This window comes from Sesamum indicum, linkage group LG12 (genome assembly GCF_026168435.1).
Source record: "Sesamum indicum cultivar Baizhima isolate 11 linkage group LG12, ASM2616843v1, whole genome shotgun sequence".
Lineage (NCBI taxonomy): Eukaryota > Viridiplantae > Streptophyta > Magnoliopsida > Lamiales > Pedaliaceae > Sesamum > Sesamum indicum.
In genome coordinates, this window is record NC_142668.1 from 2,530,071 (window position 1) to 2,602,159 (window position 72,089).

General features: G+C 35.1%; 3 protein-coding genes and 1 long non-coding RNA gene across 5 annotated transcripts; 2 read left to right on the forward strand and 2 right to left on the reverse strand.

Annotated features, from left to right (window-relative positions):
* Positions 1–12,706: 12,706 nt before the first annotated feature.
* LOC105178778 (Sterile alpha motif (SAM) domain-containing protein) lies at positions 12,707–16,774 on the reverse strand. 2 transcript variants are annotated; one of them, XM_011102328.3, is made up of 4 exons: positions 16,638–16,774; positions 16,383–16,497; positions 14,180–14,372; positions 12,707–13,043 (listed from the first exon to the last, which is right to left on the reverse strand). In XM_011102328.3, the coding sequence occupies exons 2-4, from the start codon at positions 16,440–16,442 to the stop codon at positions 12,913–12,915; spliced, it is 384 nt and encodes a 127-aa protein (XP_011100630.1). In that variant the 5' UTR covers positions 16,443–16,497; positions 16,638–16,774; the 3' UTR covers positions 12,707–12,912. The 2 variants fall into 2 exon arrangements, with proteins under 2 accessions (XP_011100630.1, XP_011100629.1); XM_011102327.3 differs by lacking the exon at positions 16,638–16,774 and having other exon boundaries at positions 16,383–16,543.
* Positions 16,775–22,198: 5,424 nt separating this feature from the next.
* On the reverse strand, positions 22,199–28,025 carry VPS11 (vacuolar protein sorting 11). The gene is made up of 5 exons (XM_011102326.3): positions 27,622–28,025; positions 27,018–27,191; positions 26,539–26,865; positions 24,652–26,424; positions 22,199–22,927 (listed from the first exon to the last, which is right to left on the reverse strand). The coding sequence occupies exons 1-5, from the start codon at positions 27,832–27,834 to the stop codon at positions 22,538–22,540; spliced, it is 2,877 nt and encodes a 958-aa protein (XP_011100628.1). The 5' UTR covers positions 27,835–28,025; the 3' UTR covers positions 22,199–22,537.
* Positions 28,026–35,978: 7,953 nt separating this feature from the next.
* LOC105178776 (CCCH-type zinc fingerfamily protein with RNA-binding domain-containing protein) lies at positions 35,979–40,593 on the forward strand. The gene is made up of 8 exons (XM_011102325.3): positions 35,979–36,058; positions 36,913–37,884; positions 37,977–38,144; positions 38,230–38,409; positions 39,198–39,274; positions 39,416–39,577; positions 39,722–39,827; positions 40,155–40,593. The coding sequence occupies exons 2-8, from the start codon at positions 36,926–36,928 to the stop codon at positions 40,195–40,197; spliced, it is 1,695 nt and encodes a 564-aa protein (XP_011100627.1). The 5' UTR covers positions 35,979–36,058; positions 36,913–36,925; the 3' UTR covers positions 40,198–40,593.
* A 9,558-nt stretch (positions 40,594–50,151) lies between these two features.
* LOC148784627 (uncharacterized) lies at positions 50,152–51,119 on the forward strand. Its single transcript, XR_016063365.1, has 3 exons — positions 50,152–50,191; positions 50,279–50,553; positions 50,668–51,119. It is a non-coding gene; the product is annotated as an uncharacterized LOC148784627 (long non-coding RNA).
* Positions 51,120–72,089: the final 20,970 nt, after the last annotated feature.

The window sequence follows — 72,089 nt, forward strand, 5'->3', positions numbered from 1 at the left end:
CCCTCAAGAGGTTTATCTGGAAAGTTTCTTCACCTTTTATCTTAATTGCATGCATTGTCCATTCACAGTCAGGATTTCCACAGTTTGCATATACCCTCACTTTGTCATTTTTGATAAATTGTAGTGTTCTCTTGGTCTTAATTGCATAAGACTGCAGTGCCTTCTTAAATTCAGCTTTATTGCTGAACATCATCCCCAATTCAAAAGTTGGGTCATAGGTTTCTTCAGGGTTAAATATATGGTAAGAAGGTCCAGTTCCCTCCCCATCTGAGTCCCTATGTTCATATAGGTACCCATCCTTATCAACACATCTGTTTCTTCATTTTCAGATTCAAAAGATTCACTGCTTTCCCCTCCAACTAGTGTCTGCAGCCTACAAACTTCATCCTCTTCATTCACTTCTTCCATCTCAAAATCACTATTAACTAAGTCCTCATCCCCCTCACCCTCACCAACACCATCACCCTCACCAACATCAACTTCCTCACCAACACCAATCCCCTCACCAACACCAACCCCCTCACCAACATCAGCTCCCTCACCATCACCAACCTCACCACCCTCAACCCCTTCACCCCCTTCAACACACTGAACCCCCTTACCCAAAAACTGATAACCCTCACCTAATTCAGCACCATCACCACCCTCCCCATCACCAACTTCAGCACCCTCAGTCCCCTCACCCACACCCATATCCACATCCACATATATTGACATCTCTCTAGCTTTTTTAAACCTCTTATATTGCCTTTGGAAATCATTGTTATCAATCAACAATTTAAACCCTTTTGCTAAGAAGTATATAGAACCTTCTACCCCTTATTATCCCAACACTATCACATATAATATTCAATGTCTCCATACAACACTGTTTAGGCAAAACATAGTCAAATTTACTGACACTACCCCCTATGTACTTTCCTTCGGGAACATGTGTGGCTACACCATCATAGTGCACAGAAAGTGTAATAGAATCACTTTTAGGGTCTGTACAATATTTAAAAAAAAAAAACATAGTCATTCAACAGTAACAGTAATAGTACGTATAAAGCATTATCTTAAACATATAAATTATAAAAAATATGGGACCACAAGCAATAAACAATATCTGGAAAGAGACAACACATGCCAACTATACACTAAACAAAAAATATTATGGGACCACACACAATAAACAACACAAGCAATAAACAACAAAAAGGCGGAGGGAAAACAACAAATAACTCACAAAACAACAAAAAAAAAATTTAAAACATAGAAAACTTACGGTACATAGGCGGCGGCAAGCCCAAGTGACGCTCAGGCCGTTTCATCACTATCGTGGACCAGATTTTCGTCTGATTTTTGAAACTTGCGTGAAGGCAATTTGGGGGAGATGGGTTTTGCTGAGTTCTTCGATTTGGGGGAGACGGGTTTTAGGGATTTGGGGATTTCTCTCTATTCAACCGTGTGTTTGCTGAGTGTTTGGTGTGTTCAGTGTGTTTGCTGAGTGTTTGGCTTCAGTGACGTGGAAAACAGTAACGTGGAAAAAGAAGCCATGTATTTTTTTTTTAATTCGAAAATTTGCCAAGTCATAAAAATATAATCAATGAGGTTTCAGCCCTAATTTAAATGGTCCACATAGGCAATTTCCGGCGGGCTGGGTATTTTTCCGACCAAAATAGTACTAAAATTGAGCAATTAAATTACATAGAGGACCAAATCCAAATCCTAAAAAGATAAAGGGCTAAAATAGGATTGGGCTATAGTTACAGGACGAAAATTGCATTTAAACCCAAATTACCCTACATATTTGCTTCCATGTTGCATCTGTCGCGTCACAAACCACAAGTTCCTGTTCCAGACAATATTTAGGTGGCATATAAGCTAGCTTAACACTTCAAACCTCTCATGCAGCAACTTTATATAGCCTTATGCCCATTCATACATCGCCCTACCACCATGGCGCTTGTTTACATCCTGCAGCGAGCAAACAACCGCATGGCAGTTTTTCCTATCGGGGTGGAACTGGCCATGCTTGCCATGTTCAATAAGGCCGTTGATGAAGGTTTTCTCCATCTCTTTTGTCCAATGGAAGTAGTAGAACATTTGACGTTGGTAGTAGTAGCCGTCGGGCCACATCTTAAGCGAACGCAGAGGGAACAAGTATTTCTATGGTTTTCGATGCTTGTATGCAGAAAATATTGCTCTTGGTAGATTGACATTAGAGGTGGTGGCCTTTTATGGCCACCATCTAGAGATGTGTTAATGCAATTGTCAGTCAGCCACAACCCCTTAAACAGTCCTCACTGTCATTTTCTTGCAGTAATCATGCACTTTGTGATATGTTAATGCATGCAGTACTCTGCAAATATCCTATAGGTGTGAAGTCAGTCTACCATTTCTCTGAAGGATGGAATTAATGAAGCTGATTTCGTATTCAATTTAGATGTAAGCTATTGTATCAGTTCATAATTGGATTTTGGAAAAGAAAATGGTGTAGTTGGGAAAGTAATAAGGGCCAAGGTTAGATAGGAACAAGGCCATGCTTCTGATGACACCAAACCCATTCTGTCATTTGAGTATAGTGTATTACTAGTTCTTATGATTGTTTAGGACCTCATTAACAAATGTTTTAAGAAAGGGAAGACTCAGTTTTGCCCTTTCTGTAGAGTGACATCAACCACAACTTTGTCAATGACAAGATTTTATTAATAATTAATTAGGTGTGTATTTGTGAAAGTAAAAAATTACCCAAATTCTTGCATCTATATTGGACCTCTACAATAAAGTATTTAGACCAATATGTCAGTGAGACTTCATGCTTTAATTAATTCCCAATTCTATTTTTGAGATGTCAGTCTAATAATTACAAGGAAAGAAGACAAAAATGGGAACATCTAATGTTAGTTAGCTCATAGTAGCTATCCAAAATCTACCTTTAAATTTGGTTGAAATAAGGAATAAATAGATGGCACAGTTGGGGCATGTAGTATTTCCAGATTATGGCATGTTGGAGCTACAACCGACCTTAAAAAACACATGAATTAAATTCTTCTTAGTGATCGAGTTATGCATAAATTAGGTAGTTATAGAGTGGTCATCAACCAACACTTATAATGGTATATCTACATGTTTGATGTTATTGGACGTTCAAGGTTTAATACATACAAGGCAACACGTATTATTTCAGCAGCAATTGTAAACACATTAAACAATATTCATAGATTGGACCAAATCCTCACTACGATTCAAACGTTATAATATAGGACCACAATTCGATTCAATTGTGAGACATTCGAAGTACGATCACCAACTGAGGTAAACACCGTTTGCTGTTAATAATAGTAAAATGGACATAACACATGGAGGCAACCACAGACACCACACATAGGCCATTATCCCAAAAGTCACTGTACAAGGAATTGCAAAGGAATCAATAAGACAACAGTGTCAAATTTACAACATTTTACAATGCGGGAAAAGTAGGCCAACACTTACCCAAAATGTCTGATGCCCTTAGTTCGATGAAGGTAGCCTAAGCTAATTAATGAAAAACATAAGTCAATTACTTCGGACTGTTATGTTTTCCTCAATAAAAATAGCTTCAAATGTCATAACTATATTAGTCCAACCCCATAATGAAGGTGGTTATATGTACACACAAAACAATGATCCAACACTACCCCGCCTTAAAATGGGAGACGTTGATTGGTAGGGGAAGATAGATGGCCAATGCAATGAAGAGTGCACAAGTGGACCTTCTACGGCGGGTCTGCTCCTACTCAATTCTTTCCTTGGCATGTTTCATTATAGTTTCGTACTACGAGAGCCTGTTAAGCAATGCATGATTAACCTCTTTCAAAAGGAAACACATTGGATGGTCTACCCACTGGAAGGATGAATAGTAAGAGCCCTGAAAAGAACAAAGATAAAAAAATGAACGAAAGATAGTAACCGATTGGACTAATAAAAACAATAGAGTGAGGTGCAAACAAGGAGGCATGTAAAGATAACATCTTATTTGCATAAGAATAAAATAAAGAAATACTATACGCACCTCATTATTGGGGCAACCACAGAAGCGTCTACCCGGGTTCCTGCTAGTCCAGGATGTACGAACAACCACCTTTTTTCCATATGTGCATACACGCAGAAGGTCTTCCGCTGATGAAGAGCCATTTGGCCTTGGGCCTGATCTATTTCCATTAATTGAACCACTTTAACGAACTGTGAACCCACTCACCATTTTCATTTGACTTTTTACCGCTACGAATATTAAACACAACAGATTCAGATTAATTCTTAAATTATCTAATTTCCTACACACATTTACCTTACAAAACCCCTTGTATAGGTTCTCAACAAATTAGGAATGTCGTGGTTGTAAAAGCAAGTAGGTACCTAAACATAATTGGAACATGAGATAGAGCATAGAGAGACACAATTGCATAGAACGAACCAGAGGGAGGATCAGAGGCTCACAGAGAGTAATAGAAAAAGCATAAGCATATACTTTTATGGTTCTTTTAAATACTGTTAGCAGATGAAACTATGTAAAGGCTAACCAACCTAAGAGCATGAAAATACAGTGCATTTTTAAAACAATATGCTTTACTAAAAATGATATAATTGGGATCGCTTACACTATGTTGTATGCGACAATAGGAAGATGGAATAACCTCAACTTTTCGATGTTCAAAATCCTGAAGATGAGAAATTGGGGAACAAACTTATGGGTAGAAGTGATGGGGGTAAAACTTATATACAAAAAAAAAAAAAAATAGCCAATACTACTACTTAGATCAATCTCAAGCGAGGATCCGTTATAACACCAGTGTTGCATATGCCATTCCTTCAACCGGCTTAAAAGAAAGAGGGCATTAAGGCATAGCCCAACAGTGGTGTATTAAATAGAATGAAAGAGGCTTCAGCCCTTGGTTGGCTTAGATGAGAAGATGATAGTATTTCACGTACTTAAATTCAAACTGCATGAAGAGGTGTGATGAGACGTTTTGTCGTATCTTAGGACAAATTAGTCATTACACTAACAGTCATTGATATAGTCAACAAAAGTAAACAAGTGATACCTATTATTCTGGTTCTATTCTGAATGGTTGTAAACAGCTGACTACTTTAAAACATCCCAATTTATGCAATTGCTAATCCAAACTTTATCCAAGCCGCCCTAATCCTTTGCGCAAATGTAAACATGGCCTTAATAGTAATTGTGGGATAAAAAATACTTAAGACTAATTGTATGTGGTTTACTTTACAAAAATGTAAAGATTTTGTTTAATACCATTCCATGTTTACTTACTATATGTTTTTATACCAATTGATTAAGAAATGACATTCATCCCATTATCAATTTTTTTAAAGAATGTAATGAATGTGACTATCTTCAACTGATAAAAATTTGGGGTACATGTATTTACTATTTTCTACTGAAACTTTTACTAACAAAAAGTTGAATAGATGTTTACTATTTTCTACTCGTAAAAGATTAGGGGAACAAAGAAATCATAGCACTAAAATGAAAAAGTCCAGATGACGATAAAAAAAAAGGGTTAAATTCATTTTGCCCCCCTGTGTTATGCCAAAAGATCAAAAACCCCCTTATGAAAAAGCAAATACCAATTTCACCCCCTTTTTTATAAATAAAAAATCACACTGCCCCCCGATCAATGACATTCTAATTTTACAGGAGTAAAAACTAAAATACCCCTTCATATATATGAAAAGGTTGTTGACCATTTTAAACCAGAGATCCCCACTTCGTCGACTGATTGAGAGAAAACCCTAATCCTTCCCTTCTTTCGATTTCTTTGCAAAAAATCTCTAAAACTGACCGTTAGATCGTGAAGATAATTCTAGATAATCAACAAAAAGAGGTTAAAGAAGGTGGGTTGTCTACTTTTCGCTATTTTTTTTTTCATTTTTTGTCGTATTTATGTTGCATTAGGGTTTTATAGTTTACAATTTTTGTAGTTATGTTATGATTTGGGAATTTTCTTATGATATAGGGTTTTTACAGTTTTTTATTAAATTTCTAAAATATAAAAGTTTGACTTTTTCTATTTAGGTGTTCTTTTTTTGGTTTAGGCTGAAGAGAAATCGACGAGATTTCAACAAGTTTTCAGATCTACTACTTTAAGGTATTTTTTCTGATTTTTAAAAATAAATTCTCGCTACAAGAACTGATCTAGGGTTTTTTGCTATGGAGGATTTTTTCTTTTGTGGTTTCTGGTTGAGAGAAATAAAAGAGGCTCAACCAGTATATGAGGTCGGTTTTCCAGATTACTTTGATGTATTTTTTATTTTTTTAAAAAATCTTGATTAAAGAATTAATTCTTAGTTATGTTATTTTATTGTAGATTTATATAAAGACAAAAGAAAAGGAGATTAGGACTTGGTGAACTTTGCAAGACAATGACAGTATGTTTGTTTTATGTGAATTATTATATATATATGGTCCCTAGTTGACACTGTCTGATATTTACTTCTGATAGTTACTTGAGGTTTCAAATGTTGCGAAAATTGATACACGTCCATGGTCAAAGCATATAGAGGAGTTAGGAAAGTGAAAATGCTGAAAATAAGATCTTTTCCTGTCTAAACTTCAGAACATAACATTTTATGCACAGAAAATCCACATTTATCTAATTGTATAGACAGAAACATAAAACTATGGTTTATCAATCAGCACCTATAACATTAATCATGAAACATATTTCTTATACAACATAAATTTGACAAAATAGCATTCGAAGCATGACGGAGCTATTCAGTAGTAGAACATCAGTCCCCAACCAAAGAGGATTTTAATTTCAAATTAAGACATTTAGTTTGAAAAAATTAAATAGTAAGACATTATATTATTATGCCATCATGAATAACTTTTCATTTATTTAATAGATGAAACTAGGAAAGATACAACAGATATTGCATGATAAATTCCTGGACTCACCAAATTTTCTGTTTGTTGAGTTCTTTTTGTTAGTTAATTTATTATATTGTATGTGGTCCCTATTTGAGAGTTATTATATTGCAGCTATTACCATGTTCATATCTATTTTAAACTTTTTATGATAGTACGTGGTCCCTATTTGAGAGTTATTATATTGCAACTATTACCATGTTCATGATCTATTTTAGACCTTTTATGATAGTATGTGGTCCTCATTTGAGAATTATTATATTGCAGTTATTACCATGTTCATGATCTATTTTAGACCTTTTATGATAGTATGCGGTCCCTATTTGAGAATTATTATATTGTATTATTATATTCTGTTATATTTGAAAAATGTGGGCTAGTTTGAAAATTGATAGTTATTTATTGACTCCCCAGTGATGATCTAAATATTCAGAAAACTCCCTATGATAAACGTGTGTATCTACTTTTATAATGTACTCCTTGTTTGAGAATTTCCTCATTTTAAAAAGTTGTATTTTTTTTTTTTAGCCCTCCATGTGTAGAGTAATGACTTGCAGGTTTGGTGGTAAATTTGTAGATGGTAACAGATCTAAATATGTAGGGGGTATAGAAAAGGTCTTTGAAGGGATAGATATTGATTTTATAGGAAGTATGAATTAGGAGAAATGTATGACAGATGTGGTGGGAAGAAAGACACAATGACCTTTTACTATAAAGTTCTAGGGTTACCATTAGAACTTGGTGTAAGACGTATTAACAATGAATGCCCTGACATTTGCATATGTGATTTGGAGAATCAATATAGAGGGATAGACTTGCCTATAGAAATATATGTAGAAGACAGTGATTGTGAGCCCATTCAGGCACTAGATAAAGATGGCAATGTTGTTTCCAATGAACATGAGGAAGAAATTAGGTACTTGCTAGAAGGGATTGATTTTGAAGATGATTTAGATGATAGTTTTCTTGGGGGGGGATGATCAAGGGTCGGGTTCTGTGTGTGAGGGTGTTGGGGAAAGGCTAAATCGTGAGGGGCAAGGATGGGATAGGATCTATGTGTGAGGATGTTGAGGAAAGGGTGAATAGTGAGGGGTAGGGGGAACAAGGGCATGGTGGTAATAGTGAGGGTGGTGAAGAAGAGTTTGAGACTGATAATTTGATAGATAAAAAAGGCAAAAGAAAAATAAACTATGCTGAAAATCAGTCCTCATCAGAATTTGATGATTCTTCTGATGAGGACTATAATCAGCCTGATCAAGATTCAAACGATAGTGAAACCCTAAGTCTTGTTTTAGAAGACCTTGAAGTGTCAAGTGATGATAACATATTCTTGAATAAGAACCTAACTAAAAAGAATTAATGCACAAACTGAGAAAGGTTATGAAGAAGAAAATGAAAAAACCAGAATTTCAGACTGAAAATGCTGAAGAAAATGAAAACTAGTTTAGTGATGATGTTGAAAGTGATGAACTTGAAAGCTTGCCTAATTCTGATAATGAAGATTCACAACCAAAACATGATTTTTTTAAAAAAACCACAAATATAAAGATATGTAAATTGGTTGTTGGGATGAAATTTCATAATGCAAAAGATTTTAGGGAGGTTTTGAGAGACTGATGCGTCAGAAAAGGCTTTGATGTTGAATACATAAAAAATAAAAAATCAAGGGTGACTGCAAATGCAAATTTGAGAGTTGTAATTGGAGAATTCATGTCTCCCCAGTAATGAAAGATGAGTTTCAAATCAAAAGCATACATTGGAGTCGGGCTTTTTTTCCTTTGCATAGTAAATGTGATATATTGGTGAACAATCTTTGTGAAAACTTTAATAATTACATACTTGATGCTAGAGATAAGCCAATAATCACAATGTTTGAATGGATTAGATGCAAATTGATGTCATGATTGTAACGAAAGAAGGAAGGGATGGATAAGTTTGAGGGAGACATTTGCCCAAATGTTCTTAAAACAATAAAAAAGCAACAGTTAATGGCTAGGAATATTTTACATTATGGTGTGGGATGGATGAGTATGAAGTAGATCATTTCCTAGATTAGTATGTGGTGGATCTTGCGAAAAGAACATGTACTTGTGGCATATTTCAGTTGAATGCCCACCCCTGCTGCCATGCATGTGCAACAATATCTACCAAACAGGTTCCAATTGATGAGTATGTTGATGTTTGTTACAAAAAATCAACATACTTAAAGGTTTATGGGCAGATGATCCATGTTGTTCCTGGGGCAAAAGACTACATTCAAACTACTTATAAACCCCTAAAACCACCAAAAATTTAAATGAAAAGGGGTAGACCAAAGAAACTTAGGAGGAGGGGTCCAGATGAGGTGCAATCCACTTCTACAAGAAAAGGTCTAACACATACGTGCAGCAACTACTTGGAGAGAGAGCACAACAAGGAAACTTGCAATAATCCAACACACCCAAAGTCAAAGTTTTACAAGGTTTGTTAAATGAAATTGTTCACTTAATATTCTTTCTCTTTTTTTTTTTTTGCTTTTTGACAATTCTGTTGAGTAAAAACATTTATTTGCAGGGCATAAGTCATGAGGAAATACCTATCGAAGGCTCCCAAATTCCCCCAACAAGCTAGGAGCATGAGTTGCAGCCTGAGGCTACAAGAGCAACCAAGGTAAGTTACTTAATATATTTTTTCCAATGTAAATATTAGCTACTACTCATATATGAACAAATTATTTTGAATTTCAAAAGAAAAAAATAAGAACAAGTGCAAAGACACTACAAACAAGCATTCCTCCATGTACTGTAAGCACCGTAAGTTCTGATAGCAATTAAAATATAGTTCTTCTTGCTACAATTGTTTTCTGTAGTATTCTTGACATATTACATGTTCTTTTTTCAAATGCAGGTTGAACAAACAACTGATGAAGCATCTGCAGCCACACACTCGACAAACACTCCTCCATCTATTGTAAGCACCGTAAGTTTCTTTTTTTTTTTTATAACAGCAAGAAATTGACTATCAATGCTTGTGCCTGTGTACTAAGTGAGCAATTAAAATATAATCCTTTTGAAATGTAGAATTAACAAACAACTGTTGGGTCATCTGCAACAACATCCCCCCCCCCCCACAAGCACTCATCCATCTACTGTAAGTTTTGTTATTATAAATTTCCTGATTTTTATATTTTTATGCAATTGTTTTTAAACTCTTTTTATATTATCAGCAACAAATTGGTTATCAAGGACGTAGAAATGTTGTTTTGATGGGAGACACTATTTGAACAAGCTCAAGAGGACCTATAAATATAAATAGAAACAAAAAAGCATCAATTTCCGAAGTTATGGAAAGAATCAAGAGAGGTCCAAGAAAAAGCCATGAGGCCATGAAAATAGAATTGTAATTTTGTCTTAACTATTTTAATGGGGTTGGATTTTTTTGGCTACTTTAAATGGAGCTACTTGTTTACTTTATTCGATATTTTTTGGAGAGAAATTACTGGCAGCACCTTTGGAGGTAGTAATGTCTTTAAATGGGGTTGGATATACTTATGGCTTAGGCTTACATCTTGAGAAATTTGGCAGTGTAATTGAAAGTTGTAAATTGCTTAATTGACAGATACAGTATCAATTGGCTTACATTGTGCTTAATGAAATCATGCATTTTATTGTTTTGCACATTTTAAGTGTCTTATGTAGTATTTTTTACAGCATTGGACAACATTTTAATATGATCTTATAATCTAGAAATAAAAATAAACTGCACATTTTTTTAATTACAATGCAATTAGAACCCTTCATAAATAAAAATAAACTGCATATTTGAGGAATTAGAATACAGTTACAACAACCCTTGATTTCTACTTGATTAACAGAATGAAAACCATCAAACATAAAATTGCACTAACTCCAATCCAAAAATTAATATTGCTAACCACTTTTTCATTGTGTTCGACAATTACATTTGATTTTTTGGAATTCGACGCTTTCGATACCACATCATCTATATCACAACCATCTAGTTCATCTTCATCTGTTGCAAATGCACTATCCCCCAATCCGATGTATGCTCCACAATCAAAGTTTACCGAAAATCCAATTGGTGCCCATGTAGCTCTTTCGGGTTATACCCATCGAAAAAAATCACAAACTTGAAATCTACAACAATAATACAACTTACCTCTAGAAGGTTTTCTTAAAGATTCCACTACTCTAATTTCTGCCTTTGAATTGCATCAACAAAATGGTGAAGCTGAAAACATCAAATCGAGCACTTCCTTGCATCCTTGATTTATTTTAGTCGACTTGATTGTGTGGACATGTCTTCAAAATCTGCAAAAAAGAAAAAAAAAATGAGAAAGGTGCAAGCAAGAAAGGGTTAGAAAGTGTGATAGAAAGACAGGAATGAAGTAGCCTTTAAATTGGGGGAGAGAAGGGCAAAATTGTCCAAAAAATATACTTTTCATACCCAAGTTCGCAATCAACGGGAGTGAGGTGCAAATTATGCACGGAGGGAGTTTTTTTAACTTTATTTTATATCACAAGGAGGGTAATTGATACTTTAATTTTCATAGGAGGGGTTTTGATCATTTCTATTATCACAGGGGGGGTCTGTGGATTTTGCCCTAAAAAAAAATTCAAAGACAGAGGGGGAAGAGGGGCAACGGGGTGAAGGGAAGGAAGGGCGGAAGGGAACGGTGGCAACAACAAAAAGGAGCGAAGGGGCAACGGCAACGGAAAATAAAGAAGAAGGGGGCGATATGGCTAACACAAGAAGACAATGATGGAGGGGGGAAAGAAGAAGGGGGCACGATGAGGAGGAAAGAAAGTTGGGAGCCACGCGGGGAAGGAAAGAGGGCAGAGGCAATGTCAGAGGGGATAGGATGGGGACAGGGGAAGGGAAGAAAACACGGTTATTAGGAAAAAAAGAGATAAATAGTCATTTTAGCCCCTTCTCAAATTGGGCTCAATAGGATAACCCACCTCGAAGGGTGGGTTGGCTTATGCAAGATGCACAGCGAATTGGATCGGACCTTGACAATAAGCTCGGGCCCCTATAACTTAATGTAAACAAGCCATTATCCTATATTATTTATCTAATACAACCTAATTACATTAAGTAAACATCACAGAATTTAAATTTATGATAATAAATAAATATATTGACCTTTTTGAGTAATTTTCAATTATAATAAAATTATTATATCTCATTTTAAATTACTTTTTTGGTTGTTGCAGTAAATCAGATCTATAATATAGTCATTTAGTATTATTTCTGTTAATATTCCTTTAAATTCAATTTTTTTAATTTATTCATTTAATGTTTTTTTCTCAAATTCTTATTTTAAAAATTCAAATCTTTTCATACAAATAGAGTATATATTAATTTTATAAATAACTAAATGCTTTCGATTTCTTATTTACCGGTTTTCATAGAGATAGTGCAATATTCACTTTCCCATGAAAGAAAAAAAATATATAAATTCATTTTAGTTCAATATGAAACTTTTAAAATAAAAATAAAGAAATAAATATTTGCATCTGCAATATAAAATGGTGTTTAGTTTGGCATATTTATTAGAAAATGATTTCAATTTTATTTTCAAAAGACTAAACCCCACATTTTTAAAAATAAAATATCAAATGGTCAAAAAATATGAACTAACTCATCCAAACATTTCCAGATTTTCAAGAAATATTTCTTCACACATTTGGTAAAATCTTGAGCTGACATTATACAACAAATCCGAACTCAAATATACAGAACCCAAACATCTTTGTCTATATATAGATATGTTGTTCCTCAACAAATCCCAAACAAAAGAAAGTGAACTATTATAGTTTTGTGCAGACAAAGGAGAAAGGCTCCTCCCAAGAAGAAGATGAACCCAACATTGCTTAGCAAAATTTAAGAACAAAAGGAAATATATTATGTATTCCTTTTCCTACTTTTCTAGGCTTCCCACACATGGGACAACTGAAAATCAAAAGTAGTTACATACAAGCAAATCTACATCAAGGTTCCAGCTTCAAAGACACGACTCGAGACTGCCTGTTGCGTTTCGCTGCCTTGACAAATACAACCGAAAGACAAGACGGAGCCCACCAAGGTCGTCGTACCTTTTGCTCCCCTTTCAAGCAAGCCACTGATGCATGATTCGGAATCAGTTAAGATTTGCGATTTCGTATCAGAGAGGAAAATGCAAGAGCATGAAGAATCAAGAAGATGAAAAATGGTATTTTACAAGAGAAAGGAAAATGCAAGAGCACATAAAGAGAAGTAAGATAGCAGCAGAGCTCTGGAGAACACGAAACTGTACTTTTCACAGTCTGTGTTCTGCATTTGCACTGATGAACAGTTTCATTCTTGAAAAACATAATCAACTGTCTCCATCTCTAGGCTGAGTGGCACAAAGAGCATCACATTCAACTCCCTGACCAAGTGCCTGGCTATTATATCAACCATCAAGACAGTATCATGAAAGACTAAAACTCCACTTTCTGAATGCCGTCTTTGATTGTTTTCTCACTCATATGCCCTCACCCCACCGCCTGTTTTCCTATGGATATTTCTAAAATTATATGATACTAGGGATTGTACTATCCAATTTTATTTATTTCATTTATTTTTAAGTTATTGGTCCTGTTGCTAGTGGGCGAATATATATTTAACTTTTTCCCTTTTATGGATTTAATCTCCATAGATGCTGGGCTGGGTAAGAGGACATCATATGCTTTACGCTTCTATTTTCCCGTCTTTGAGATTTAAGAATAAATGAAAGAAGCTCATTGATTCAACCAAAACAGTAGAATAACCAAGTTGAAGCCTTCTAAACAAGCAAAACTACAATTCATGATGTCGATCAATGATCATCCCCTGTAAACAATGTAAACAAAAACCTTCATAAACTCACCTAGTTTCTCTCCAATTGTCCATCTAAGTAGAATGTCAGTGAAAAGGAACAATATACTCCAAATTGGTAAATGAATAAGTAAACTACATGAAAACAAATTCTTAATATGCATATTGGCATGATTATCCGTCATTGAGTAAAGTGTTATAACTTCATGAGCTGAGAGTTCAGCAGCAGCTGTACAGCATCATGTGCATAGTAACGTTGGCATAAGAAATCATGATCTTAACTCAAATAACCAGGAAACTTCAAGAGAACATTAATTTGAAACCAGCAACTGACTCCAGCTTAAAATGTATTAACATTAGATTTTATATCACAAGGGAGACCGACTGAATGGAAAAGGGGGAAGAGAGGGAGAAAGGAACCTTTTATTCGCCTCAGCTCCTTGCACAAGGTTATAAAGTCACCCCATTTCATATGGCACTTCCTTATGAACCGAAGGATCTGTTCGGTTGTGAACATTGACATCCCTTCCAAATACTCACCATTGACCCCATTTTCTTTGAAAACTTGGCGATAGCTACCAAGATTTATTTCTTCCAACCACAAGCCAACATCCTATGAAGAAAAGAGAAATCCAAGGGAGTTGATTAAAATTCTTTCCACAACAATTATTTCCTTTCTCTATCTTTTCTACTCCTTTTTGTCCTCCGAAATAACAAAGAGATGAAACCCATGCTTCCAACTTTATTTTCTTAGCAAAACAATTTGTTAAGCAATCTCATGTTCCAGGAGTCTTTCGCCCTTTTGGAGCTAACGACATTAGCTTTTTAAGTTTTGAATAGGTAAAAACATAGAGAAATTGAGAGCACAAACAACCAAGAACCTGGACTGGTTCACCCTTCTTGAGGCTGACGAAATTAGGCATGCTTACATTTTGGTGTTTAGGATCAGAAGTTGAGGCAAGAAGGATTATATTTGATCATATAGGTTATAAAGCATCAAAAGAAGTTACATGTAGGAACCAGCATGGAGGTAATTTGAAGATATTAGAAAAGAAAGAGTAGAAGACAGGACGAAGAGACACTACAGATCAAACTACAGAATACATAGGAACTATCATCCCACAGCAACTATTTTAGATGCCTAATATGATATAATGATCAGAAAGTACTGCGAAACAACATTATGACTTTGAACAGATAGCTGCAAGGTACTTCTATGACCAATAATGTTTCTCAACAATACAGCAGCTGCCACACTGCTAGCACAAAAAACCAACCATGTTATTTTCAAAGTCGTAAAGCATTAAAACAATGTATACACCCAACTACACCTATTACATCGATAAGCAAAGAAACTTCCCTTACACGGAAAGTCACTTCAAGAGTTCACTCGTGAAGCTTATATTTGTGAGAAATTATAGAGTATAATTGAACATAAATGAACTGAGCTACTTGTTCTATTAGTGGATAAAGTAGGTCAAACCACAACTCAAACATAAATGAATTCAGCTACTTGCTCTATTACCGGATAAAGTATATCAAACCACAATCTCATAATAAAATCAAGGAATGAGCTCCTCAGTCATTAGTCTATACTCTTTGTACCAATTCTTGCCTTGTTCAGTGCCAGTTTCTGATTGTAGATAAGACAATCCCCACCCGACCTAAAACATGTCATAGTTGGCCAAGTTTCTCACTGACCAGCATACAAGGACTTCATACACCAAGTAGCAAAAGAAGCCCACATAGTTAGTAAAAATTTCCTAACACTGATAAATACAAAGAGTTTGTTCGGGAAAGAAAAAGAAAATGCTTGAGGAAATAATTCTGGTTGTTGGGTTGTCACGGAAAATACCAGTAAACATAAAACATAAAAGAAAATATATAATAATTGGGAAGAACTCATTTTCCTCAAAAAAACGTGAGGACAAAGACAGAAAAGCTTCGTTGACCCTCTTTCCTTCTCTAATACATTCATCATCCCCTTCTTCTGGATTCCTTTCCTCCATGTTTTTCTTTGCAACCCAACAGAACTGTATTTCTTTGGTATAATGCAACTTTTCTTAGCAAAATCCTTGGACCAAACAAACTGCAAATCGCTTAACTTAAAAATATTACATCCTGTGAAAGAGGGGAACCGGGAAGACCACACTAGTTCCTGGCGAATATGATTGACCGACGGCTTTGCATTTAAAAGAAGGCATAAAGACACCAAGCAGCTCTATAATTGACATGAATCAAATGCTCAATTAGCTGAAGCATTCCACAATTCACTATCCAGAAAGGCCCAGTTCTCCACATTCAGCAAGAAACAGGAGCCAAAGGTACAAGTTCCAAAATATGTAAAATTTTATGCAGTACCAAATACACCTCACATGGACTAAACCCAACAACTCCACAAAGAAAACGAATTGGGGATTGTTTCAGACACGCCACTCCCCATCTAACTAACCAAACATCAAGAATTTGATCAATGGAAACAAGAAAAACCCAAATTAGAATTAAATCCAAAAGAATTACAGTAGTGAAGTACAAGATCCAAAAAAATAAGCATGAGATCAAAATAAGTTTAAAAAAAAACACAATTCAAAAAAAAAAAAACAAAGAAAAGAAAAGAGATTACCTCAACAGTCCATATAAAGAAATCAAGAGGCTCCGGTGGCCTCTCTTTGTCTTTGCTCATGTCGCAGAACCCAAATACTGAAGGCCCCTTTTGGAAGAAAAAAAATAAAAAGAACCTGAAATTCAACAACGGCGTGCAAATTCAGATCAAAAATAATAATACTAGTCTAGTAATAACTTTATCACATTGTTATTGCGCGCATAGTACAAAAATAACAGTTGATGCCAATAATTGCAAGAAAAGCAAAATCCAAACCTTTAAAATTATCGGGAATTAAGGGCTGCGATTCTCTACATTTGGTAATGAGTGGGTGTAGGCCTCTTACTCTGTGTGTGTGTGGGGAGGGTGGGGGAGAGAGAGAAAGAAGACATACAGAGAGAGAGAGTGTGTTCCCTTTATTATTATTGGTGGGGGGAGTGGGGTGGGGTTGGGGGGTGAGGGGGGTGGGGGGGTTAAGGTACTTTAACTTTTGGGAGTCTGGTTTGGCCTACTAAACTAAACTAAACTAAACTAAGTAGCTTTTGTTATTGTTGTTGTCAACTCAAATGAAATGCCACTTCCTTATCCCATTTGCTTTCTCCAAATTACCCTTCCCTTCTTCCCCAATTTCTTACCTTTTCTCTCTTTCCATTTTTACCCCGCTCCAAAGACAGTTAATAATAATATTGTAACGCTGCCTTTAGATGTAAGAATTTGAATTTTAGGGGGGAATTTTACATGACTTTATATGAAATGTATTTTAAGTTCGTCAATATACTATAAAATATAGTTAAAAATAAAAATTTAAAAATTTTATAGAGATAATTACACTGGTCTTTTTTGAGATTTTGTGGAATTATATTTATACCCCCTTTAATTTGAAAATTACATATAACACCCTTGAAATTTGTTTCTACCTAACAAATAAGTCTTTCAATTAGTTAAAATTCACTGAATTTACTGCTATTAACAAAAAAAATGAATGAGAATTGATATTTACACCCGATTGACTTATTGTTAAATTAAGTAAATTTTGACTAACGGAGGGACTTATTTGTTAGACGAAAGTAAATTTTAAGGGTATTAGATGTAATTTTTTAAACTGCACGAGTCTATATGTAGTTACACTAAATCTCAAGAGAGGGGGTGTAATCATCGCAATTTTATATATTTCGTGGTATGAATATATCCAAACAAATTCTATGAATTTGCTATTATTTTTAAAGTATTTATTTTTTGCTTTTGATAGAATAAAACAAATGGTGCAATATGTGCATGTGTTTTTTTAGGGGTTAAATGCAATTTAACCCCCTGTGATATGTGAAATGAGCAAATACTCCCCTATGAAAAAAAAATTTAGCAAATTGTCTCCCAGTGTTTCAAAAAATGAAGCAAATTACCCCCTATCTATGGTTTAGATAGGGGGTAATTTGCTTCTTTTTCCAAAACAGAGGGGGTAATTTGCTATTTTATTTTTTACAGGAATTTTTTTTACTAATTTCTCAAATCACAAGGTGCAATTGCATTTTTCCCTTTTCGTTTTTAGTGTTTTTGATACGTTGGGTTTTTGTATTTTGTATTAATATAAGATAAATTAAAACAAATTGAATTGAACTCTGTATTTTATAAAAATATTAGCAAACATTCAAAATGTTAATCTATCTTTTGGAAAATGAAATAAAAAAAAGAAACAAAGTCGATATGTTTTAATTTATTTTTATTTATCTTAAACTAATACAAAACACAAACTAAACACATTAAAAACACATATCCTTAATTATTTTTCTCTCTATGTATACTAAAAAACAAATAAAAACACCTTAAAAATAAAAATCAAGCAAAACCTTTTCTTCAAGGAAGACTCACTCAAATATTTTTGGGGAATTGGAGTCATTCATGCTATTCACCGTTTTATGTAAGTCTAGTTATAAAAATATGACTCGAAAAATAGCATAAAAAATTACCATAAAAGGCTAAACTAAAATGATTAAATTTCAAGGGGTCAAATTTCAAAGGGTCCAGTCAAAAGGTCCATTGCTATTTAATACCTATTGATGTGTATAAAAATAAGTTGGCTCAAAAAATTTAAAAAGAAGAAAGAATGAGAGGCCCGTAATATTCTAGGAGCCCAAAAAGGACCTGGCAAGCGCCTTCCAGAGAACAGATTGGCAAAGGGAGGATGCGCAGGATATCCCCATACTTGGACTATGATCAAATCCGAACAAAATATTCGGCCTAAAAGACCCACACACGTAGCAACCCACTCTCTCACATGGCACTTCATCAGGTTTAGTAAGAAGGGCATCACTGACGACTGGGACTCCTTGTAGATGAGGGAGGTCCCTCTAAAGCTCTGAACTCCTTGGCGGCTAGGATCCCTAGCGATTAGGAGTCCTCGCTGATGAAGGGTTCATCCAACTCGAATATAAGCATTCAACAGCAAGATTAACAAAAGATAAGAATAGATTATGGCTTATTCAAACGGCCCTTATCCATTTATCTCTGAAAATGAAGGAAACGTGTAGAGCCCTGTCGCAGGGGGACACTCCCCCTATAAATACAAGTTTACTTCTCCATATGGGGACACTCTCTAACATCTCTCACACCTTCCTAACATCTTTCTCACTCTCTGGACGACACCCTTTACGTTCCTCACACATCTATCACTCTATAAATATTTTCTAAGTACTCTACAAGCATGTTATTACGTGCTTCTATATTTTTCACCTACTTTATTCACTATATTTCAATTTCAATTATATTTATTTACTTTTGAATTTATTCAATCTCAAATTCAATACTAACTGCGTCAGAGTGTTAACGCCTTTTTTGTAGGTCCCCCATTCAGGATTTGCATTCGTTTCGCTCATGTTTTGAGTATAGTCCATATCAATTAGACCCGTGAGTTTTTTAAACGCATCATTAACGCCTTCTATGGGAACACAAATCTAAGACGTGAGAACAATGGTTAGAGCCCACACCTCCTCAAATGACTCCCTTGGAAAGATAGCCCCCCTCACGTTGGAGGACCTCCAACGGATGATTACTACCTCTGTTCAAGGTCTAACTTTAGCGGCTCCATCATTATCATTACTTAATTCTGATATTCCTACTAATTCAATTTTTAATGTGTAGGACGTCCCCCTAGAAAAGCAGGAGGGCATTCTTCTCAGAAAATAAGCCCTATCCCCAAGCAGGAATTCTCCTCAGAAAATCCCACCCCCAGATGGCCATCCTCCTCAAAAAATAAGCGTTGCCCCCAGGAAGGTATCCTCCTCAGAAAATCTTGCCCCTAGACAGGCATCCTCATTAGAAAATAAGTCCTGCCCCCACGCAGGCATTCTTCACAGAATAAGCCTTGCCCCTATGGATTTCAACGAGGAAGACATCCCTCTCATAAAAAGTCATGTCTTCCACACAAGCGCAAAGGCCCTCCTTCGTGGACCCCAACCCTCCTTCGGGCAGGCATTTAGGTCCTTTTTTAGGGGACTTGTAAGCCCTCCTCTATAGATCATCTAAGCCCTGCTTTCGACGGACACCTTATTCTTCCTCTAGCGAGGCTCCTAAGTCTTACTCCAAGGAGACCCCCCTCAAATAAGCCCTCCTCCAAGGAGGCACAATAATTTTGCTCCGTGCAAGACCTATTCGTAGTATATGTATGTCTTTGTTATTTAACATTCTCTTGCAGAAAAATAAAGCCCTACACCGCCGTAGAAGGCCCAAAAGGACCTGGCAAGCGATCCTGGAGGGCATTCCCTAAAGAACAGATTGGCAAAAGGGAGGAGGCCTAGGACATCCTACACATGGCAGTCCACTCTCCATACATGGTATCTCATCAGCCTAAAGGTCAGCAACTACCCTGAAACCACATCAGCCTTAACAAGGAGGACGTCCCAAACGGCTGGGACTCCTTGCAAATGGAGAGGTCTGTCTAAAGCCCTGGACTTCTTGGCGGCTAAGACTCCTTAGCAGTTAGGAGTCCTTGCTGATGCAGGATCCCCCCAACTCAGAGATAAGCATTCAACAACAAGATTAACAAAAGATAAGAATATATTATGACTTATCCAAACGGCCCTTATACATTTCTCCCCGCGAATAAAGGAAACGTGTAGAGCACCATCGCAGGTGGATACCCCCTTATAAATACAAGTTTACTCCTCCATGCGGGGACACTCTCTAACGTCTCTCACACCTTCCTGACACTTTTCTCACTCTCTTGACAACACCCTTCACGTCCCTCACAAATCTCTCACGCTCTAAACATTTTCTAAGTACTCTACAAGTACGTTATTACGTGTTCTTATACTTTTCACCAACTATATACATCATATTTTGATTTTAATTACATTTATTTGCTTTTTGACTTTATTCAATTTTAAATTCAATACTAACTTGGGCGTCAGAGTGCTAACGCTTTTTTTGCATGTTTCGCTTCAGAATTTGCATTCGCTTCAACCCAAGCTTTGAAGATAGTCCATATCAATTGCATCCCGTGCTCTTTTTTAATGTATCACCTATCTTTAAATTTTCAACTTTTGACTGTCATATGATAATTTACTTCTATTTTAGCCTTTTTTTTTTTTTTGAGTGAAGTTCTTATTTAGTTCTAGACACATATAAATCGACACTTTGAATTTTTTTCCTAGAAAAAAGAAAAAAGAAAAGAAAAGAAAAGGAAAAAGTGATTGGTCAAAAATATGAATCTTGGTTGGATAATGGCTCCATGGAAGCACACAACAATATGCAAACAAAAAGCATCAAACTATCACTGGCACAATTTATTGAGCCAATAAGTCAGAAGCAAAATGCAGAATAAAGTAATATATGCGTGGGAGCTACCTTTAGAATCTCCATTGATCATTAGTTATGCCACGCCGAGATAAGGACGCCCTGTTCTCAGTGTGGGGTGATTGTGATACTTCATTCCACATAAATTATATACTGATCAAATAAACACTCATAAATTTTGATAAAAAAATTCAAGTGAATTCATTGATATTATTCTTCAACGAGTTGTTCATAATTGAATTTGATGCAATTTTCATGTCTCGCGGGCTGTAGGGTGTCATGAAAGCATGCACTGATACTGGTATAATTGATTGAGGTAATAAGTTAGGAGCCAAAATTTCTGAAAACTTAATACATATGGCTTTTCCAGCAGCCAAGAATTCAAACAACGAATCCTCAACTCATTCTGGTCCTAAATTCAGTTTCAGCTTACGGTTAGCAGACAGCTCATTTAAGACTTTAGTGGTTGAAAGCTACATCAGTCATAACAAAAATCCTCAGCCATGTTATTGTTGTCTGAGTGTCCCTGTCCAACACTTCCACTCCTACCACTTTGCTTGTGGCTTGTGGACATAAAAGTATCAACACTTTTTTTTTTCTTTTGATAAGATTTGGAAGCCAGATCAAGCTCAACTGGATTTATTACAAACACTTTATAACATCTTATAACGTCTCGTCTAAACACCTTCTTAAACTCATTCAAGCTTAACCCGGTTCAAAATAAAACCAAGCTACAGACAAATATCCAAACAAACTTAAATAAGAACACGTTCCCTCGACTCAACTCGTTTACCTTTAGATACAACATGAGAGAATCATCCCCCAAACCCTGCATTTCCACTCTTCGCTTCTCCTGTGGAAAACTCTCAGTCCTTTCACAGAACAAGAGACTTGTGACATAAGACCATTTAGCTGACATTACCTTTCTCCTCATAGTTTGAAAAGGGCATCAATCATGCCCAGTTGTAAACAGAATCCTTCCACATATCACCCCCCAGATAAATGCATAAACATTACATCATAAATCCGATGATACAGAAATTAATTGATTCTATGGAAAAACAAAAGACCTCAATCAATCAAAAACACTAAAACACAACATAGTGGATCTTACAGCCAAATAATAGCACGACCTATGGGAGAGAAATCGTTAAACCTTTGAACCAAATCATACACAAACTGCTTTCTTTAAGATAACTGAATTTGCAATAATGACTTGCATATGTAAAGCTTCAAGGAAGCCTAGCTAGTGTTCTCGCAAAATCCCAGCTAAGTTCAATCATGAACAAATTGCGGCTATTGGTGGCCGTGCTTCCTGGAGAGGCCATTGCATGAAATAGAGATATCGCAAGCATATCTTACTTTATGGGGAAAGGTGAAGAAGTTTCTCAGAAATTGCCGTTGGAATAATCATTGGTCGGTTCAAGAGCTTCAGCAGGTCCTTTGCTAGTTTTGCTGATGATTCCCTTACCAAAATACTCAGCAATCACAGAAAAGCCATCTTTTGAAGTTTTGACTTGTTGGAAGAAGAGATCTTGGTCTTTAGAATTCTGCTCTAAGTTTCTCTTCATTTCTAGAACAGCTCTGTACTCGGGAGCACACTCGGGACATTCTTTCTCATTGTCACCGAGACAGCGTTGATGGAATGAATGCATGCACATAAAATGGACAGCAGGAAGGTCAAGAGTGAAAGTGCAAGCTGTGCACTTGCTGAGCTGGAAAATCCTGGCATTTGTTCTAAGATCCTGGATTTCTTTTCTCATTGCTGCTGTTTCCTCCTGCATAAAGAAAAATGAACCATAAGCACACGTCTTTCCACCCAGTACAGATGAAAGAAGCAGCACCGAATTCAAGGACCTTCCAAGAAAACTAAAGAAAATGATGAGCATAAGTGCACACGCATGCACATATACACAAAGAAAACGGGACAGATGGTATAAGAGTGTTCTAGTATCTGCTGACTGACCACTTGGTACCATACAGATCTTCCCATCATAGGTGTCAAGGACCAAATGAATGAACATATACTCCCTCCAGTAGTAAGAATCCATTGTCTTTCCTTTTCTCGATGTACATACATGTTGCATATTGTTTTCTAAATTTCCTTTTCATTTGTTTCTTCAAAGGGGTGCAACATTAGTAAAAAATATCTTGATATTGATGGTCAAAAGACTCAAAGAGATACCCGATCCAAGTCAAACTTGGATATTCCAAAGAAAGGAGGAACAAGAGCCTATCAATTAGCTATAACACACAAGCTGTTCATAATACTTTAGTAATCTACAACAGATGAACAGGCTGGCAGATAGAGGTGTCACAAACAGAAGGTGAAGGGGAGAAGAATTGGGAAACCATAGTCCCCGGGGAAAGACTTATGGCAGGCAAACCTATACAGTGGTGAAAAAGTTAAAAAAATGATGTCACTGGGATTTTGACCATCTTTTAAGGTGTAAACACCCATAAATCATACACATCATTTGTAATCCAGCTTAGATTTACTTGTCAGTTGAATGACATAAACACTAAGTGCAATCTAGATCACGATTCACACAGAGTTTGTAACTCATTACTGAGAATCTAAACTTCAAGGAACATAATGTATTCTATTGGCAGACATGTCCTGAAGATCTTGGTTCCGGAAAATCTGCAGTTTGGAGCAAGAAGAAAGAGAAGAAAAAGAGAATACTGATAACAAGTACTGAAACAGAACAGTCATAATTTTATTAAACTGCCGGTAACGCTTGAAGACTTTTAAGAAAAAATGAAGTATCTAATCTAGAACCTAAGACCCAAAAATAATAAAGAGGATTAAAAGAAAATTTTTAGCTGAAAACCCAGGTGAACTCAGAGGTAGCAATAATCCTCTGCAATAAGGTCGGTGTATGTTTAGACAGAGGATTAATTTTAAAATAAGTTACTGCACTATCAACAAAGTCCAGTTCTTTGCTTATTGCCGAGTTCTTGTCATCTTGGACCAAACTCTAGCTCACAAGGACTTGTCCAAAACTTGATGATGTCTAGAGATCATAGAATCTAAGGGGAGTTCTCATCTATCTTGGTTAAATTAGGGGAAAGATGATGTCCGTCAAAACCACATTTAGTAAGATCAGTTATTAAGGAAACAAAGAAACCTTAATTTTAAATGCTAAAAATATTAAATATTAAATGATTCTTCACTCTGATTGCTTCTTAAGATTCTAGATAACGTGGTCATTCAACATTGATACAACATTGTATCAAAGTCGGGTCAAACAAGGGGTCCGAAACTCAAATCTCAATGCAGCCAATTCACAATGAAGAGTTTCATGTGCTAGGCTTCACAAAGATTTACTGTCATCACATGAGATGATGTGTTAAAGATATAAAATTTCAAATAGGTCTTCTTTATTTAAAATTTTAGATGAGGTAGTCATTAACCATTTATTTTTTCTGAAACCAAGTTTACTCCGGAAGGAGATGATTAAAGTGACAATTAAGATATATTAAGACTACGTGCAATAACCTGATACTTTTCGATGGCTATTCGATCCTCCTCAATCAGCTTTGACTCCTGTTCCAGCTTCTGAGCTATGTAATCTTTAATAACAGAAAGCGTAAGGCATGGATTTCTTGACAAGGTTTGAACAACTATAATTGGAGGCAAGATATCATCTCTCTCTACATAAGTCAAAACTTCTTTAACCTCTTTGGAGCAATCTTCTCCCAGTTCACCAAAATACTTTAATACATCAGCCCAAAGAGAAGGGTCACCACCCTTACCCGAATCCCCTAGTCTCTTGCAGCATGCAATTAAACCTTCATGATCATGTGCCTGCATATAACAGGCAATCACCTCCTTATATAGTTTCAACTTCTCATACAGAAACAAGAGACCTGCTTTAAAAGAGTTCATTTCACACAAAATAATGGCAAGATCAACATCATACAGTGGCTGCTCCTGATCAGACGGCCATGCCCTTTTGAGCAAGAGCAGCCCCTTTTGATGTCTCTCCTGGCGATCTTTCTCCTCATTCACGCCATCAGAATTCATTCTTCCATTAGATTTTGCTCTTGACATTGCACCAGAACGTGATCCTCTATCTGCTCTAAGGCTACCATTTTTGTTGTTGCCAGTTTGGGAAAGGGATGGAAAGTCCAAGTCATGGGACAAGTATAACTCCAATAGGGTGTTATGAATTTCAACTTGAGCAGGTGAGTCCTTCACTTTGTTGGTATATTTCTCGAGAAACTCCATAAGTGACTGTGGATGATGCACGAAAATATTGAGAAAATCAACTGGAGATGGCAACATGGATAAAAAGGTTCCACTTGAGGATCCCCTTTTGGCCGGTTCTCCTTCTTCAGTACAAAGCCTCATCAGTATTTGAATTGTTTCCTTTGGCTTGTGCTCCAAGAGAATTTTCCCATACTCTTTAACAGTCACCCCGGCTTGACTTGGCTCAAGACTATTTATGTACTGCAATGCTTCATCATATCTATCCAAGTCCTCAAGCAAAATCTTCAAGTACCATTCATGTCTCCCGGACTTCTTGGCTACATACATCGCATGCTCATGGTAATTGGCAGCTCGACATACCCTTATAGCAGTTTCCACATCAAATTTGTGTTCCCCCATCCCATCCTCACTTTTAATGAATAAATTCAGCTTCTCAACATCTTTCAGTTTGGTATAACAGTTAAGTAAAAGAGTGGTGTGATCTTTGGATGCAAGCCCCTTCTCGTGTAACTTCTCCAAGTAATTTGTTAGGTTGTAAATTCTCTGTGCATCCAAAAACTTTTGTATGACATACGAAGGTTCTAGATGGCCAATAGTATGGATGTACTGAGCCATTGCTTCATCATAGTTTTGTTTGCTATACAAATGATCACCGTATTTCCTTAGCACTTCAGCTGTTGCTACGGCATCAGCTTGCTGACTCTGGACAAGATTAATAGCTACTGTGTATAGGTTTTTCTTAAAAAGCATATCTAACTTGCTCTCCATATCCTTTTCCACAATAAAAAGAGCAGATTTGTCTGTCATTATTAGTACTATGTTACCCCATTCACAGAGCATGTGAGAAACTTCTTGAACTGCTATGCTATGCGCTATTAGACGGTTCTTTAGATCATAAATGTTGAAAGTATTCTTGCCAGTTCTTTGATCGGCAATAACACACAAAAGATAACCGCGAAACCAGCCAAGAAACTTTTTCTCTCCCTCAAAGGCCCAACAAGGTCCTCGACCATCAACTTCATAAAAATAGACAGCTTCATGCCGACCAATTATCAGCTCCTGATTCCAAGACAAAGACCAAGCATTTTTTCAATGGTAACTTTGAAACAAGCGTGAAGTAAGGTCATGTAAAATACAAAAAGAATAACACAAAAAATAAAGAAAGCAGCCTACCGAGCGGTCGCTCATGGCCACACTAGCAGTTTCCGAACCAATCTCATCAAGTATCTTCCCTGTAGGTGTTTGAGTCTGCAAATTAAACAAACTAACTGAACTTGGAGTTACGGCAAAGAGTTGAAACGCTTGACCATCAACTTGGAACCCAAGACCCGTAACAGCTGAATGAGTTTTGCCAGATTTAGCACTGTCAACCTCAAGCTTGAACCTCTTAATTCGCTCACGGGCAATGTCACCTTGAATGCAATAAATACATCCGTTGTCCAGCCCAAGGGCAATAAATATAATTGGTGGAGCTTCCTCAAAAACTGAAAAAGATGTAATCTGTAGAACAGCCATTTCAGGTATCTTATTTTGCAAAAGTAGCCCGAAATTGATGCAACCAATTGAAACAAGAACTGCCATCACTTCATGTCAACTTGGAACATGTGCACATGCAATTACAAGTTTAATGATAAAGCTACAGTAAACTCTACCTTTGCTTCAGGAAATTGGTTTGTAAATATCCGCAAAATCTGAACACACTCTGGTCTTGATGCACTCGAACCCTCTTCTTGCCTTTTATCGAGGTCATAAACCTTAAGAAATACAGCCGCTTGCTGCGGTGGCATTTGCTCATCCTCTCCTACAGTCACTAAGCAGTTCCGTTGCTGGTTCATAAGTGCAGAACAAAATTTTGCATAAGATTTTGAGCACCACAAATCAATGAAACCAAAACACAAATAAATGTCACAACTTTGATCGAATCCGCTCCAGTAGCCAGAGTTAATCGAAAATTAAAGCAGTGTTAGTTTAATGTAAAGGAAATAATGGTTTAGTTACTGTACAAAGCAGCATGATCAGTTGATCATTATGAGACGAACAACTGAATAGGATTAAAGATGAAAGCTTAAAAGAGCTGCCCATATACTATATTTCATTAGCCCAGAGTTAACCAAAAAATCCAGCAGCACTAGTATTGTCCCCCAAAAATCAAGCAAAACCCAAAAGTTCTAAGTTGGAGCCGATAAACCCCACGATTAAATTGGACATAATCAGACGAATAAATATACATACATATAAAATTGCAAATAATTATACCTTGAGTTGCTGCAGGAAGAGCACCGAGGAAGAGTGAGCAGGGAAGGAGTACTGAAGCTGGAGGCCACGATCGAGCAGCGAAACGGTACCGTCCTGTAAACCCAGCACGATCCTGCCTCTGCCGCTAGAACAGCATTGGATTTCGCCCTCTATCTCATCCGGAAATTTGGTCTTTTTCTCCTCGAAAAAGTCGAATTTCCTCCACTGATACATTATTTCTGATAATATATCTTAATATACCCTAGCAATTATCAAATTCCAAGAGTCGACTTATCATGTACATATGTATGTCGATCTATCATCGGAGATAGACGGTGAAGGTGGAGACAGCGGTGGTGGTGGTGGCAACTGAAGAGCGGAGACCAAGGGTGGGGTTGCGCCGGTCAGGAGAGAACATGGCGTGGGCTCATCAGACTTCTTCTTTATTTGAGTACGAAATTACAATTTAGTCCCTAAAGTATTATCCTTTTGCAACTTTCTCACCAAAAAAAATAAATGACAAAATGCATAAAACTCTCTATATTTTAAAAAGTCTACAAAAAAGATTCTCCTATTATGAGAATAGGCTAAAACGCCCCCTGTATTATGTAAAATTTAGCAACAAACACACTTTTTGTTAGTCATTAACCGAAGGTGCATTACACGTGCTTTTTGTGTATTTTTTAACTGTTTTTTACCTTTTTTCTAGGTACTTTTTTACTAAAATGTTCTTCTTTTATTTTTGTTTTATTTTTATATTTTTTTATAATTTAAATTCAAATATTAAATTATATTTAATCTATTTAATATTAAAAAATAAAATAAACTTAGATTTAAATTCAAATAATTTTATAATTGTGAATTATTAAAATCTAAAATTATTTTTAATTAATTAAAATATATTTAATTATAACTATTATTATTATAATTATTTTTAATTAGCTAAAATATTTAATTATTATAATTATTTAAAATATTCTTAATTAACTAAAATATATTTTTATAAATATAATTTAAAAAAAAAAGGAAAAACAACAGGATTTCGCCCCTTTTTTGACAGAAACTTATTTCTAAGTTTTTGGCGCCGTTCAGACGAGTTTTCAACGGCCAATGGTACCATTAAAATCCTCTCTTCAAGACGAACATTTTCATACCTTTCATTTGAGTTTTCGCCAATAAGAGAGACTGGGCTCGAGTCACGACCGCCGAACATGTTTGCGATCGATTCGTCTCCTTCCGGTTGAATCTCGATCTCAAACCACTACCATCAGACTTGTCTCTTCAAGACGATTCTAACACCGGCCTCACTCAATTTGGTAAAAAATTTTCAAAGATACGATTAAAATTGCGCCGCCTCGACGAGATGGTGTTAGGGTTGGGGGGGGGGGGGCAACAGGGTAAGGGGGTGGGGTGAGGAGTTAGTTTTTTTTTAATATATAATAATAATATATTTTTAAAATTTTAAATTATTTATATATAATATAAGTTAAATAATTTGTTGAATCCAGACCTTTTATTTTTTTTAAATCTAATGGTTGAGATTAATTGATTAGAAGTAACGATCAATATTTGATCAAAAAAGATCCAATGGTTATTTATATAAAAATAATATATATTAAGTGAGGGTATAATGGTCATTTTTTAAAAAATTAACACCGTTAGTTGGATTTAACGGAGAGGGGGTGATTGAGTTGAGTTTTACAAAATACAAAGAAACTTTTAACATATTATCATAACAGAAGGGTTTTTTTTGCAGACCTGATTTTATGCATTTTGTCCAAAAATAAAACTCATAATTCTATAACATGGTGGCTTTCTATGATATATGGACACAGACAGATTGCAGATACGACATAGACACGGGGACACGAAAAATTTGAAAAAATTAGGACGACACGGCATTGACACAACTATATATAATATATATTTTTATTATATATATCCTCAATTTCTCATAAAATTAAAATATCCAATATAATATTAAGATAAAATATAAAATAAGCATATTTTACATCTACATTTTTAATTAAATGCGACTTAAAAAATATACATAATCAGTTTATTTTTAAAAGAAGACAATGAAAAATTTCTAATAATTTAAATTAGTTAAATTGTCTTGAATATCTCGTATTTGTAGTAATTTCATCCTAATACTTTTTGTTTAAGACGAATGAATTGATTCCTGTTCTTTTTATTAAGCCAAAAATTCTTTTTTTTAAAAGATAACCAAAAAAATTTTAAAATTATAAAAAAATTCAAAACATGTCGAACACGCCAACAGCCGTGTCTATGGCTTGTCCGATGCCGTATTCCTATTTTTTTTTAAAAATTTTGGACACTTTGTTGCCATGTTCGACACGTGCCCGAGCTATGTCCGACACTGCATCGAGTATTTTTTGAAATATCCATGCATTATAGGTGTCCATTCGGTACAATTAGAGGTAATAATTAAATCCGGACTTGGCAGGATCCAATCCTAATGGGGCGCATCTGGGTCTAAAAAATTAAAAGCGGGGTGAATAATGGGTCCTAAGAACTAGGACTTGGCCGGGTCTGGGGGGGTCCCAGGTTCTTAAGGACCCATCCAAAACCCGCCCTAGTATATTTATTTAATATGTATATATATATATTATTTTACTTTATTTTGATAGCATATATGCTAATAAAATATTATATCATTTTATTTATCTATAGTTAGGTATTTGTTTAATAATTAATAAAATAAAAAATTATCCACAATACATAAAAAAGAAGATGAAGAACTTTTTAGTAATGTATAATTGTTATAAATTGTTTGGATTGTTTTGTTATGAATAATTTTATTTGTACTTGATAATTTATTTTTTAAACTTGAATATTTGAGTCAGGTCATGAACAATTTTATTTGCAATTGATATGTTAAATTTTATCTATTTATAAATATATATTTATAAAACAAATAAAAAATAAAAATAATCGAATCTACCTAATTAGACCCCCAGTGGCGGTTTTGTACCAGGGCAGAGCGGGTCCTTCCTGGAGTTGGCGGGCTGGTCTCTGGTCCACCCAAACCCACCCCGTTGCCAATCCTAGGGACAATCCAATCACAATAAATTTTTAAATTAAAATTCAATTAACCAAAACATTGTACAATTCCGGATCAAATTAATGGCTTCAGTTTAATAATTGAATCTTTTATGATATTCTGATAAATTGAATTTATTTTAAAAATTAAAGATCAAAATTTATGCTTTTTATTTTTGGTAAATAAAAATCAATAGTAAAAAGTAAGTCATAGATATGAAAATATGCTGATAAAAAATAAATTTATAAACTATATGAGGATAACAATTAGATTTCAGGTTTCATTCGATTAATAAAAATAAAAAAAATGGATATAAAAATTATTTTTATTTATCAAAATAAAAAAATGGATATAAAAAAAAATAAATCTACAAGAAAATAGCTCAAGTCTGGAAAAATGAAGAAATTTTGCAGCAACACATTCAGGATAATTCTTGACCATGGGCTATCAGAGATCCAGTTTCTACAAAAACGCACTTCATTTTTATTCCTGACCACAGGTTATCAGACATGCGGTAGAAAAAATTGAAGAGTTCCTAATTTGAGAGTTGATAAGAAATAAAGGTGTTGTTGACCCACTTTATTTTCTTGCAATTATTTTGAAGAATTTGGTAGGAATAGGATTATAAAAGGGGCAAAAAAAAAAATGATGGTATGTGTATTCTTTTTCTCTCCTACCATAATTAGGAATTAGTGTAAAAAGGAGAAGGAAGGACGGCTTTTGCTGGAGACAAATTCTGAAAATCGGGCTCAAGGACGAAGAGAAGACAATGAGACGAGTGAAGAAGATTATTTTTAATGTGGGTGAAGAAGACAACGAGACGAGACGAGACGAGACGGGTGAAGAAGACGACGAGATCCGACACCTTTATCTAATAATGAGAACTGAGACACCTTATCAGAGAAAATTATATTATATTAATGTGGAGTTATTCAAATTTATTTATTTATCATTTCTATGTCGAATTTAAATAAAACATTTTCTATTTTTTTAAAGAAATGGTTTATCTAAACAATAGAAATATATACGATAAAAATCCCTTTTGCTTTCAACTCCATTCATTTATATTATAAGGTTAATTACACCGACAAAAATTTGCATTAGATTTTTTCCCCATTCAAGTTTAATTGTAAGTTTGCTTTAAAGTTAGTAGTTTTAATTTGTCTCTGATGATTTTGCTAATTGTGTTAAGTTAATTGGATCGGTGTTCAAAACTCAATTTGAATCGCTGATCAGGCTATAAAATGGGTCGGGCGAAAGGAAAAAATCGATGAGAGCAAAAAATTGTGTGTTTTTTTGAGAATCGACGGTCCGACCGTGAAACCAGTCGACCCGGTTCTGAGTCATGCGAACTGGTCGGGTCTTGGCCTGTTTTAAAAATAGGCTTAAATCCTAATTATCTTCCCATTTCTTCATTCTGGGTGTGACTTGACTTTTATTACTTAAATCTTTTGTGTTTTTATACTACATTTGTTGTATTAAGTTATTACATATCTATTTTATGTTATTTAATCATAAGCATATATTATTAAAAATATTAATTGTGAAAAGGATTTAAAAGACAAAACTTTTAAGTATATCTATATTATTTAATTATTAAAGTTATTTTCTATTTATTTTATAATTATTTATTATATATATATGACGTCACCAGTTTGATCACGATTGGACCAATGGTTGAACCAGTGACCCGTAATCCATTGAATTTTATGATTTGATGACGGGTCTGGGTTTTAAAACATTGAATTGGACTTTGTTTGTACATTTTATACATGAAGAAAGTGTAATTTTGGGATTATTTTGAAAAGTATTGAATCTTCGTAAAACATAAAATTAAATGTATTGATTTTTTTTTTAATTTTTGTATTATATTAAAAATTCTATAAAGCAAATGACTGAAAGCATTGAACCCTCTATCCTATGAGATTAAAAGTGTAATTTCACTTGCATCTATCTAAAGATTTTATTTTATTTTTTGTTACCGCATTACTGAAATTAATTTAAATCTCAAAACTCTATAGATACTCTTAGTTTATGATTTGTTGGTCTTGTGATGGAACAGTTTTGAATCTACGTTCAAAGTCTTGCAAACATAATATTCGTTGTTTACTTCACACTGACGTTTTTCAATACGTTACTAAAAAAAATACAGTAAATTTCAGATCGATTTTTAAATCAGAATCGAACAAATACAACCGATCGATGATATTCGAGTTATGATTACCCACCCTCACAACCACTTCACCATTTCAACATGACAAATGGCTTGCATGCAAAAACACATTAGGTGAGAATAAATGTGAGTGTTATAGGTCTCTTACATCATGCTAAAAAACCAGTTTGATGTTCATTGTTTGCCCACCAAACTTTGTTGCAATGTTAGTGATGAAGTAGAGGTGGGTTTTGTCACATGTACTTATCACCTTTGGGATACAACAAACCAAGTTAGGTGGTATGTGACCTGATTTAATTATCACCCTCCTACTCTTTATTAGGGTTTTATGTCATCTTGTCGGAGTTTCAGCTCTAAAATATATATGACTGAATAGCAATTTATCCCCATGTGATATTGAAAATGAGCACATTACCCCCTTATGAGAAAAATATAGTGATTTACCGGCCTGTACTTTTTTAAAATGAAGCAATTTACCTCTTTATATAAGGAGGTAATTGCTTCATTTTAAAAATCATAGGAGGGTAAACTGTTCTATTTTAAAAAATATAAGGAGGTAAAATCGCTATTTTCATAAGAGGGTAATTTTGCTCATTTGCGATATCACAAGTACCGCTTGTATTTTTCCCTATATATAATTTTAGTTTTGTAATTTAATTTAAGTGGGTACATATATTTTATTCTTCAAAAATTGAGTTTTGTAATTTAGTTTTATAACTTCAAAATTTTAATATATGATTTTAGTTAAATTTTCAATTAATTTGACTAAAAAATTACATGTGGCTTACACATAACCCAGTTAAAAAAATTTTATTTACCTTCCCCGGCCCCTAATATTCTAATCGGTCGAATTTTCACTAATAATAACCAACGCTTAAGATAAATGTGCTATTGTATATAAATTAATTAATGCTGCATTTCGTATTTTATTTAATATATATATATATATTGTGTATATAAAGTATTTTTCTGATTACATATATAAATAATATGAGTTTTATTCATGTATATATATATTAATAATAATACGAGATATGTAATAGAATTTAAAATTAAAAAAAATCAACCATTAGCCTAAATATGCCACTACCATAAATGAGATTTCAAATCCCACTATAAAAAAGAGAACACTGAAATGCATAAATTCTACCATAATATTGCAATATTTTTCTTTATTACATTTCATAAATATATGCTAATTTTCTCGTACTTTTCCCCATTTTTTACTATGTAATAGGTAACATTTTCAATTAATTTTTATAATTCATGATCTCTTATAAAACAAAATAATTGTGAAAGATATATGAAGCAGTTGAATAAAAATCCATTAATGTTAACAAGGGCAAATAATGGGCAATGAGGCATAATTCAATTGGTGAAATTGAGATTTTATAATTTTAGAGGTCATGGGTTCAAATCCCGCCATGTGCGTGGGATGAAGTTACTATCCTTTGATTAATAACGAACTTATTAATTAATAAAAATATTAATTATTTATAATTTTTAAATATTTTTACATACATCTAGAGTGTATAATGATTGTGTACCGTTAGCTAAAAAAAAAAAAAATAGAAAAGAGAAAGAGAAGAAAGTTATAAGATTAAGAAGTTAAAAGTACATGGAGGTGGAGAAATTGAGAAAATTGAAAGTTAAAAATAGAGTAAAATACTTGGTGAAACAATATTAAAAATTTAAAAGAGATATCAAGAGGTGTTGTTTCTTAATAATAAAGTATAAGTTAAAAATATATTTTTATGTATCAATCGGTATTATATATATAGGGATAATTACACTCTTCTTTATGAGGTTTGGTGCAATTATACGTAAATTTTCTGTGGTTTGAGAAATTATATGTAGCACCCTTAATGTTTGCTTTTGTCTAACAAATAAGTCCCTCAGTTAATAAAAAATTATCGAATTTGCTGATATTATAAAAAAATAAAAAGAATTATATTTAACTCCGATTGACTTATTGCATGTCAAATAAATATTTTTATGATCAAATTATCCTCTTATTTAATGCATGTGAGGAGATATCTTCACAGTTATAAAAGTAGTTTAGTTCGTAAAAAATTGTTTTACCTGCAAAAATCAGTAATAAGTCAATTTAGGATAAATATCAATTTTTTTTTCGTTAATATCAGCAAATTCAGTGAATTTTGATCAAACAATAAGGGTTCATTTATTAGATGGAAGCAAACATTAAGAGTGCTAAATATAATTTTTTAAACTATAAAAAATTTACAAATAATTACACCCATAATGTAGGAGAATGCAATTCTCCCTTGTATAGAATTTCGAGTTTAGTAGTATTTCAAGAGAATAAATTAACTTTCGTGTTAAAACTTCTATACTGAGGCTAACTATGCTAAGTTGGGCAAATTGGATTTTTTTATTTCAAATTTTTATAGTATCTTTTACTTTATTTAATATATATATATATATTAAAGTTAAGTCTTACATTAAATAAAAAAAATAACTTAATTTTTATACATATAATATTTGTGTATATTAATTGAAGTAAAAGATTAAATAACATAATTTGAAATAAAAAATTTAATTCACTGCTAGAAAATATTATATATCTTAAAGTGAAAAAAATAACACACAACGTGATTATGTTAATTGGAGCATAGGATGAACAAGGTTGGTAAATTAAATAAATGTGGAAAATTCTTATTTGAATTAAGTTTGATAGGAATCAATTACAGATTAAGTATAGCATCTTTATTATGTAATTGATTATTATTTTTTAATTATATGTTAATTACATCACAAATATATTACACTTGTCATATAATTAATTTAAATTTGACTGAGTTGAATTTGAATTAGAATATGAGTGATTAGCCACTTTTCCTAAACTCTATGCTAATCACACCGTAAAGTACAAGTATTGCACTGTAATGATCTCAATGTAACTTTCAGAAGTTCATTTGTTGGAAGCTGCAGAGATGGGAAAAAAAAAGAGATGGATCGGTGCGTTTATTTGCATGTATAGAAGAAGAAGAAGAAGAAGAAACTGAAAGTTAGCTGACAAAAGACAAGGCTTTTTTCTGTGTCCTTTACCTCTTCTGGTTCGTGAGCAATGTTGTCTTTTTTTGGGACTCAACCCACATTTATACCCACCAAAACCCACAATATGCCCAGCAAATTTCTCAGAACACACACATTTCTGCACACTCAACTCCTTTATCAGAGCCCTTCTGCACTAAGATTTGGTGGGTTTTTCAAGATTCTTTTGCTTCAAAAGGCCTGATTCTTGCTCTTTTTTACTCCCTTTTCTTACTATATAATTCGACATGGGTTTTCCTCATCATAGCTAGTTCTTGTACCACAAGGATTTTTCTACTCCTGCATGTGGAAAAAGGAATCAATGGGCTCATTTCTTGAACATTTCTTTGTGCAAGAAGTGATTTTTTTCAATGAAAAGATGAAGTTTTCATGGAAAATGGAACATGCAGATGCTGCTTTTTTTTTTTGGGGGGGGGGGGCGGTATTAATTTCTTCATGAAGTTGAAAGAATTGTTTTTCCTTCTTTTTCTTGTTTGAGTTGAGTATTCGGGATTGAGCCACAACTTATGTTGTTTTCTTGCTCCATTTTCAATCTAAGATTTATTGCATGTTCTTGATTTATCCTCGGTTCACGTAGTGCAATCATGATACTGTTTGTTGATTTTCAGGCAGCAGTTCTGAATCCACCTTACTCTGATACAATGTTTAGTTTTAAGGAAGTGAGTTTAATTGGATTTACTACATGTGAATGGAAGTTTCAAGAAAATCAGGAAATTATCTTCTTCAATAGATGTTTTAAGAATCCACAATTTTACCAAAATTTGCTTCTTTACCAGTGGGTAGTGTAAATACAGTATCTGAGCACTAAACTAATGCTTAATTATCCATGCATGTGTTTGTTGATATGTGTTTTCAGTTGACTAGTTTCGTTCTAGTGTTTTTTAATGTGATACTGAGCTGATTTTGATCAGTTCTGTATTTGGTAGCATTCTTGTACTATCGTCCATTGTCTGATCGAACATCTTAAGTGTATCTAAGCAGCATTCCTTGTTCTTGTCAGGTTGAACTTGGAGATGGATTATTCCGAGTCTACAAAGATGGTTTTTCAGAGGATTCAGAAGCTAGAACCTGAAAATGTGTCCAAGATTATCGGCTATCTCCTGTTAAAAGATTTCGGTGAGCTTGAAATGCTAAGGTTGGCCTTCAGCCCAGAATACATAATCCAGTCCTTGATCCAAAAAGTTAAGCAAGAACTCAGCTTAACTCCCAAACCGAGCTTGTCTGCTCTTGTTTCAGCTCCACAACCGAAACGCTCTTTAGGCTCCAATCTTCCTACAAAGTTCACTCCTTTTGTACCAGCTTCGTCTCGTTCTACTTGGCCGCCTGCAGCTCTTCCAGCTGAAAACAGCCAATTGATGTCTCAAGTCCCTATTGGCCAGTCTGTAATTCAAAACTTGCAATACTGGCCGGTGGCTTATTCGAATTCAGCAGCTGGAGGATCCAGTCTCGGGAATCAAGCTCAGTTCTTGTCTTTGGAAGATCAGTTGGGATCATCTTGTAGCTTGGCTGGTTCAGATTTCCATGCACAGAACTACTGCATGGAACTGGCAAAGCATCAGGTAGTCAATCAAAAGTCTTCGAGCTCAGCTGATGTCTGTCCACACTTACCTGAATCATCAATGCAGATCTGTGATAACTTTAGGCAGGGATATTGCAAGTACGGTGGCAACTGTAAGTACCTGCATGTACTCCAAATGGACAATGGTTACTGCATGGTTCTTAATCCCCCAACTTCAGATCAATCGGTGAATGGATCTGTTAAGCAGCTCGAGAGGGAACTGATTGAACTTTTGAAATGTAGAAGAGGAATTCCTGTTTCGATCTCTTCGCTGCCGATTCTGTACTATGATAAATACGGGAAGGTACTTCAGGCGGAGGGGTATTTCACAGAGGCTCATAGTAAAGGAAAAGTAGGTTGTCTCCTCACTCAACTTCTTGCTCAAATGACAAGCTGCATTCGACTGATTGACAGGTTTAGTATGAGAACATTTCTTGTTTGATGCATTCTTCAGCAGCAAAAACTGATTGACATTTTTCATGTTTCTTTTGTTGTTTTGGATGCAGACCACATGGGCAGCAATCTATTATTTTGGGAGAAGATATTCCTAAGTACCTGAAATTCATCGCAGAAAGACAGGAACAAGAGTCAGGTGGAGTTGGAACGTGCCAAGTTTATCTGACTTTCCCTCCGCTGAGCATATTTAGTGAGCAAGATGTCGACGACTATTTCAGGTAAGGAAGTTTTCATGAGATCGTTGAGTTCAAATATCCCTACAGTGGGTCTTTTGTATAACACAAGCTTTATCTTTATTTTCAGCAATTACGGGCCTGTCCGAGAAGTTAGGATCCCTAGCCAAGAGAAGAGGATGTATGGATTCGTGACTTTTGCTTACCCGGAGACAGCCGCCCTCGTCCTGACAAAAACGAATCCTCACTTTATTGCTGGCGCACAAGTACTGGTGAAGCCTTATCGTCATAAACCACTGGTCATTGAGAGGTAATTAACAGCTTCCTTACAATAAAATCTGTGAGTTTGTTTCAGTCCTTTTTCGGCCAATTGGCATGTATAGGAATGTCTAACGACCTTTTCAGCAAAGAAATCTACAAGTTTGTTTCACATTGTTTAGATAATTGTCGGACATGCGACACAGATTATGCTCATTTATGACGCTCTGCATAATCTCTGCTTCTGTCGTGTTTCTCGTGTCGTTATCCGGCTTGTTTTCTGTTATCCATTAAAGCGAATGCGTTACACGTGCATCTTCACCGGTTATATTCTTGATATGGAAGTAATTCATTCGAATATGTATCTTCACCTGGACTAGTACTTCTACATGAACTTCTAAATTTTCAAACACAAAGATTAGGACACTTTATCATATCAAGTCTTCATCAAAGTCGATATCCAAAAGCTTATTCTCAAACTTGATTTACTAGAATGCAAGTGGAGCTGAAGCACTTTGATTCATCAGTTTCTCATGCTAATGACCAAAACTTGAAATCTTTTTGCTCAAGTATATGCTGCTGTTCTTACATCACATACTAAATTTAAGGACGAGAGACGTCTGAGGATTTTGACAAACTTGCAGCATATCCTCTTCCCTCAGTTCTCTCTGATTGCATTCATGTACTTGCTCTAAATTTACATGCTTGAAGATGAATACACACAATCTCTGTGAGAGTGAATCTTCCTCTTCCTTTTTTGCCTAAATGTGGACATTTTAGGATTAGGATTTTCTTTCTAAAAGTAGTGTGTGATGTTCTAGTTGATGTATTTTCCTGCAGAAAGACGGAGGAGAAAGCCCCGCATCCAATTCCGAACGTTCCATACTTTCCAGATGCAGAATCCAAGAGCCCTCCAAGCAAGACTCCAACATTTTCCCATTTTACCAAGTTTTATGATATTGTTTCTTTTCCACTTCCAAAGCTCATTCATTTGGCATCGAGTAATTTGATTTGATACCCTAAATTACTCTATGTTGTCTATGTTTTTCCTCATGTAGCACCAAAACCGTGCCAAAACAAAACGTCGCCAAAGCAGCAGCTAATTGAAGAAAAAGAACAGTTGGTAGAACTCGAGAGGAAGCATGTTTTGGAGACAGAAGCTACTACTTCTTCGAGCCATAATCATGCCTCGATCATCAAGAATCCGAGCCCTCCAAAAGGTTGTTAATTTCCTACCCAAGAAACCATCTCAATTTTGTTGATCCTCATTTTTTTTACAACCCTCTTTCCTAAATAATATGACTATGTTTTCATGCTCCGTTTCTTTAACCTTTTTCGCCTAAAGTATGCTATACTTAGTGCAGAACAATATGAGCTTCAACTTGATTCTCTGGAAGATTTTCCACACATTGGTTACACCGGCAAAGGGAAAGTACATGACATCAAGACAAGCAACAAAAACCAGCAAAGGTAAATATTTCATTCTTGCATTTCTATAATTGGATATCTGCTCTCATTGTAAAACCGATATCAACATCAACATTTTGTCACGTTTCAACATATTCTGCATATTCGGCAGGCAAGATGAATGTCTCATTCATGCTTTCTGCGATCAATAGCTTCAACATAGTCTTTTTCTCTACTTGCTTTAAGGAACGATATGATGTTCGATTAATGTATTTATTTAGTTCATTGTGGCCGCATCACTCTTGGATTTCAAGGATATATATTTGCTTAAAAATATGTTTCCTCACCTTTTCTTTTCCTGATTTCATTTCTTTTTCATGAAATTTGCAGTTCTGAAGAGCTAAATCTTCCAGACAGCCCGTTCGGGGATTAATTTGCATATGGCATTTCACCAACCATATAGATCATAAACAGCAAAGGGATTAGAGTGCTGAATGCTGAACTCTGATGCTGATGCTGTTTCGGTGGTCTGTGTTTGTATACTACGAGTCACTCAAATATTGTGCGGAAGTACGGCGATCCCACACAAGAAAGAGTGACACTTAAATTGTAAGAATATTTTGTGTGTGTAAGATTAGATTTCAATTCATGTATTGGGAATAAGCCGAAACTGAATAAGACAACCTTAGATAGAACCTGCATGTTCTTGTACTGGGAAAAACACTTCTTGTGTGGGCACAAGAAGAGAACCTTGAGTACATATATGTGTTCTGATAATTTAATGATGTTGTAACTACTATGTTGTCAATATGGATGTGTTTTTGTAGCATCTATTGATCGTTTTTTCAGCTGACGATAATTATCTCATCAGGATCAGGGTTTGAGAAATTGTATAGGCTTTTGATAGGAGCAAGAGCAATGAAGATTATTTTATGTAGTTGAGTTCTTTTATTGCATAATGGTAAAATATCTAGTATTTTATTTAGGATTAAATGCAATTTTCGTCATGTAACTATAGCCCAATCCCATTTTAGTCCTTTATCTTTCTAGGGTTTAGATTTGGTCCTCTATGTAATTGAATTGCTCAATTTTAGTATTATTTTGATCGAAAAAATACCCAGCTCGCCGGAAATTGCCTATGTGGACCATTTAAATTAGGGCTGAAACCACATTGGTTTACATTTTTTTGACTTGCCAAATTTTCGAATTAAAAAAAAATAAATTACATGGCTTCTTTTTCAGCAAACACACTAAACACACCAAACACTCAACAAACACACGATTGAATAGAGAGAAATCCCCAAATCCCTAAAACCCGTCTCTCCCAAAACGAAGAACTCAACAAAACCTGTCTCCCGCAAATCGCCTTCACGTAAGTTTCAAAAATCAGACGAAAATCTGGTCCACGATGGTGATGAAACGGCCTGAGCGTCACTTGGGCTCGCCTCCGCCTATGTACCGTAAGTTTTCTATGTTTTAAAGTTGGTTTTTTTTTTTTATTGTTTTTTGAGTTATTTGTTGTTTTTCCTCCGCCTTTTTGTTGTTTATTGCTTGTGTTGTTTATTGCATGTGGTCCCATAATGTTTTTTGTTTAGTGTATGGTTGGCATGTGTTGTTTCTTTCCAGATATTATTTATTGCTTGTGGTCCCATATTTTTTATGATTTATATGTTTAAAATAATGCTCTGCACGTACTGTTACTGTTACTGTTGAATGACTATGTTTTTTTTTTTTTTTTTTAAATATTGTACAGACCCTAAAAGTGATTCTATTACACTTTCTGTGCACTTTGATGGTGAAGCCACACATGTTCCCGAAGGAAAGTACATAGGGGATAGTGTCAGTAAATTTAACTATGTTTTGCCTAAAGAGTATTGTATGGAGATATTGAATATTATATGTGATAGTGTTGGGATAATAAGGGATAGAAGGTTCTATATACTTCTTAACAAATGATTTAAATTGTTGATTGATAACAATGATTTTGAAAGGCAATATAAGAGGTTTAGAAAAGCTAGAGAGATGTCAATATATGTGGATGTGGATATGGGTGTGGGTAAGGGGACTGAGGGTGTTGAAGTTGGTGATGGTGAGGGTGGTGATGGTGCTGAATTGGGTGAGGGTTATCAGTTTCTGGGTAAGGGGGTTTAGTGTGCTGAAGGGGGTGAGGGGCTTGAGGGTGGTGAGGTTGGTGAAGGGGTTGAGGTTGGTGATGGTGAGGATGGTGAGGGGGTTGGTGTTGGTGAGGAGGCTGATGTTGGTGAGGGTGAGGGGATGAAGATTTAGTTGATAGTGATTTTGAGATGGAAGAAGTGAATGAAGAGGATGAAGTTTGTAGGCTACAGGCACTAGTTGGGGGGGAATGCAGTGAATCTTCTGAATCCGAAAATGAAGAAACATATATTGTTGACAATGATGGAGACCTAGATGAACATAGGGACTCAGATGGGGAGGGAACTGGACCTTCTTACCAAGTATTTAACCCTGAAGAAACCTATGACCCAACTTTTGAATTGGGGATGATGTTAAGCAATAAAGCCGAATTTAAGAAGGCACTGCAGTCTTATGCAATTAAGACCAAGAGAACACTAAAATTCATCAAAAATGACAAAGTGAGGGTATACGCAAACTGTGGAAATCCTGACTGTGAATGGACAATGCATGCAATTAAGGTAAAGGGTGAAGAAACTTTCCAGATAAACCTCTTGAGGGACCATCATTCATGTCCTCAAATTTTTGAAGTAAAAAATGTGAAGACAAATTGGATAAAAGATAAGTACTTGCAGAAGTTTAAGTTTGATCCGAAGAGATGTGTGAAGGGATTTAGAGTGGACATAATAAATGAGTTGAGGGTGAATGTGTCTAGGCATCTGGCTTATAGAGCTAAAAAAGCAGCATTAAAGGAACTTGAAGGCAGTCCTCAATGGCAGTACAGCCACTTTGGGACTATTCAGAGGATATAAGAAAGACTAATCCTATATCTACTGTGATTGTGGGAACTGAACAGATACATGGGGAGGAAAGATTTAGTAGATTTTATGTGTGTTTTGGGGCATTGAAGACTGGGTTTAAAGCTGGATGTAGGCCTATAATTGGGGTTGATAGATGTCAATTGAAGGGGCCTAATGGGGGTATTCTTCTCACTGCAATAGGTGTTGATCCAAACAATTGTTTATACCCTATTGCATATGCTGTTGTGAATAAAGAATGCATAGAGACATGGGAGTGGTTTCTAATTATTTTGAAAAATGATCTTAAATCTTAATATAACTAGGGAATATGAATATACATTCATGTCTGATAAACAAAAAGGCTTAATTCAAACAATTGAAGAAGTTTTCCCGGGATGTGATCACAAATTTTGTGTGAGGTATTTGCACAATAAGTTTAAACAAGCTGGATTTAGGGGTTTAGCAGATGTTCAATTCCATTGTTGCAGATGTTTAATTCCAATTTTTCATTTTTTTAGATGTTTCATTCCAGTTTTTCAATTATTTCAGATTCTACATTTTAGGTTCCATAAAATCAAAAATCCAAAAAGAGCAACAACAACACAAAATTTACAATTGTACATTACCAAATATAATTTCGAATCAAAACCAAATACACTTGTACATTCGATAATTGCAAAGGAATATTTTCCTTCTACTACAACAACAACAACACCACAAAATTTACCTACCTATTTCAACAACCAACACAAAATCATCAAAAGGAAAGCTAAACCAACAAAGATTTTTTTATTTTTCTTGTTTCTCTTCCTTAGCACTTCAACTCTGCTTCCAGGCCATTTATTTTCTCTTCAACAAACCTGGAATAATGGCCCTAGCCCTTTGGCATATTGGGGGATCCTCCCATGCAAAAAACCTACACCCTCCTCTCTGCCAAAAACCACAAAAATAACCCTTTAAACACAGCAAAAAAATAATTTTTTTAGAGAAATTCCAAACCAAGGTGGGTTTTCTTACCTTTTACTGCTGGCATGAGTGAAACCTTCTCGCCGGGTTCTCGTTCGTCCACGCCGTTCACATCACTGTGGGTCTTCCACAATGACACTCATTCGAACTTGTAACAGCGGACATTGAAGGAATTTTAGAGAGAGAAGTAGCAAGAAGAGTGAAATCGAGATTAGGGTTCTTCATTTGGGAAATGGGGTTGTTGCTTTCTCTTATATAAAGTGTATGAGGTGTTGTGTTTGCTGAGAGTGTTTTGCTTCTTTTTCGTGACGTGGAAAAAGACGTCATTTTTTTTTTTAATTCGAAAATTTGTCAAGTCATTTAAATGTCAATCAATAAGGCCCCAGCCCCAATTTAAATGTCCACGTAGGAGCGTAAATTTCCGGTGGGCTGGGTATTTTTTTGGCCAAAATAGTACTAAAATTGAGCAATTGAATTACATAGAGGACCAAATCCAAACCCTAAAAAGATAAAGGACTAAAATAGAATTGGGCTATAGTTACAGGACAAAAATTGCATTTAATCCTTTTATTTAATATATATACGTTCTGTATATAAATTTCTTTTTCAAATATATAAATTATATAAAGTTTTTTATATATGCATATATATATTAAATAGAATTGAGATATAATATAATTTTCACTACAAGAAAACAGGTATCAAGGATATGTTTAGAGACCCAAACTTTTCTTTATGATAAATTATTAATAATTTCTATATCAGAGATGGATTTAGAGACGATATACTACTCTGCTAAAATATATTATATTCCGTCTTTATTTTCATCTTTGATATTATTAAATGATTGCTTCAAAAATTGGGATGACTGACACTTAATTCTTTTGGTTATTTCCATCTGCATTTTCGCAGCTAATTTATTTTTAATTTACCGACGGAAATTTTCATCTCTGAAGTTGTAAACAGGAAATTTTTTATTTATGAAAATACTAAAATACAAAAAATAAGAATCCTTTTATTTAAGATTAATTAAGTTGAAGAATTTTATAAGACATGATAATATATATATATTTGTATAATTATAATGTATTAAAATTTTAATTTTAATCAATTATAATAAAACTAAAAGTAAATTTTTTATTAATTTTTTTAATAAAAAACACTCAATTCTCTTAATGTTTTCTCTTACCAGTGACCACCCCTTTCTTCTTCTCCCCTGACTTACCGTTTTCTCTCTTCTCAACTCCTTCTTCCTCTCACTAGTGACGATTAGGGGTGTTCATAATTCGGTTAAACCATTTGAATCAAATCGAACCGAAAATGTGATTTGAACCAAAAACCAAATTGAAAATTTTGGTTTGATTTTTCCAAAAAAACATTCGATTTTTGGTTTGATATTTTTTTACAGACCTAGTGAGCCGAACCGAATTGAACCCTTGCAATTTTGAATTCTTCTTTAGCTTGATTGTGTAAATTCTGAATGTGTTGGAAGATATGACGATGTATTTGAGTTTTGAAAAGAAATTAACCCGGGGGGGGGGGGGCAGAGGCAGTAGCAGCAGGTGATGAATTAGAAGAAGAAGGGTTCGTGTTCATAATAATTTGATTAATAGGAGGTTGAAGCTTCTTGTTAATTTCATCATTCACTACTTGAAGCTAATTTATTGAAAAAGAAAAAGGAAAGATGGATGACAAAGAATGTGTTGATCAATGTAATTAATTTTGTAGTAATTTTGAGTAGCTAGTTATTAACTAGAATTATACAGTATTAGGGAAAAAGTATTATTTTAATCCGCTAAGTATGCCTAGTTTTAATTTTAGTCTGATATTTTGTTTAGGTTTAGTAACTTACGAAATTGCTTACTTTTAGTCCTCTGGCAGATTTTCGGATAATTTTACTCATATGAGTGCATATGGACTAAAACTGCCTTTCAAAAGTTGCATAGGGGTAAACTTGTTCGAAATCTGCCAGAGGACTAAAAGTAAGCAATTTCATAAGTTACTGGATCTAAACAAAAATTGACATAATTATCGGACTAAAATTAAAATTAGACATATTTAGCGAACTAAAATAATACTTTTATCCAGTACTAGAGAAGCTATGGAAGGTCAATTCAGACCTTTGGAAGTGGATGACAATTAAGTTGTTGTATGTTAGGGTGGGCGCAGTGAATTATTGATGAATTATAAGGATATAAGGATTGGTAAGTGAATGGATATAGGTATACTCTACTCAATTTTCTGTTGAAAAATAATGGATTGGATCTCTGTTTCATAGTAGCTGAATCAGTAAGAGAGGGTCTGCTTATTTTCTTAAGATTCTCGACATACTCTAAGCACATGCATACAGCATGAGACAACATGTGCATAGAATTTGCTGTGTAATTATATCTGCTTCAACTCAGACACCATACATCTATCACCTTGTTTGCCACCCAAGTTGCATTCAAAGTGATATTATGTCCAGTTTTGATGTTCATGAGGCTACTGCCACAATTTCTTATGTCATAGTTGTTCAATGTATTGACATATTTGTGGTTGTATTTACTGTATAATCCATCCCATTTATATTACATGCAACTTGCTGCAGATAATAATCCTAAAGAAATCTATAAATGAATGAACATGGAACTTCTTTTTTAGTTCATACTTTACAACTTGTGTATCTTACAATCTTTACAATGAATCTAAAGGAGGAATTTGTAAACTAATATTTTATGCAATTTTTTGACATGTGAACTAATATTATTTTGTAAACTATAGGAAAAAGAACTTGGTAGAGAAGTAACTGATCTTGAGGTATTTCAAAGATGACATAGAGAAAACAAAGGAATTGGGGAGTTCATCGACAATAAATCCAAAAGAATTAGTGTAAGTATAAATTGTCATTGGTATTTAAATATTGGTTGGTATATATATTGAGAAATTTTGTTAGACTTTTATTACAGAAATGTTTCTTTGTATCTAATGTACTTGCATAGGATAATTACCTTGAAAAAATGGGTTCTACTGATGTTTCTTCCTAGTCTTAATTCGATCTCTCAACTTGGTATGATATAACTGGAGGTCCTTCTAAAGGACACTTATATGAATTGGGAAGTAGCTCTTGATCTATAAGTGCAAGTTCAGTCAGTTCTACTCTTAGAGATGCTTAATGAGTTAACAAAAGTTGTGGAGGATATGCGCTCTAATGCTACTAAGATGGAAGAAGAATTTTCAATACGGGGAAATTTTTTTTTTGGTCCATTAACTTTGTCCGCAATTAATTTTAGTATACTAACTTTCGTTGTTATCACATTTTGACCAATAAATGGATCGATCAAATACGAATTAGGATGTTATTGCCAATTTTTCGGCTAATTTGGATATTTCCATAAAAAATTGCTGACTTGGAAAGGCCATGGTGAAAAAATAGCCAGTATAGCCACGTGTATTTCCACGTAGATAATGACGTGTATAACTGGTAAAAATATAAGTCACGTGCAAAGCACGTGACTCTTCTCAGCCAAATGAACGAGCAGAAGCAGAACTCTCCTAAATTCTTCAACCTTAATTTCTCTCCCCTCTTTTATAATTTCACTCTGATATTATGTGAAACCTAAAATTTTTGCCGCTAAAATGGTGGTGATGAGAGATCCATCCCTCAATGGCGATCCTCCCCCCGATTGCGGTTAGTTTTCATCCCTAAGTACCGTATTTTTTGACTCAACTATGAATAAATTTCGTGTATTGTCTTTGTCAACCACCCATGAGTAAAAATTGTGTTGAATGATGTTTGTTTTTAGCGTTAATGTTGTTGTCTTTTTCACATGTGAACACTGTTTTTTTAATTTGTTTTTTGTTCGAAAATCTAAAAGCGTGTGGTCCCTTCATGTATTAAAAGTTGTGTGCTGGTATGCATATTTGGTAGATTGTGGTCCTCTGTTGATTTTTCTATTTAGACGTTTGTGTTTTTCCTATTATTTTTTGTATTCTTTTTGCTATTGTTCTTTTTTTGACAATGTTATTTCTGTTGTTCTTTTTTTTTTTTCTTTGTGTTTCTTTTTTCCAGCCAACAATAGTGGGCACATTACAATGAGTATTCATTATGGAGGGAGTATGATAAAAGTAGGATATATGGGAGGGAAAATATATAAATTTGGCAAGGTTGAGTACAAATATGTGGGCCTTGGTACATTGAATGAGTTAGGCAACTATGTGGGGATTAGAGGGGACAAGACTTACTTTATAAAAGAAGAAAAAGTGCTGAAACAAATAACTTCAACTTCAGCCTTGAATGATATATTTGCTAAATTTCAGCATTTGAAGGAGGTAGATATCTATATAAATGGGTAGATAGTTGCTCAGGAGGGTGATGAGTTTGAGGGGGATAAAGTTGTGGGTGGCTTAAATGACAATAAGTCTTCTTCAGGGGGTGAGGAGTTTGATGATAGTGACAGTGAGTATGAATATAAAATGAAAGAAGATCAGGATGAAGAGGAAGATGTGGCAGCTGAAAATGAGGATTGTCCAGTTCAGGAGGATAAGGAGGAACTAGTAGATAATGTGATCAAGAGCGAGGCAAGGATGGAGGACATAGATGCAGGAATGATCATGGTTGATGAGGAGAATTTAGGTAACCTGTCAGGTGAGGAGAATTTGATATAGAGTGATTACGAATTAAACTCTAATAAGGGGTCTGGCACAGAGGAAAAAGGGGAGACATTCCCTATATTCAGTCCTTCGTGCATATGGGACCCTGAGTTGCTCTAGGAATGATTTTCAGTACCAAAAAAGAATTTAAGAACTACAATCCAGTCACATGCAATTAAAACAAAGAGAAACATAAATTTTGCTAAAAATGACAGATAATATGTGCATGCAAAGTGTTCTGATAAAAATTATAAATGGAGAATACATGCCTGCCAAGTGAAAGGTGAATGCACATTTCAGATTAGAGATTATGTTCCTGAGTACACATGTAACGTCTCATTTAATGTGAGGAACATGAAGTCAAGCTGGTTGTCCAAAAAATACTTTCATAAGTTCAAAACTGATGCTAAAAGAACTGTTAAGGGGTTCAAAATTGATCCAATTGAAGGTGCAATGGTTAACATCTCAAGAAATCAAGCTGCAAGAGCAAAATAGCTTGGAATGATCATGCTTTATGGAAATCCTACTGCACAATATGCATTGTTGTGGGATTATGCTGATGAAGTCAAAAGAAGTAATCCTGGATCAACAGTTATATTGGGCACTGATTAAAATTTGTTTGAAAGATTCTATGTATGTCTCCATGCTCTGAGAATGAACTTTTTGGTTGGGTGTAGACCAGGAATATGTGTGGATGGGTGTCACCTTAAGGGACCACATGGACGTGTGTTATTAGCTGCTATTGGTATTGACCCGAACAACAACTTCTTCCCAATTTGTTATGCTGTGGTGATGAGAGAGAACATGGAGATATGTGAATGGTTCTTAACTCTGTTGAAAAAGAATTTACATATTGAAAATGATTGTAACTATACCTTCACGTCGGATAGACAAAAAGGGCTTATGGGTGCCTTACATGAATTATTTCCTAATACAGAACATAGGTTTTGTGTTAGGCATCTCCATTCCAATTTTAAGATTAATGGTTTTAGAGGGTTGGCTTTCAAACATGGGCTATGGAAGGTTGCAAGGGCAACAATAGTTAATGAATCCAATGCAAGGATGAAAGAACTAAAGGATTTGAATGGGCTTATGCATGTTTTAATGACAAACCCCCAAAAGAATGGAGCAGATCACAATTTTTCACTTATTCTAGGTGTGATATTTTGTTAAACAATGCTTGTGAATGCTTCAATAACAACATTCTAGAAGCAAGAGAAAAACCAAGCTTATGTTTGGCTTCGGTTTCGGGCCATCTCAAAGATGGCCCAAAATCGATTTAATGTTTGGCCTTAAGCATTTTACCCGTTTTTGTCTTATTTTTAGGTATTTTGTAACAGTGGTGGGGGACAAAACTGAAATTTCTCTCTCTTCATTTACAAACTACATAATTTCTCTTTCCTCATCTTGCAGCCGATGAAGAAATCGTCTACTGCCTTCACCACGTCTGTTCATCTTCTTCCCAAATTCTTCTTCAGATCTAACACAATTCTATGACCCAAAGGTTTAATTATATACCGTTCGACTCCTCTCAACATGGCGAATATTTGGATCCGATTGGATTTCAGTTTTATCGACATCGCTTGAAGTCGGTAAAATCTCCTCCGCCGCGATTTCAACTTCGATTGAGCAATACTCGTATGTTTATACGAAATGGCTTCTATTTTTTTCTTTAAGGGAGCATACCAACCCTTTTATATTCAAGATTTCTCTTTTATATGATTTTTTCGTTTTCCCTTTTCATAGACTTTTGAATTAAAGATTAAATTTTTTTGTTGCGGTATGAATGCATATGCATTTAAATGACACCGATCCTGATTTTCTTGTTCATTTATGTTAGAATTTGCAGCTTTGATGCTCAAGGAATCCGAGAGCATGGTAACTACTTCAAAAAAAGTTGAAGGCATTGTATGATAATATGACAGTGTTGATGTATTGATATTGTAGTGTTTATGAATCCTGCAGTGAGATTAGGACCCAAGTTGAGTGAAACGGTAAAAGGAAAGCTGAGTTTGGGGGCGAGAATCCTTCAGGTTGGTGGAGTGGAGAAAGTATTCAAGCAGAAGTTCAAAATTGGCGACGATAAAAAGTTGTTGAAGGCTTCTTAGTGCTATTTATCGACAACAGCTGGGCCGATAGTTGGAGTACTCTTCATTTCAAATAATAGAGTTGCCTTCTGCAGTGAGAAATACATCAAATTCTCTTCTCCGACTGGAAAGCTACTCAAAGCACATTATAAGGTAAGTGAAATTACATAATCTTCTTGCATCAGCTCCATGGAATTATAACCTCATTATGTATCCTATCGAAAGATGGAATCTGAAAATCTTAAACATTACCGTATCTATATGCAGGTGATCTGAGTTCTGAATCGACTATTATCAGACAACTCAAATGTATCCAGACCCCAAGAACTCCAAAGTCTTATCATCAAACTTACCCAACTCGAATGGTTCAAGTCACCCTCACTCGTTGTTCCAAATGAAGTCTTGGAGAAGGTCCTGTCACTCATAGATTCACACAAGGACAAGAACTCGGTTTCACTTGTCTGCAAAGACTGGTACAACGCTTTTCTGATTTCAATATATTGCCGCGAGATTAGGGTGCTAACGTGCACTCCTCTGAATTTTTCTCAATTTTTATGTGATTTTTAGAAATCAAAGTTGATTCAATTATTGAAGGCTACTGTTTTGCCATCAATAATTGCTGCCATTGCATGTGGTGCTTTGTATCACTGAAGAAATTTTTCAGTCAATTTCTGTATACTTTGTACTCTTCTGAGACATCTCTCGGCTATTAAGTTACTTTTTTTCTGCACTAAGTCACTTGGATGCTCTTTTTCTGCACTAAGTCACTTGGATGCTGATTACTGAAAGAAATTACTATTTACCCGTGAAGTGTACTATCCTTCTCTCTCTATATAATGTGTTACAACTCTTTATGCGATTTGCACTTTCATTCTATTTGTCGAGCTTATTCTGCCGAAAGTAAAGTATTGCATTGCAATTGTTTACACATTGTTGGTCGAGTACTCTCATCCATCTAATATTTGGCTTTACCATTTTCTTGTTATTAAGGTATGTATCTTACTTTCGCTCACTAATCGTGATCTTAAATGTTATATTCTTTAAATTTTTAAGATGAAAAATGCTTAATTTGGTTTTGCTTCTTGTTGACGTTGCAAGGCATGATGAATTACTTCGACTGGTTTGTCATTGTGCTCTGTTTGGTTGGTTAATTTCTTGATGGGCTTCAATGTATTGTATTTCTCTTTCTTTAAAAAAAAAGTTTTTTTTATTTTGTTGAAAAAAATGTATGTTAAGTGCTTTTTTTATGTGCTTATATATATATATATGCATATAAGGAATTGAAGTTTGATTAGGGTATTTTGTTGTTTTAATAATGGTGTTCTAAGTTGTAGTTTGCGAGTTGCACATCTTTTTTAATGGATTGATTACTTGCTTTGTTTGTAATTTATAGTTTTTATTATCAAATCACATTTTTCATTATATATTTTATTGTATTTAATATATATATATATATATATATTATGGGTACAAAAATAACATATAATTTAATGATTCTTTGCTTTCTGCAAAGGCAAAGGTGGATTAGAGGTGTAGTGATGAGATTGTGGACATGAAGGTGACTTGTACATTAGAATTTTATGAATAAGGTGGGGTTGGTTAGATTCTAAAATAGTGTAATTAATTAAGATTGGATTGAAGAAAAAATATTTTTGCTTATGCATTCATTCATGATAAAGGATAAGATGATGAGATTGTTTTTGTTTTTTGTGATGATGACAAGCGTTTAGGTATGGAGAATAATAGTGGGTGGGTGGATGCATATGATGAATGGCGTAGCAGGTAAAAAGTAATGTAAATGAAGGTATAGGAACAGTAGCGGTTGAGATGGGGTCTTGTCGGGGCTAATTTAGCATTTACTAGTTGTAAAGGCTAGAAACGGAATGCCGATAGGCGGGTCATATTTTTCTTTTTGCATTCACAGTTAATATCGATTTTGCTATAGGAACAGGGAGTTTTACTTAGTTGAGCTCTCATAATCACTTGGGATTCACTTAATATGAGTGTATATGTTAATTAATAATCGTTTCTCCTTCTTTGGTTAAAACTAGAATTTGATGGAAATAAAATACTCAATCAAATTGTGACAAAAAGTCAAATCCTTTTTATAAGAAGCAGCGAAAGATCAAGATGGTATAGTTTTAATTATCTTGTAATTACTATATTATACATTAACAATAAATTATATTCGCAAATTAGTGGTTGGTGAGAGTGTAAAATTGATTTTACACCCCCCTAAAATCATTGTAAAGAGTGCTTTTGAAAGAACAATTGAAAGAATAACTAATTATTTTTTGTCCACTTGATCTTTAGTGTGGTTTATCAATACCAGAATATTTTTTCAATTTCTTTAATATTTCATTTTTATGAACATATTTTTTTTATATTGAATATTTTTATCATTTTATTTATTATCTAAAAACTAAATAAATTTAATTATTATTTTTAGAATGTAAGTTTAAAATAATTTTTATATCTTGACAAAGAATCTACTAGATAAGCAAACATTAATAATCACCAAAACTGAACCGATATGGATTTAATTCAATATTCAATAAAATATTGCACATACCAAAATTTTTAGTCTAAGTCTTCTACTCAATCTACAGTTATCGGTGCATAAACCCAAAATTGTCCAAATTAAATATTAGGATTTTTTATTTATTTGTTTGTTTTATGTTATTATTATTATTATTGTTTTTTTTTTATTTTTGGTTGAGAGAGTTTTTAGGTTTACTGGACTTGTGAGATATGGGCTAGTCGGACGAATGATTTATAGGCCTTAAATTCATCATAATGAGAACAACGTCAACTGCAGATACTAACAGTTAGTTAATAGAAATAAGAATCTTGTAATTAATATGATTGTGGATGAAAAAAATTATTAAAAGTTGTTTCGCTTCACCATATAGATGCATCGATCGGACGACATAGGTTCTTCGCATACGTCTCGCGTGGAAAAAAATGTATGGACCCAGTACACGAAACGAATTCTCATCGAGTTTATGCACGAAGAGTTTGTAAGCTATCGTCTGCAATCATCAACTTTTCCACCCTCTGTCTGGGCTCGTATAATCGATAGGATGAATTCGACATTCGGCCAAAGCTATGTATTTAACCCGGAACAACTCAAGGGTAAGCTAAACAGGATGCGTCGTGCATGGCGCCTTTTAAATGACCTTGTTAATAGGGGAACTGGGTGGGGATGGGACTACGAGTGGAACACTATTACAGATGAGTTTGGACGTTTGGAGGAGCTCTGTCGGGTATTAACCTTTTTGTCTTAAATTTATATAGAATGCGGATGATACCGAACATCTTGTTTTAATTTGGTAAAGAAACATTCCACGTTGCTCAAATAAAAATTGCCTAAAAACTGCATATGTAGGAAAATTCAGAGCACAAAAAAATTGTTGAACATGGGATACCGCACTTTGACCTGTGCACCCAAATGTTCGCAAGGAACACCGCAACGGGGGGCGTTGCACGGTCCTCCGGACAACCCACGCGAGGAGGTCAGACTGTATCCATCGGCGACGATGAACATATGACAGGTGAGAATTCGGGTAGTCGCCGTTCGTGTGAGGATTATGAGGATACAACATTCTCCGAGTCACAATCGATGCCGACACCTGGTGGGTACTTACCTACTCCTGCGGCACAGAGTTTTACTTCACCATCTAGTAGCAAACGCCCAACAAGGCGCGGGATGAGCGAATTGCAAAGCAAGAAGTTTGAGACAATGGACAAGTTGCAAGAGTCACTGCAGGGAAAGATTGACAGAACTGGTGTTAAAGCTACGGAGTCTATCGAGCGTTGCGTAGATGAGTTGACAAAATTTAATGATCTGCCTGATGTAATCTTCACAATAGCGTTGGAGCGTTTTCATAGTCATAGCACGCGAACATTATTCCTCCGTTTAGATGATGACAACAAATTGCGTTGATTGTTCTCATTGGGAAAGTAATTCATGCTTGTCATAGGGGATTGAATATGGGTTAAATAGCTATGTGTGTTCTTGTTCAAGTTTATAATCGGTGTGCTGTCGCACTCACCATGGGGTTGCACATTTGTACTTTGTTAGTTTTAAAGTATTCGTCTATTTAATATGATTGCTGTTGCTTATTGTCTTAACTCGAGATTCCATATTGTGTCTCCTTTTTTTCTTTTTCATATACTAGTGCAGAACTATGGCTAGTGCAAGCGAGAGAGCTGTTGAAGACACAAATTCATCTAGTGGCAGCCCGGGGACACCCGGGACTCTAGGCAGCAACGAATCTGCTGTCCCTGAAGAGTTTTATGCTTTTAGAGATATGATCTGCCCGGAGCTGTTTAGAGAAAATGTCCCTCATAATACTAGTTCGTTGCAAGGCGAAGGATGGGTAGCCGAGATAATGACAACTCCACACACGGGCAGGTTTTATGATAATATTCGCATGACAAAACCATGCTTCTACGCTTTAGTTGATGCGCTAACTTCTAGGGGATTGCTGCCTCACGGTCAGACCTCGAGAGTTAGCTCCATTGAGGAGGTTGCACTCTTCATGCAGACGGTCGACATGCATAAACGACAATGCGACAATATGGAGCAATTCCAACACTCACTTGAGACTATTCACCATAGATTCCACCGAGTGCTATCTGCATTGTGCGCTATGGCACCCAAACTAATCACTCGCCCAAATTTTACAGACACTCATCCGAGTGTGGCTACCAATTCAGATTTCTACCCTTACTTTAAGGTAAAAGTTGTATCTTAATTATCTACAAGAAGCCGCCTTGCATTGTCAACTAAGTACTAAGCAATTCATAGGCATATAACTATGATCAATTCATACTTTAACATTTTTTTCAATGAACCATAGGATTGTGTTGGAGCGATGGATGGGACTTTGGTGCCGGCATGGGTCCCGCAGATAGATCAGAATCGATATCGATCTCGTAAAAGACGACTAGCTCAAGTCGTTTTGGCTATTTGTGACTTCAATATGAATTTTACATACGTGTATGCTGGGTGGGAAGGGAGTGCGGGTGACGCACGTGTCTTGAACCATGCTATATCACAGGACCGAAATTTCCCTTTTCCTCCAAATGGTGAGTAAACAAGTTAACACAATTCCATTATACTCCATAGTTATTCAGAAAGAAGCAATCCTTATATTATCAATGCTGATAATAATTTATGAAGTACTGCAGGCAAGTATTATCTAGTGGATGCTCGATTTACAAACTATCAATGTTTTCTTGCGCCTTATAGAGGTACTCGATACCACCTAGCCGAGTATAGGGGCCATGGTCTCCGATATCGTACCCCACATGACCTATTTAACCATGCCCATTCTCGTTTGCGAAATGTAATTGAGCATTGCTTTGGAGTACTGAAGAAGCAGTTTCCAATATTACAGTGGGGGATGGCGAGCTACCTTCTTCAGCACCAAGTGTATTTAGTTATTGCTTGTTGTACACTTCATAACTTCATCGTAGGTTCAGTCATGATGACATCATTTTCAACGAACCAGAAGATGAAATTACTCCCGATATGGATGCATTTTACCATAGAGGACATCCTACTGTGACTGAACTAAAAGCACAACGCATATTCCACGACAACATAACAATGCAAATGTGGGCATCTTATAATCCAACCTAGGCATTGGTAAACGTAATGTGCAACTTGTGACTAGCATGTAACAAGTACGAAATGAGGATTGTGATCCAAAATTGGTTAAGGCCGTTACATTCAGCCTAGTATACTACCTTTAAATGTGTTCGACATATAATTTAGATGTTCATAAGATTTTAATTATGATATCAGCTCGGTGTATACATGCTTTATATTTTATACTTTAAGATTAGTTGTTGCATGCATGGCATATCGTAGATACTTGGAACGGGCTGGCTTTCCACAGGAGGAGCATTGGACATTAAATGTTGAGCAGCGCTTAATGTGGATGATTGTGGATGACATCACCCGAGTCCCCATGAGAGATGATCGACGTGCGGAGGCACACATGAATCAGTGGGTTCGTGGATTACGACGGCATTTTGGGTATCATTACATACAGGATCAGGTCCGTCAGAAATTCTATGAATTGAAAGAGCGATTTTGTCAGTACCACGAAATCACTCAGATACCAGGAATTTATTATGATGTTGAAACATTTTGTATGGATTTTCCTGACGAGCTACGACCACATACGACACGGGTATGTCATGTTATCGCTTTAATTAAATCATTGCAACCTAGTAACTGTTTATTCTGTATTAGTATTTATTTTTCATTGACTGATTGTCAATATGAACCTGTTGTAGATCTACCCGTTGGCTAGACGATACTACATGTACCCAAAGCCTCATTACCCCAGCATGCTCGAGATATGGGGCCCAATTAGACTACCCCTTGGTCCAGCTGAGATGCACAGTGACAGGGGGCATAGCCGAGATAACGCACTGCGTAGTTTTGTGAGAGGTGGCGAAGAAGCCCCCATTATCATATCGGGATCCACTGCACCAACTCACCAAAGCATACACATATAGCCAGTTGGGATGTTGAGGAACAGGTAGCTCGTGGGGATGGTGGCCCACGATTGGCGCGCAATATTTCATTAGTGCCACGTAGAAATCTGGACATGGGTTCGGGAGTTGGTGGGATCGGGTCATGGACAGATTACATTCGTCGCTTTGGCGTGAAATCCGACCGTGGAGGCCATTCGTATAGTGAGGGAGACAGTACAGCACGCTCGCGGCGACCAACCGAAATTCCACCACGTCGACGTGACGGTCCTTAAGTATTAGTGGTGTTGTTGTAGAATATGTGAGCCAGTCACTTGTTGTCATATGTTAATTACAAAGTTAACGGGAACATGATTGTGTGCGTCATTTATCATTCAATGACTTAAGGGTTTCATTGTCGTAGTTTAATTGGACAATACGCCGTATTAATCCAAAATATATTTTTCAAACCTTCTGTAGTTATAAATTATAATTAGTTAATGCTGGATTATGTGGATCTTCAAATTATAAAAAATTGAAGGATGCATTAGAGGGTTGATATAGATTTTAGATGTATAATATTTTCTCTGGTGAGGTTTGTATTTGATTTTTAAATACAAATACATTTTATTTTAACCACTTAATATTTTGTACGTAATATTTTCTACATCATTGAAATAATTAAAAAATTTAAAAAATACAAAATAATATAACAATTCTATGCGGTTAATTCATATATTACATTATTTGAATAATATATTTAAATTTATCACCTCGAACAGAACGTCTAACAAAAATACTGTTAATCTATTACTAGAGTGCATTTAATTATTTATAAAAGTGTATTTACATAAATTATTTTTTTTTACATTTCCATACATATATAATTAGAAAATAATATTTATTTTAATCCACTCACAACTAAATAAATTATATATATTTTTATACATATATATAAAAGAGACATGATTTGACAATGAACAGTACTTTTTGTCTCCCCACCACCCAACATCAAACATACCATACTTATTTTATATTATCTCCAAAAACAAATCCAAACATACACACTATCTCTAACTTATTTTTATTTATCTTTTTTTTTCTCTCTCTATCTCCACAAAATATCCAAAAATAAGTTAAACACAAAACCAAACATTATGCAATATTGTCAATGCTCGAATGGCTTATGGAGTATTTGAGGAAGAGACTTCAACAAAACAGAGATAGGGCTTTGAAAAGGTGGAATAGGGTGTTGTGTCCTAAAATTCAAAAGATAAATGACAAAAATATTGAGAAGCTTGGTGATTGCATACAAATTAAATCTGATGACAAGCATTACCAAATATCTTGTTTTGATGGGACACAATATAGTGTGGATCTTGTAGAGATGACATGTTGATGTAGAAGGCGGGATTTGAGTGGGATACCTTGTAAACATGTTGTGAGTACAATATTTTGTCAAGGAGAGGATTTAAAGAAATGCACACATCAATGTTGCAGGGCTGAAACTTATTTGAAGGCCTATCGACATCCAATACTTCCAATCAATGGGAGGGATGAATGGAAGAAGAGTGACTTGAGGGCTGTCAAAAGGGTGGGCAGGCCCCCTAAATCAAGTAGAAGACTCGAACAAGATGAGCCAGTGCTAAAAGTGAAGAAAATAAGAGGTGCTCCAATGCTTAAGGAAGGTTCATCCAGGATGAAAAGGCAACATACCACTGTTAAGTGCGGAAAATGCGGCGGCCAAGGACATAATGCTAGAGGTTGTGCTACCAAAACTGTATCAAATGAGTATATCTCTGATGCTCTGGCCAAGTCCCTCGAACAGGACAACAAGAGAAAATGCAGGTATATTTTTCTATAATTGTTTTATTTTGGCATATTTTTATGTCATTATTTCAATTTTTTTAATTTTCTGTAAAATTTTATAGGTTAGAAGAAAGAGTAAGGCAATCATGTAAGAAGCAGAACCTATATTGCATATGAGAACAAGAAGTGTAAGATTTTATTTGTTTCATTATTTCCAAAACTATTGCTTTTGTGTTGTTGTTTTAATAATTGTGTGTTGGTTGTATATAGGGACATATCCCAACTGCTGCTCCTGTCGCTACAAAACTTCATAATAGAAAAGCTCCAAAGCCATCTGCAATTGCACCAAGTATGTTTGAGCAATTTCAACAGTGCTAGAAATGGGTGAAAATTAAGGAGCCAACTTCTTTTGTTGATGCTGAAGTGGGTAGAAATTCAGTGGATGAGCAAGGAAGTTTAGTATCAACCCCATCTATTGTCAAAGGGGGAAAAATTTGTCACTTTATCAAATCTTAGTAATGCCATGAGTGAACTGCAAAAAGGCAAGAAAAAGGCCTAAAACTTTTGATGTATTGTCAAAAAACCAGTAATATTTTGGCAGAGACTTGTATTCTTTTTTGCAGAAATGTTTTTGACTGAAACTGCATAGTTTGGAAACTGTTCTGAAACTGGAAATGTAGATGTGCAGAAATTTGATGTTTCAATTGTGCAGAAATTTCATGTTCCAATTGTGTAGAAATTTGATGTGATGTGCAGAAATTTCATGTTCCAATTGTGCAGAAATTTGATGTGCAGTAATTTCATATTGAAATTGTGCAGAAATTTCATGTTCCAATTGTGCAGAAATTTGATGTGTAGAAATTTCATGTTCCAATTGTGCAAAAATTTGATGTGATGTGCAGAAATTTGATACTGAAATTGTGCAGAAATTGATGTTCCAATTGTGTAGAAATTTCATGTTCCAATTGGTTCCAATTGTATGTGTGCAGAAATTTCATGTTCCAATTGTATGTGTGCAGAAATTTGATGTGTTAATTTGATGTTCCAACTGCAGAAACTTGTGTGTGTCCAGAAATTGAAAATGCAATTGGCAGTAATTGAAAATGCAATTATAGTTCCATTCCCATCCCTTAATCAATATCAAACTTAAAAAGTATAGATTGATAAACAATTCATAGATACGTTCACCAAAAGCATTTGGCACCAAATCCTACTTAAATACACTTAAATTACATACATCCTACTAAAATAGACTCCAATTATACACATCCTACACAAAGTAGAACCTAAAGCAGAAAATAAGAACGACAATTAATGAAATTAATTTCCATTTTCTACATTTTCTTTTCAACTTTGCAAAATCCTCCTCAATCTTCTTCATTTATGCAATCTTAGCTTTGTATCCATAACATTTTGCTAGTAATCTAGGAATTACAACGTTTGCCTGAGCACACGTTGGTGGATCTTTTCAATAAAAAAATCCACATCCTTCGGTCTACACAAGAAATGAGGAAAAATTTGCAGAAAAATGAGAACATTTAACTGAGAAAAATGGGCAAAAAATTTGCAGAAAAATGAGAACATTTAACTGAGAAAAATGGGCAAAAAATTGAGAATATTTAGCTGAGAAGAATGGGCAAAAAATGAGAAACATTTAACTGAAAAAGATGGGCAATAAATTGCAGAAAATCGAGTAAAATCAGTACAAAAAATGTAGAAAAATAGAAAAACAAAAGGGAATTTCAAGGACGAAAATGAGAGAATAACCTTGTAATCTTCACAAGAATGGAACCTTTTACCTGGGTTCTCATGAGTCTATGAAGTCCTCATCATAGCTCTCTTTCACAGTAACACAAAATCGGTCTTGAGATGGTAGACATGTTTTGAAGACGGGATGAGATGGAAGCAAAATGGGGAAGAAATGATACGTTTCCCTTTTCATAAGTTGGTAATTGACTTTGGAACGGAAAAACTAATATTTTTCCCTCAAAAAATTGCCACCTCAAGTGCCATGTAACACTATAGTGCCACATGGGACTAAAAATTCCCAAATTAAATAGCATGTGCACGGCAAAAAATCCAATTTTCATTCGTCGCCGTGTTTAATTGACCCAGTTCTGTAAATTATTGGTCAAAATATGATAACAACGAAAGTTAGCGTACTAAAATTAATCACGGACAAAGTTAATGGACCATTTTTTTTGTTTTGACATGTGAACTAATATTATTTTATAAACTATAGGAAAAAGAACTTGGTAGAGAAGTGTCTGATCTTGAGGTTCATCAACAACAAATCTAAAAGAATTAGTGCAAGTATAATTTGTCATTGGTATTTAAATATTGACTGGTATATATATTGAGAAATTTTGTTAGACTTTTATTACATAAATGTCCCTTTGTATCTAATGTACTTGCACAGGAAGAATACCTTGCAAAAATGGGTTCTACTGATGTTTCTTCCTAGTCTTCATTCGATCTCTCAACTTGGTATGAGATAACTGGAGGTCCTTCTAAAGGATGCTTATGTAAATTGGGAAGTAGCTTGTGATGTACAAGTGGAAATTTAGTTAGTTCTACTTTTAGAGAAGTTTAATGAGTTAACAAAAGTTGTGGAGGATATGCACTCTAATGCTACAAAGATGGAAGAAGAATTTTCAATACGAGAAGAAGAAAATAGAAATTTACTTGAAACTACTATTGAAGAAGCTTGAAAGTGGGAGACAGACCTACAAGAATTGGTTCATAAATTACTTCAAGATGTGGGATATATAAACCATCAATTTGCTGATGGGTCTGGACAGCAGGAGCAACAATATTTCAAAAAAGATCATTAGTTTATTTTTTATGTTGGTTATTTATGACTTACTTTGTGTTGATTTGAGTTGTATCTTGACTTACTTTTGTTGGTTTGGGAGTGAGACATTGATATTATTTGGTAGTATTTGGATGATACAATGACATCAATAATATTATTGTTGGTTGTATTATGAGTTCTTTTTTGGTTATTATTTATTGTTCTTGGTTTGGAAAATTCAGATTTTGGTATTGATTGAATGTATTTGATGGTATAATGAGCAAGATATTAATTTGGGTGCAGAATTAAAAAAATTATCAAAAATAAAAAATAAAAAATTAGAGACGGAAAATTTTGAGAGTTTAGAGAAAGATTGAGAGACAGAAATTTATAAGGATTTATAGACGGAATAGAGACGGAACATTTTGGGAGTTAGAGGGGAATTAGAGACAAAATTAACAAACAAAAACTTTAGCTTCAGAGACAGATTAGAGACGGAAAGTATTTTTCTTTATCAACGGAATCAGAGACGGATTATTCTAAAACTTGTTTTTGTGTATAGATAGTATCAGTGACAGAAATATTCAATCTTGGGAATTAGAGATAAAATATTTCTAGCTATAATATTTAGTTACCGGGCTTTCAGCCACAGAGGTGCAGTGACAAATTTTTCCGTCGCTATTTATTTTCATTGACAGAATATCTCTGATACCCTGTTTTCTTGTAGTGTTTGTAATAAAAGATTAGGTCTTGGAGAAATTTTTTAAGTTTATTAATATAACACTTATGTTGTTCCAAATGGTTTTCTTAACTAGATTGCATGAAACCATCCAAAAATAAATAAATAAACTAGAAAAACAAAAACCAACCCACAAGGAGATCAAGAAAGTACAATGCTATTAATAAAATGCCCTTGACTTGTAAACAACAAAGTCATGGACCATGAGGGAAATATAGTAATTATGCCATAGAGGATGCATATGTCATGTAATTTTCATTATTTTTAGTAAGGAGTGTTTACATATATACGTGGGGTGATAGGGCCCGATTGAGTAAAATATGGAATAAGGTCGAATTATAAAATCACATCCATAAAACTGGATCAAGCCATATTTAGGACTTGATAAAGATGGATTGGAGGCCCAATCTACTCTTATAGGTCTTCTCAACGATCCATAAATTTTCTAGAAGCTTCCCCCCTTCTAGAATTCCCAAATTTGTTTAAACATTCTTTCTCTTTAATATTGATAGAATTGTTAGGAGAAATTGAGACGACAATTATATCCTCATAGTCTGTCTTAGGATTAATTATCTTGACCTAGTTGAACTTTTAACAAAAATTACACTGTCGTGTTAATTACACTGTTATGTGCCTACAAAGTTTGCTTGCTTCAACACCATTATTTTTTTAATAAAAACATGTCATTTATATTGATATGGGCAAAAATGGCTGGTGCCCAATTCACTGCCCACATACGAGAGCCCAATACAAATCAAAGAAGCCCAACAAAGCGTGAGGCTAAAAAGGGCTCCAAAAGCTCCCATTTATCTTTATCCCAAGAAAGACAAGGTCCAAGGACAAACTTCAGGGACCCCAAGAGAGCAGGAGGGCAATGCCACCGTGGTGACTAGAAGGACACCTTCCTAAATGGCAACAAATTAGACTGGACAAAATGATGTAGTTGCACACGTGGAGTATGACGAGGACTTGATGAGGCTTCGTATGTGGACAACCTCCCACAAGAAGTCGGGATATCGATGAATCCCTATTCTACCTTGATATCTCCTAGCCAAGCAGGATGCCCTCAAGATCCTCTAACTGCCCCCGGATTGTAAGGAAACCTATCCTCAGCAATCCCCTCCCTGACTCTTTAGGGGACAAGATTACTCCCTCATCGAGGGACTTCAACTATGAATGCAGGTTCCTCCCATTCCCAGTTGGGGGAGGAGGGGGGACGATTATTCTACTTTTTATAAGCACACACTCACTCACTAACTCTTATTTCAGTTTACTTCACATCGTAGCTTGTTATCTCATTATTATGTTTTTTTTCTTGAATTTTACTATTCTTAAATAGTGCACTCACTTGAGTGTTGAAGTTCTAACATTTCTTTTGCAGGTCCAGTTTCAGGCTTGAGAAACAATTTGGTTAAAGAGATCTTGAGTCCACAAACCTCATCATATGTGCAGCTTTTACATGCATCAAATGGCATTGTCTGTGGGATCACAAAACTAAAACGTGAGGATTAATGGAAACCCCAAACAACAATATGATCAACTAAAAGGCCATGGAGGCATCCGATGATGCCCAGGCGCTCTAGGTGGTGACAAGAACACCTTTGGCACCTATTGGACCTATAGTCGTTGGATCTTCCAAGCTCACTGAGCCATTAGCAGATCTCCTGGTTGACAATATCTTGTTTGAAACCTCCTTAGGAAAGTTATCTCCAGGACTTCTGGAGACTATGTAATAGATGATCGCTTCAGTAATGCGAGTGCAATTGACGATCGTAACCCAGGTGCCTATGGCGGCTTCTGCGACCATGGAGCCATGAGGTGAGGGGGGTGTCCCCAACTTGAAAACTAGCGGCTCTGTAGGGTGAGCAGGGCTAGCCCCCCTAGCTTTTTGAAGAGGTTCCTCCTTAGTGGATCGTTAGCCTGGAGTGCTTATAGAAAGGACTTCAAGATATCCAGCACCAAGTGATGAGAGTACTGATGGAGGAACAACATGGCATCCCATTCGTCGAGGGGGTGGTGATGGTTGAGCTTCCGTTAAGTTGTTGGACTCCAGCTATCGTGGAGTATGATGGCACTATGGTCTCTAAGAACATTTGTCTTGGTTTTGTAAAATGCAGCTCTACACTGTTACACTAAGGGGATCAAGTGCCTAGTATTCATTACCACTTTCATTAGGGCTGGCCAGTAATGGTTCAACTAGTTGTCGGCTAGGGCAATTGGGAGCTTTTAGGAAATTTGATCCTTGTTCTTGCATTAATTTGCTAGTAGTAGGAAGTAACAAAAGATAGAGCTGAGTCTCTTCACTGTTCATCAGAAGGAGGGCGGGTCCCTAAGAGACTACCTCTACTATTTGAACACGGCCACCGTAGAGGTGGTTTCAGCTAACCAAGAAGTCAAGGCCAATGCCTCCTCCCCCTAAGGACTACTGGATGGAGATTTCTTCAAATCTTTGGTTGAGAAGCCAATTTCATGGTTTGACGACCTCTTCGATAGAGCGAAAAAGTACATCAACATAGAAAAGGCGCAACCATTTTCTAAAATACCATACAGAATAACCAAGACGACATTGTTTTAGTTGACGAGTATTTTTAACAATAATCATTCTTATTTTTCATTCCTAAAAATTGTTCCTAAAAATAAAAATGATGTTGTTTAATCCAAAAACGATGTTGTTTTTGAGCATTTTTAACAAAATCATTCCTATTTTCAAAAAATTCGTTCCTAATTGTGCGCCAAAATTATTTTTTCTAAAAAATTAAAAAAATGAAAAATATAGAAAAATTGTCCCAAACATGTTAATGATAAAAAAAAATGTACACCATAAATTAATTAAAGCCATTAAAAACATATAATGCTTTGAATTAAATTGATACATATTTAGAAGATCAAGTATATTTGTATATATAAGATTGTTAGTAGCATCTTATTCTATTGTATTGGATCGCCTAATCAGATCGTTAAAATTTTAATAAGATCGTTGGCTATTATTAAATTGACAAAATACTACATTCGATAAAGTTTTGGATATTTTTGTTATACGGATACAGAGATATCGCATCTAATATACAATCAACGAGGTTAAAAATGATGCAACTGTCCATCAAATGATGTGATTTTAGATCAGACCGCTAGATATGTTTACATATAGAAAGTATTGTAATGTGTTTCAGTTTGGAATTAATTAGGGTCCTGGATGTTGAGATATCATAACTGTAAAGTGAACGAGGAATCTGTGGACATATTTAGGAACAATTTTGGAACTCGTTTAGGAACGATTTTTTGTTAATTATTTTAGGAACGGATATTTTATACATTTAGGCACGGGTTTAGTTAATTCATCTTAGGAATGATCAAATATTTAAAAATTGTTCCTAAGTTTGAGTTTTCCTCCACTTTTCATTTGGCGCGAAATTAAAATATTTGAAATTGATTTTGGAACGGTCAAAATAAATTGACCATTCCTACATTTTGATTTCCCTCCTTTCTTATTTAGGATATTCTAATGTATTTAGGAATGGTTTTTTTTTTTTAAAGTCCGTTCAAAGTTGGAATGGTCTTTGGAATGATTTTTTGGTTTTTGGACCATTCCTATTCAGGAAAATATGTTCCTATTTTAAAAATTAAGTTTATTTATGTAAGAACATTATTTTGCAATGTCCACAACATCCGCTCCAAAAATCATTCCAATTTGTAGCCAGTTTTGGAACGATTTTTGAAACACATTACTTAAGTAAAATTTATTATTTGGAATGATTTTTGGCATAATTGGTTAAGTGTGTATTAAAATCGTTCCAAATTGTATCTCATTTTGGAATATATTTTCTAACTCTCATCTTTTGAACATCCATTGTTACACATATAGGAGCACTCATTGCAAGACCGTCCCAAATTCTAAAAATATGCAGAGTTCCAAACATTAAACCGTTACTATTTTGGTACGGTCTTTGAAATGGATTTTCAAACTGTTAGTTTGGAACACATATTGGAATGGTTTGGCCGTTTCAAAATTATAACCTAAAAAAATATGGATCATGACATTATCTATCAATATATGTTCCTCATGTGTTCCAAATATTGGACTGGGTTTTGGAACGGTTGCCTTGCCCGTTCCAAATCCTACCTTTTTTTGTAGTGTACAACATCTCCATAGAAATTTAGGCTATTCTCCTTGGGGGACTGGAGAGCACCCATCCTATCTTTCTTAAAAAAGGGACTCCACTTAGTAGATCGTTGAGAGCCGGCTAGGCTTAAGGCTCGAGTTGCTCATTTTGTAATCTTGGGGACACACTTTACAAGAAATCCTCTGTTTCGAGAAGAGGGACTACACGTGTTCAAAAGAAATCCACACCGAATGTTGTGGGGCCTATGTGGGGATTCTGGTCCTGACTTTAAGGGCCGGATACTTTTGCCCCACCATGAAATTGGATGCTTAACAACTCGTAAGTAGATGAGAGCGGTGAAAGAATGAGTATGGTCCGCCACATGGCAAGAATGCAATAGAAGCATGAAAATAAACATATTTAAATTCTAAATTGAAAGGAAACTAGTTCCTTAATCCCGGCTTTTCGACATTCAACAAGTATATATAAGCTTAAATAATACAAGAAGCTATTGTAACAAAGAATGATGGAAATATAATCATGAAATTTTACCTTTCCAATTTGAAGACTATCTTTAAGCTCTTCTCGTCTAATGGTGTGCTCATGTAAAAATGAATGAGATCTCCTTTACGTCGAACACACGCTACACCATAAGGTGCTCTACACTAAACCTTGGTAGAGGTAAGGTATGTAGTACAAAAGACTTGATTATACTTTTAGTTTAGTATATCAAACTAGTTCAAAAACAACAAGAGAATAAAGAAAAAAAGAGAGTGGTCTAGATAATAAGTGCGAAAGGAGTGTTTATTTTGTATTATATACAATATGACATATATACAAGCCTATACTATACACACAAGCAAGACACGTTCATGTACTTGTTGTATGTATACATATATACAATTGCATATCTGGTGAAAAATAGATACAACGAGTGTCCCATAGTACACTACTTATTAATACGACAAAGACTCAAGTAATAACTCTCTCATCTTGACATCTTATATATATGTATATCACATACAAATATATATTCAAGCTATAGCTACATATATATAGCCTATTGAGCTTAATTAAAATAAATTAAACCCATAGGTGTATGCCTCCATAGAATTAATCCAATCAATTCTAAAAGCACAATTGGGATTTATTTGATCTCATGAAATAAGTCCTAGCCCATAGCCCAACTAATTAACCCATAAAAAGCCTAACCCAGTTTATTTAATCTTACTAAATTACCAAGTCAAAACTCTAATAAATTGATCCTATTAATTAGTTCATTTGATCCAATCAAAATTGATCTTATCAAATTAATTAAACCTAGCTCAAATTTAATTAATCTCATGAATTGATCCTATTAGTTAATTAATTTGATCCAATCAAAATTGATCTAATCAAAATTTAATTAATGAATCCTATTAATTGATTCATTTAATCCAATCAAAATTGATCTTATCAAATTAGTTAATGCTAACTCAAATTAAATTAATCTCATTATTTGAATTTTGGGCTTCCCATCACATGAGTTCTCCTATTTAATTCCTTCCTTGTAGAATTAATTCATAATTCATTCTGCCACTTCATTGAGTAGTGTTTCGTGCGACTTTGTAGGTTCACCCTCAACTAGACCTGAGCTTGTGTGTACACACAATTTAGTTGGAAAATAATTTTTTTATTGTGCTAGATTAATTAAATCATATTTTAATTAATTGCTTTTGATTAACACTTAAATTCAAAAGCACCCGTCACCATGGGTGACCGTTTATCAGCGGTCCATGACACTAGAGAATATGTATGAATGGCATGAACTTTAAAGCTATCAAGTGCTATACGGGTACGGTGCTTTCATTGGCAATCTCCTGGTCTTAGTCTAGAGTATGGAATCGATTTTCATCCTGCACTAGACATTTATGCTTAATGTCTCGATTGTGTTTCTCCACTTGATCAACATAGAATTCCACTTTCCTATTTGATCACCCACTGTGGCCACAGACTCTTGGGTGCACGACATAAACAGAGTGGATAGGAGATTACTATCACTTATGATAAGCGATGGATCCTCTCTTGGAACAAATCAGTTTTCATTAGAACACATTCATCTTTTACCAAGTCCATCATACAAACATTCTGTATATGAGACTGCATGGGTCCTCAAGTTTGAGGACTAAATCCCATACTATCGGAGCTGAGGAGTTCAAGTCCTCCAACCAAGCCAAACAGGTTTTCATATGACGATTCCCTGTGAGTCACCCCAGTCAGCTTGAAAACTTTTGTCAACCACCCACTAAAATTGCATAAACGTTCTATTCTATCGCCTATGATTCACGATACCCATTATATGGATGCAATATTTAGTGCAAATCTCGATAGAATCATCGATGCCCATTCTTGAGGTTTTGGATTTGGAATAGTTCAGCTCCTCCTAGAAAGTTGGTTTCATAGTTGCCGTCAAATGCAAACCCAACTTTATTGGTTGATGATTGATTTGAAGGAATCGGTATGGCCCAGAAATGCGGCGGAAGCGTGAAATAATTTTTTTTTAACGGTTCAAAGGGGTGTTCCCTTTGAAATTTTTGAGCGTTTGGTGTTTGTCAAAAGCATAATAATAGACATATAAACATGCTAGACAAGTGGCTAGAGGATGATACAAAAAGCATAGAAATAAAATAGTAAACTTTACCTTTTTTGTTTCTTTAGATGAGCAGCAATGTGCATTGTTTCTCTTTTCGTTCCTCTTTCGTTCACTTTAGGATTCAATACTATCCCTCTAATTTGTCCACACCGCACTATCGAATAGATATAGTTCTTTTACTATTTCTAGATAGAACAAAGAACAAGAAGAAAAACAACTCTAAACTAACACTATTGTTTAGTGCTTTTGGATTATTTTATGTTCTAACTTGAATCAAGTTCAATATAGAACAAAATAGAGAACATTTTGAGAGAGAATTTCAGCAAAATTTCTTGGCTCATTATTTGGTTATGTTGGATATGTGTGTAGTTTTGTATATTAGATACAATTGAATTCAAAATTTAATAACCATCAAGTTTGCCTCCAAGGCAACCTATACAACACATGCATATAACTTTCAATCATGATGAAATAACTACTCCATTATCTTCATCATGGTGAGGAGTTTCAACTCCTTCGCAACCTCCCTCAGATGGGCTTGGACTTCAAGCATGGACCGGGCTTGATTTAATCAAATTAAATTAAGCTCAATCAAAGTTCATTGGACAATAATTAGTTAAATTAATTTCAGCCTAACTAAGTTCAAAGATTCATTTAGTCCAATTAAATAAATCTAAGCCCAAACTCTAATTATTTGTTTCAATTAATTAACTAAGTCAAACCTAATAAATTAATCCAATTAATTTAAAGGTGTTAAGCCTAAAATTAATTAATTCAATTAATTAATTTTTGAGCCATCCATCAAATGGGTTATTAAACAAATGATCCAATCATTTATATATTCTCCGTGTCAATCCAATTAAATTAATTAATTTCATTTTGAATTAATTCCACCAATTCCATAATGATTTGTATGTGACTCTTTAGGTTCACCTTCAATTAGACTTAGGCATTGTGTTTAACATAAATAATTAATTAAATCTGATTTAATTAATCATTTCTAATTAACCATTAATTGAAAATGCCCATCACCAAGGGTGGCCGTTTAGCAACGATCCATGGCACTATAAACTAGGTGAATATTGGTGTGAACATTTAGGCTCATACAGGTAAGGTCCTTCCATCGACCCTCTCCCGGCCTTAGTCTAGGCCATAGAATTGGGTGTTGGTTCCCATCCTGGACCAAACAACAATGCTGAGTACTTGAGATGCATTTACTGTATTGATCGACAAAGGAAACCATTTTCTATTCGACCAATCACTATGGCCATAGACTTAGAGAGTCCAAACCATCTTAGAGTGCATAGGAGATATATCCATCATATACTGATAGGGGACAGATTCTATCTTTAAATCCACTGTCCACAATACATAATCCATATAGCCATTATATACATGTGGCTGCCATGATTCCTCAAGTTCAAGGACTAATCATGGACTATCGGAGCCGGAAATTCAAGTCATACCAACCAAGCCTCCAAGGCTTCCATATGACGATTCCCGCGAGTCAGTTCAATCAGTTAACAACTTTGTCAGCTAATCCACTAAAATTGCATAGACATCTCATGTCTGTCGCCGATGAAAGAAGGTACTCATCCAATGAATGCAATACTTAGTGAAAGTTTCTATAGGACTCTTGATGCCCAATCTCGAGGTCTTTAACTTGAAACATTTTAGACCAACCTTCAGAAGGTTTCGTATATGCCATTTAGTGCGCAACCCAACTACTTGGGTTATTCAATTGGTCTGTTGGTATTTGTTGTGACGTTAATACACCATTCAATGTAAATAATAAGCACAACAAACACATGGTGCCCTAGATGAATGCTTACTACATACATTAAGATAATATCACATTCATAAAGATTGCTAAATGGTTCCCAAAACTGCCGATCTAATTGGCTTTCTATCACCAGTTCTAACAATCTCCCACTTGATCTAAAGCCAATTGCCCATATCCATCAAACCTATCTAAGAGAGCAATCTACGACACCAGCTCGATCTCATGGGTCTACCATATTTTCTGCTGAAATGATGCGGTCTAACCGCACGTCACCTCTTCCTACCATCATTCCAGACTGATGGTGGCGTCTAAAAATATTCCAAATGGTCCGACCTTTTTGCTTGTGCCATTGCCTAGTTGTTATCCTCCAGGTAACTACTGGCTTGGTCGTGCTAGGCTCCACATTCAACCATTGGATGTGGTTTTTCATCCAAAACACATCTTAAGCTACTATTAAAGTCACTATACATTTGACTTCCATGGTGAAAACCATTATGACATCTCGCTTGAAACCATTCCAAGCCACCACATCACAATTAAGTCTGAATGTACATTCAAATTGAGACTAGTCACCATTCACATATAATTGGAAGTCAGTATCACCATAGCCTTCCAAAATAAACTCTCCATTAACTTGCATCAAGAACATTTCTTTAATCCATATTCAGCTACTAAAGAGTAATCTTAACTACTATGCGGTGCCTTCTCGGTACACTCCTGATATCCATTGTTATGCTCTAAGCACACACATGTATTAGACCACATAACTATGTTGTCAATTGCAAAAGACATAGGAGATGTCAAACATCTTTTTAAGCTCCTCATCAGTCCACAAAGATTGAGTCTTGGATGACTTAACCCTATAATAAGGGAAGGAATCCAATTCCTTCATGGAGAATTGCGTGAATAATGTTTGTGCTTTAGTGTTTCCCAACATCTTCACATCATTCAAAATGAGTAAGATGGTCATGCCTTCCGGAACACAACTAAGCTCCCACTGACCTTCCAACTCATTCTCGACCTGAGTCATACCCTGTATGACCTTATCTAAACGAATATTCCAGATATGAGAAGTTTCAAACCTACTTTGTACTCCATGTCAAATCTCATGGCTCCAAGCATTCATCCAACCCGATGTCTTACATCACTTCTCCTTAATATCTTTGGATCATAATCCAATTAATTGGTCAAACTCAAAAACCTGTACCTATTAGGTAACTATGGTGTTCTAGTCATCCATCGGGAGGTTGGAATATAGTGAGTTAGTGGAAGAATTCGATTACAAATGATGTTTACGACATTTGACTGAGGTGTCTCTCCCCTTGATCCTCAAGGAGCTA

Bases quoted from the DNA above. Each gene is read 5' to 3' on its own strand.
- LOC105178778 (XM_011102328.3), bottom strand. From the start codon at position 16,442: ATGAGCAAAGACAAAGAGAGGCCACCGGAGCCTCTTGATTTCTTTATA. The intron at 14,373-16,382 runs GTAATCTCTTTT...TTTTCTTCATAG, and splicing joins TCTTTATATGGACTGTTGAG to GATGTTGGCTTGTGGTTGGA. The intron at 13,044-14,179 runs GTTCCTTTCTCC...ATCATGCATCAG, and splicing joins GGAGCTGAGGCGAATAAAAG to TGGCTTGCTTGAAAGGGGAG.
- VPS11 (XM_011102326.3), bottom strand. From the start codon at position 27,834: ATGTATCAGTGGAGGAAATTCGACTTTTTCGAGGAGAAAAAGACCAAA. The intron at 27,192-27,621 runs GTATAATTATTT...CTTATGAACCAG, and splicing joins TCTTCCTGCAGCAACTCAAG to CAACGGAACTGCTTAGTGAC. The intron at 22,928-24,651 runs GTTATTGCACGT...TTCTTTATGCAG, and splicing joins TAGCCATCGAAAAGTATCAG to GAGGAAACAGCAGCAATGAG.
- LOC105178776 (XM_011102325.3), top strand. From the start codon at position 36,926: ATGGATTATTCCGAGTCTACAAAGATGGTTTTTCAGAGGATTCAGAAG. The intron at 38,410-39,197 runs GTAATTAACAGC...ATTTTCCTGCAG, and splicing joins AAACCACTGGTCATTGAGAG to AAAGACGGAGGAGAAAGCCC. The intron at 39,578-39,721 runs GTTGTTAATTTC...TACTTAGTGCAG, and splicing joins GAATCCGAGCCCTCCAAAAG to AACAATATGAGCTTCAACTT.